At 47.2% G+C, this 64,207-nt stretch overlaps 1 long non-coding RNA gene across 1 annotated transcript; it reads right to left on the bottom strand.

Annotated features, from left to right (window-relative positions):
- Positions 1–3,557: 3,557 nt before the first annotated feature.
- On the bottom strand, positions 3,558–56,392 carry LOC142047681 (uncharacterized). The gene is made up of 3 exons (XR_012656953.1): positions 56,238–56,392; positions 34,116–38,582; positions 3,558–3,672 (listed from the first exon to the last, which is right to left on the bottom strand). It is a non-coding gene; the product is annotated as an uncharacterized LOC142047681 (long non-coding RNA).
- Positions 56,393–64,207: the final 7,815 nt, after the last annotated feature.

The following is a 64,207-nucleotide window of genomic DNA, read 5'->3' as shown; positions in this document are numbered from 1 at the left end:
CAGCCTGCACACACACTCACTCACACACAAACTCCACAATACAATCCACAAACTACAAAAACCTGCTCCTCCAACAGAACTCCCACTGAAACTCCCCTGTTAGCAGTCCTGTTCGCTGGCTCCATTCAGTGTGGTGGTCTGTCTCCCTCTAGAAGTGGCTGGGCCACATATAGTGGTTAATGAGCCTGTTGCAGCCTTGGTTAACAGAGAGGGAGCGTCTCGATCTAGAGGACCTTGGTTCAATCCCTGTTGCCTGTGAGCCCTCCCAGGGTGTTACACCCGTCTAGGCCACTCACTAGGGGTGAAACACTGATAGCTGCCATGGCTACTAATGAATATTAACCATGTTATGTGGCAGCACAAACCAACCTTTACAGCACAGCTTTTCTGGTCTGTATAATGGGCCAAACCAAAACTGTAGAGCCAAACACACTCTGGCTTTGGAGGGCTGCAGAACCAATGCCAAACAATATGCCAAAGGTGCCTCACAAATCTGCAAAATAAAAGTAGCAACTAGAGATTATTTATTCTCTCTCTGTAACCTCCTGGGAAGGCTGGACCTAGGCTGTGACCTCTGTTTACTTCCACACTAGTTTAAATTCATCATCTCCCCTTCTGCCCCTCCCTCACAATCCTTGGCCCCCACTTCCTTTTATGAGGGTTAGTCAATTTGAGAAGATGTTTCCTTAGCTGAGGAGTAGGGGGAAGTTTGTGGTCTATATCAGAGATCAACCCCTTACCCCCAAAGCTAGGAGGAACATCACCATATATTCCCTCCCCATCTCTACTTCTTTTCTCACAGTAGCGTGCTCTGTTTCTCACTCTCTCCTGCTCTCCACCCCCCAAGTTCTCAAACCCAATTGCATCAGAGTTTGAGTGAGCTTCTGAACCTGTGACTCTCAAAAGGGTTGGAAGTAAGGTTAAAAATGAGTTTGCCCACCCCTAGTAATAATAATATTCATCTCATTCCTCATTTCCATGCTTCTCTCACTTTAAAAAAACATTTATTTCCAGCATCACACACACACACACACGGCCTCTCTGGAGTGAGCGCAGCAATCAGGCAAGGAATCAGTACACAAGTTGGAGGGGAGATTTGGCCAGGACACAGACAAACCTTTCATTTTGCATCTGCACAGGACCCTGGATTTTTACATTGCCTCCCAGAGACCTGTACCTCATGCACTGCATGGAACTCCACCCCATCTGCCTTGGAAGGATGAAAGGTTGGATAGACCATTGCTGGGGTTCACAACCCGGGCTTCCTGTGAGGCAACGTATTTCAAACCTGATCCACTGAGCCGGTTTAAAAAAAAAATCTGAAAAACACCAGGGGTCCTCTTGACAACGTCAACAGCAAGTGATGGAAAATGTCATTACTTGGACAGAATAGGAAAATTCCTAGACTCAGCCAGCCAAGGGGAGCTGTGTTATTAAGGGGAAATTGGAAGGCAGGCAAAGTGAAGAAAATACACTTTGCTAATGTAAAAATTATTCTTTATCCTGTATCATAAATATGAACTGGTCCCAAAGCAAACGGAAGCCCATGGAAAAACTTGCATGGAGTTTGGATCTGGCCTTATACAGATTAGTTCCAATACACTGTGCAAAGTTTGTTTTCTATTTAGGGCTATTTAACTTAGCCATCATATCATCATGGATTATGACAGTCATGTCCGCTTTCATGACCAAATGGGGCCGGGCTTAGAGAGGAGACAGCCAAAAAGAAAGTTCAGAAATGTTACTGATTCACAGGGGTGCTCTTGTCTTCAAGTGAGTACAGGCCCAGCCCGGTGCTATAGGGTCTCAACATTTATTTCTGGTTTTCAAATATTCCTTCATCTGGCTTTTCCGCTGAATTACTTCCTAATTGTCCAAATAGCTTGTCCTTAATTTTTTTTCTTAAAGGCGGGGTTTTAAAAATTGAGGTCAATATTTCAGCCAGTTTTCAGTCATCATTAATTTTCTCCTACTTTGCATTTATTTAAGTACTTACTTGATCCCCTAGTTTTTCTTTCTTTCTTTCTTTCTTTCTATCCTGTTCACTGCAGTTTGAGAGGCCCTGGCCCTCAAGAGTATGAAGGCACCTACCGCTCATTGAAATTGGTGGGAGTTAGGTGGCTGAATACTTGAAGATCTGACGCTGAGTGCATACATTTGTGTGTTCATATTGGATAGCCTCCTCTCTTTTCCAGCACAGATTTTATTTTGTTTTGCCCTCAGAGAAATTCAGAAAAACAAAAGTTTTCCCTTGGAGTTGAAGAGAATCAAAGCAAGAGTTGGGCTTGGAACTTCCGCAATGAGATATTCCAACCCCTGGAGAAATCAGTTTAAAATGAGGGGATCCATTTGCCAAAATAAGAGGGGTAGTTGGAAGGCTAAGTAAGTCTAGCTAGCCAGAGCAGGATCAGGTGACCTGCAGCTGCTGCTGCACTCCAGTAGAACAAGATGGAATTAGCATGACCTTCTGGAAATGTGGAGCGATGATATGCAACAAGACTGTTTGGTCTTTATCTGCTTGTTGCTATCAGGATGAGCTCTGGATTTTAGGATGTGATTCAAATAACACGCAAGGGGCTTGAGGACCTAGGCACTGGGGATGGACTTCACAGCCTGTCCCATCCAGTTCAAACCTGGCCCAGGCAGGAAGTGACAGAATTGTAATAATTTGCCTGACTTACCACCTTCCCTCCAAGGATTTCATTACAAACAGTTAACAAAATATTTCTCCATCCTTGGGTCTGCTAACACTGCTACTGCCTACATCTAACTCCCACTGACATCCTACTGAGCCCACTCCGTGATGCAGACTAGTATAATTATTCTCATCTCATCGATAAGGAAACTGAGGAAGGGCGCTCAAATTCCTGAGTCACTGACAGCTCAGGGAAGAGGGTTGAAATCTCCCAACTCCTAGATCTGTGCCTTAGCCATAAATTCATCCTTCCCAGGACAAAATCCTCATTCCTTTCTAGGAGCTGCTTGCAATGGCTGACACGTAATGAAAACTTAGTCCTCCTCAGTCCATTTTTCTGGCAGACAGTTTGTCATAAACAGATAAGAAAAGTTAATAGCACAGAAGTACTTTATGGCTCTTTGACTGTAAAGGGTTAACAAGTTCAGTAAGACTGGCTGTCACCTGACCGGAAGACCAATCAGGAGACAGGATACTTTCAAATCTTGAGGGAGGGAAGTTTCTGTGTGTGCTGTTAGTTTTTGGTGGTCGTTCACTCTGGGGGCTCAGAGGGACCAGACGTGCAACCAGGTTTCTCTCCAACTCCCTGATATCAGGTTTCTATAAGTTCAAAATAGTGAGTACTAGATAGATAAAGCGAGTTAGGCTTCTGTTTGTTTCTTTATTTGCAAATTGAGGCATTTGCTGGAAGGAGTTCAAATTTGTATTTTGCTGAAAGGATTAATTTGTACTGGTATACTTAGGCTGGGAGGGTATTCCAGTGCCTATAGCTAAAAACCCTGTACCTAATCCATTTTAATTTCAAGATAATTTTTACTGTTTTTCTCCTCTTTAATTAAAATTTTTCTTGTTAAGAACCTGATTTTTTTTATTCTGGTGTGAGACCCCAGGAGACGGGGTCTGGATTCACCAGGGATATTGGTGGGGAGAAGGAGGGAAGGGGAGAGAGAGGCTAGTTTCTCGTGCCAGGATTATGTCTCTCAGGGAGAGTCTTGGAGGGGAAAAGAAGGAGGGAGGAAGGTGAATTTTCCTCTCTGTTTGTGGATTCAAGGAGTTTGAATCACAGTGATCTTCCAGGGTAACCCAGGGGAGGAAGCCTGGAGAGGCAAACGGTGGGGAAAAGGGTTTACTTTCCTTGTGTTCAAGATCAGCAGGTCATGGTCTGGGGGTCCCCAGGCAAGGTTTTGGGGGGACCAGAGTGTACCAGGCACTGGAATTCCTGGTTGGTGGCAGCACTACAAGATCTAAGCTGGTAATTAAGCTTAGAGGAATTCATGCTGGTACCCCATCTTTTGGACGCTAAGGTTCAGAGTGGGGAATTGTACCATGACACAGGTGCCCACATCACAAAAGCACAAGTATAACTACACATTAGGAACTTCATTGGGAGGGACAGACCTGCCATAGCAGAGGGGCAGATTGGATGCAATTTAACAGGCTATTTCCAACTCTAATTTCTGTTATTCTCATTGGGCTCCTTGTAGTCAGTCCCAGTGGAGAAGCCAAGGAGCCTGAACTTGTTACATTCATGGCACACATACAGAGAAATTACATAAATAAATACTTTCAATGGAAGGGTGCAAGACTATTCGGTCTTAGAATTCAGAATGCAAACATACAAGAAAACAGAGAGACAAAGCGGGTTGCCCCCTAAGGCAAAATTCACCCCACCTTGCTTTAAGCTGGCTCTGTCCAGGCTGATTCTGATTGCACTCTTTGCTACAGAGCCTCCTAGCAGGACCAAGAACCGCCCCCACTCTTAAAGTGATAACATGTAATCCCAGCACAGTCCTCAATATACCACAGAACTCCCCTCTCACGCCTGGAGCTGGTCTCTTTAGTACATGGCTACAGATATACCTGGATTCGTTAGTTATTTATATGGACCCCATCACCATCGTACCAGGAGCACCTGCCAGTCATTAATGTATTTACCCTCACAACATCCCTGTTGCCGTGCTATTACCGCCACGCTCCAGATGTGGAACCGTGGTACAGAGAAACTGAGACTTCCATTAGAACTTAGGTGCCTAAAGACCTTTTTGGATCTGGGCCCAAAGGACATGGCACAGCATGGAATTAAAGCCAGGCTTCCTATGACCCAGGCTAGTGCCTTAGCCACTGGACCATCCTTCCTCTGTACTTACAGATCTAATCTGTATGGGAGCACCCCATCCTCAGAAGGCTCTCGAATGTATTCCCACAAGGGGTCAGATGTAACACAGAGCAAACCCAAATTGTTGTCCCACTCCTCCCATCAGCAGTGGGATCTGAGCAGAAAACCAGAAGAAACAGGTCCTGGAGAGAACACAGCCCGTTTGAGAATGGACAGCAGATCTAATGGGTCCAAACAATTGGCAGGCGCGCCCTCCCCAATCACATCCTGTGGACCCTCCCACTTTGCATTGCCCATTGGTCCCAAACCACGGTCTTTGCTGCAGTGAGCTGAACAGTTAATCCCTCCGTGCCCACCCCAACTTTCCAGGGGGGGGATGCACCTGGGGGTTGCATTAAGCAGATTAAAAACTCTTCCTTCTAATGTTTTGCGCCCATTTAGCGCTGATGGTTTTTGTGAGAGTGAGGCAATTAGCAGGGGAAAGCAGCCCCTTCCAAAGCACTCAGGAGAAGGGGAGTTTGTTGACACCAAACCTAGGCCTGAGCTATACCTAAAACTTAAGTCGACCTAGCCACGTTGCTCAGGGCTGTGAAACTGAGATTGACCTAACCGCCGCTGTAGATTCAACTTGGTCAATGGAAGAAGGGACCTCAGGGGAAGGTTCATGGGAGCAGGGTGAGGGTGGCAGTCAGGCAACCTTCGGTGGCACGTCTGTGGGAGGCCTGCTGGTCCTGCGGCTTCAGTGGCAATTCGGCAGTGGGTATGACAAATGTGCAGGACCGGCAGATCACCCACAGAACTGCCGCTGAATCCACGGGACCAGCGGACCTCCCACAGAACCGCCACTGAAGGCTGCCTGACTGCCGTGCTTGGGGCGGCAAAAAACGTAGAGCCGCCCCTTGCTTCAGCAATACATGGTGAGCACAAAAGCTCCATGGGAACCATTGAGCCTGGGTAGATCACTGCAGTGGAGCACTGCGAGGTTTATAGGTGGAGCGACTGGATTGCAAGGAGGCCAAATGGCTTGGCTCACATGAGACTCTAATGCAGGGTGTAGCCCCCTAATTAAATCAGAGCCTGTTGTAGTAGGGACCGCAACAAGCATCTTCATTGCGTGCTCTTTGCCCAAGCATGCCGTGAAAGGGGCAAGGGACCAAGAGCTCCCTCTCCTCCTTCAAAGGGGCAAGGGACCAAGAGCCTCCTCTCCTCCTTCAAGCACTCCTGTCCTGTCTCCCCCTTAGCCTCAGGAGCCCAGCATCTCCCCCCTCCGGAGCTGTCATGTTGGGTCTTTGTCTCATTTAGACAGTGGGCACTTTGCGGTGCTCAAGGGAGTATCTCTTTAACTAGTGTAAGCAAAAAGTCCTGGCTCTGAGATCTGCTAACAGTCCTGACCTACAACATGCAGGGTTGTGAGAATGGATACGTAGATGGTAGGGGGAAGCCCAGGGGACTTAACCCCATCAGAACACAGACAATGCACATGAGGCGTTGTGTTTGTGGACATGGTATAAGGGTCTGGCTGTGCTGAACAAGTAGGAACGAATTATAGAGCTGGGCCCAGAAGCAGGAATGGTTGAAGCTCTTTAAAAGTGGAGGGGCCGCCGGCGCCTGAACCAAGGCCCTGCCCCTGAGCCATCACACCCCCGAGGCCCTGTGCTGCCCTCTGAGTCCCCGCCTACATGCTGCCCTGGCTCCTTGAGCCCCCGCCCTCAAACTGCCCCTTCCCCTGAGACTTGCTGCACTGGTGCCTGGAGCCGCCCCGGCTGAATCCTTCTAATACTTCCCAAGTGTCCACAGGCCCCTTGGACACTGGCCAGCCTGCAGAGTTAAAGCAGAGCCCACCTATACAAGCAGCCAGATGAAGAAGGAAACTGACAAAGATCACAGTGGAAAGAGCTTGAGCCAGGACTAGTCGCTTGCCTGAAGGCTTTACCCTGGCTGCAGCACCTTTCATGTGCAAAGTGTTGCCGAGGGCCAAACAGCGTGGATGGCTGGATTAGATCAGAGCTTTACATGAATTCTTTATTTCCACCTGCCAGGCTCACTCACCCCTGGTACTACCTGTGGAAAGAACCACAACGCAGTTTTCCTCTGGGACCCAGGCATGACTAGCTGCAGATCGTGCCCCCTACTCCCTGACAACTTTTAGCTAGCCACTTCCGGCCGCCTCCAGCAGCTGCAGGGTTCCTGCATTTTTCACTTTTGGCTCCTCCCCTATAACTCTTTGGGAAGGTTGGTATCACTTCTGCTATGGCCTCCCACTGGCTTCCGAGCCCTCTGCTGTGACTCACCCCGTGAAACCCTTGAGAGGAGCCATGGGCTTTCTCCTTGCCATAAATGGCCTTGCCCTGCTGCTCCAAATGCCCTGTCATCATCCAGGTCAATAGAGAAGCGACTGATGGGAGGAGGGTTACACAGAGGGGAAGATAGCCGACTGTTCTGTTACTGACTTCCCCGGCTGAGCTCCTGCTGTCTGGTGAAAAGGGTGCATGGCACAGAGTGTTCTTGGCATTTTGCTCCAGTCTGTGGCAGTTCAGCCCTTATCAGATCTCTCCATGGCAAATGATTTTCACAGCGTAAAACATTGCCAAGCTGTACAGAAAAGAATCATAAACTGAACTAATGTTCCCTGCCTGGTACATGGGGTGTGGTTTTGCTTTTTTAACAATTCTCCTGGAACATGTTTGCTGTCCTGTACGTTGACTGATGTGACCTGCTGTGAACTTGATGCTGCACCTCAAGAGGAGTAAACTCAGTCTGTGCACCTCTAACATTTCTCCTCCATGCACTGGAGCTTATTCTAAACCCTGCTCCCATGAACCTTTCTCAAGCCTTCTTGCAACCTGCCCCCATGCTCCACAAAGAACCCCAGTCTGACCCCTTCTCCCTGGGCTCAAGCCTTCGCTCTCCTTGCCCACCTTGTACGTGCTTTAGCCAAGCACAAGTTATTGAGGTCAATACATGGGTAACTGAGTGAAATGTAATGGCCTGTGACATACAGGAGGTCAGACTAGATGAGCTAATGATTCTTTCTGGCCTATAACTATGAATCTATGACTTTGCCACTAGCCTGCCTTTTGGGGAACAGTGACAGTGCAATCAGAGGTGTGACTCACCCCATGGAACGCTTGAGAGCAGCCGTGGGGTTTGTCCTTGCCATAAATGGCCTTGCCCTGCTGCTCCTTAGGGGACGCTATCACCTTAGTGCCAGCAGTGCCATGTGAGCCAAACATGTTCCAGGAGAATTGTTAAAAAAGCAAAACCACACCCCATGTAGCAGGCAGGGAACATTCTGCTTGGCTGCCCATTAGTTCAGTTTATGAGTCTTGCCTGTATGGCTTGGCAACATTCTGCATCGTGAAAATCATTTGCCACGGAGAGATCTGATAAGGGATGAACTGCCACAGACTGGAGCAAAATGCCGAGAACACTCTGTGCCATGTACCCCTTTCACGAGACAGCAGGCGCTCAGCTGGGGAAGTCAGTAACAGAACAATCGGCTGTCATCATCCAGGCTGCACATGGGGGCTCAAGCGATCAGCTGGGCTCTCAGAGAGAAGTCTTTGCCGACACAGGAGGTCAATAGAGAAGCGACTGATGGGAGGAGAGTTAGACAGAGGGGAAGGCAGCCAACTGTTCTGTTACTGACTTCCCCAGCTGAGCGCCTGCTGTCTCGTGAAAGGGGTACATGGCACAGAGTGTTCTCGGCATTTTGCTCCAGTCTGTGGCAGTTCAACCCTTATCAGATCTCTCCGTGGCAAATGATTTTCACGATGCAGAATGTTGCCAAGCCATACAGGCAAGACTCATAAACTGAACTAATGGGCAGCCAAGCAGAATGTTCCCTGCCTGCTACATGGGGTGTGGTTTTGCTTTTTTAACAATTCTCCTGGAACATGTTTGGCTCACATGGCACTGCTGGCACTAAGGTGATAGCGTCCCCTAAGGAGCAGCAGGGCAAGGCCATTTATGGCAAGGACAAACCCCACGGCTGCTCTCAAGCGTTCCATGGGGTGAGTCACACCTCTGATTGCACTGTCACTGTTCCCCAAAAGGCAGGCTAGTGGCAAAGTCATAGATTCATAGTTATAGGCCAGAAAGAATCATTAGCTCATCTAGTCTGACCTCCTGTATGTCACAGGCCATTACATTTCACTCAGTTACCCATGTATTGACCTCAATAACTTGTGCTTGGCTAAAGCACGTACAAGGTGGGCAAGGAGAGCGAAGGCTTGAGCCCAGGGAGAAGGGGTCAGACTGGGGTTCTTTGTGGAGCATGGGGGCAGGTTGCAAGAAGGCTTGAGAAAGGTTCATGGGAGCAGGGTTTAGAATAAGCTCCAGTGCATGGAGGAGAAATGTTAGAGGTGCACAGACTGAGTTTACTCCTCTTGAGGTGCAGCATCAAGTTCACAGCAGGTCACATCAGTCAACGTACAGGACAGCAAACATGTTCCAGGAGAATTGTTAAAAAAGCAAAACCACACCCCATGTACCAGGCAGGGAACATTAGTTCAGTTTATGATTCTTTTCTGTACAGCTTGGCAATGTTTTACGCTGTGAAAATAATACTCCCTTAGCGTGGAGCGCATGTAAGGCACAAGTTCCGCACTCTTCATGATAGGACTCCACTCCTCCTGCGTCATAGACAGTGGACCTCCAATTTTACTAGGCCAACATAATCTGTAAGCCTATAAGGCACTAATAGTTATATGGGGAGAGTCTTACCGAACGAGCGGCAGCTCCAACCATAGACAGATCTGAGAATGAGATTATGAGGCGTCTATGAATCAAACATAGCTGTGCGAGTGTGAGTCGGAACTAGATATGATTCTCAATGCATGTACACTGCTGGACTACCTATGCGACTATACGTAACACAGTTTTACATCTGAAGCCTCTCAAGCTGTCTCTGTCTCTTCCCGTGCAACCATACCTACTCCATTGCGCTGCCAAGCTTATATAGTTATAGACAGCAGCAAAATGGTACCAGAAGAATACCCTCACTAAGCTTTGAGATATGTCTAGCAAGAATGCGATTGAGCATAAAAAACCAAGCAGCGAAGACATGGCAGCACGGTTCTCAGCACAGGCTGGGAAGATGGTACATTAGCCGAGAGCAACTGGGTGGACTTCTACAGCCCAAATCTCTGCAGCTTCATTTTTAGCTACATTTAGCCACGCTTGCTAGATTAAAAGCTAGCACAGGTATGGCTCCCCAGGGTGTCAGATTGACACCATCAGCTCAGGATTAAACAAAGACTGTGAATGGCTTGCCAACTACAAAACCAGTTTCTTCTCCCTTGGTTTTCACACCTCAACTGCTAGAAGAGGGCCTCATTCTTCCTGACTGAACTAACCTCTTTATCTCCAGCCTGCTTCTTGCTTGCATATATATACCTGCCCCTGGAAATTTCCACTACGTGCATCCAACGAAGTGGGTATTCACCCACGAAAGCTCATGCTCCAAAACTTCTGTTACTCTATAAGGTGCCACAGGACTCTTTGCTGCTTTTAAAATAATTGGTGATCTCTTAATTAGAGCCAGCAGGCTACTGCCTGGTCACCCACTGGCAGATACAACAAACATCCTGTTTGAGTTCCCTGGGATCAGTGCTCTCAGCTGGCAGTCATTCTAATTCCACAAAGAAAATCTGATTAAAGCTCCCTGAGCAGCACCAACTACAACCTGCTCCTTTAATCTCAGTGTGGGAGGCAAGGCGGGTAGCCAAGTTTCATGCCACTGCCAAAATGCCCTCTTGGATCAGCGTCCCCAAGATCCAGCATCCCCCACTGCTGCACTGAACATTGGAGATGGAAGGACTGCAAAGTGCAGACAGCAGTCTCTTCCATGATTGCTGACAGCAAGCCAGGATTTAGGGTGACAGCACAGGCTGTGTTAGTCAATCTGGGAACTAAAGAGCTAGAGAGATCCGCAGGGTCTGCCTGTGTCTAGTGGCCCCAGGATATCCTCTGTATTCATCACAACCAAGTTCTGCCTCTTTTATACCCCACAAGATACTACCACACTAAACAACATCAGGGGAAGCTGCTGCTCCCTGAAATTGGGCAGGTCAAGATCTTGAGGAGTCTGGGGAGATGCTCCCTGGGAGCTGGCTAGCAATTTTTGATCCCCCATCCCTTATTTCATAATTGTGTGATTAGTTTTTTATGGAAAGAAACAGTCCGTAAACCAGACAACAAGGACAACATCTCATGGCTTGTGTATATTCTCAAATATCCACCCTCATTGGTAAGACTACTCGTGACAAAAACAATGCCCTTGTTTTTAATAGTGCTCCCCTCTCGCCTGAGCACTTGTGTGTTTTTAGTTCCTCCCCGTGCTTTCCATAGCCTGATCCTCTCAGATTAGGCTTGTGTGAGCCTTTACTCCAAGCTGACCTAGTAGAGAAGGCTTTGCTGCACCCCTGGTGTATGGGGGGGTGCACTGTGCTGTTTCAGGTGGTTCTGCAACCAGCGCATGGTCAGAGGCAAAACAGGACCAGGACCAGGTTGTGAGCTTTCCTCTTGGACACATGAAAAAACCCAGGGCACAGAGAACATAAGAGGTTAGGGGTCTATTACAAGAGTGAGTGACGTTCTGTGGCCTGCTGTGTGCAGGAGGTCAGACTAGATCAGCATTCTCGGCCAATGGGAGCTGCTGGGGGCGGTGCCTGAAGCAACGGCCACATACACCCCTGCGCCCCTCTTTCCTCAGGTTCCCTTCCCGGAGCGGTGCGGGTGCAGGGCAGGCAGGGAGCCTGTCCTGCCCCCAGTGCACGCTGGGCCAGAGCCTGCCCCCTGAGCCCCTCCTGCAGTTGAACCCTCTGCCCTGAGCCCCTTGTTGCACCCTGCACCCCGACTCCCTGCCACACCCCTCCTGCACCCCAACCCACTGCCTTGAGCCCCCTGCTGCAACCCAACCCCTTGCCATAATCTGCACCCTGAGCCCCTGCCCTGAGCCCCCTGCTGCACCTCACACCCCTCCTGCACCCCAGCCCACTGCCCTGAGCTCCCACTGCACCCCTCACCCCGCTACATCCCACATCCCAACCCACTGCCCAGAGCCCCCTGCTGCACCCCTCCTGCACCCTGATCCCCTGCCCTGACCCCTTGCCACACTCCTCACCCCTCCTGCACCCCACACCCCAACTTCCTGCCCTGAGCCCCTGCCACACCCCACACCCCTCCTGCACCCCCTGGAGGCAGAGTTGGGGTGGGGATTCCAGGGAAGGGGGTGGAATGGGGGCAGGGAAGGGGTGGGAAGAGGCGGGCAGGGGGGAGGACTCATGGAAGGAGTGGGTTGGGGGCAGAGCTGAGGGCAGTGAAGGGGGGTATCAGTAATGCAGCCCTCGGGCCAATGTACTAGTCCTCGTGTGGCCCTCGTGATCATTTGAGTTTGAAACCCCTGGACTAGATGATCATGATGGTCCCTTCTGGCCTTAAAGTCTATGAGTCTGAGGGTATGTCTACACTGCACGATTATTTCAAATTAGCTTAAACCGATATTACAAAACAGATCTAATAAAATCGGTTTAGCGCGTCCACAGTGGGATCCCGAAATGATTGCTTTCGTCATGTCAAGCTCCATCGATTTCGGGCAGGTGCACTGTGGGTGTGTTCTCGCTTCTAGTTCCTTCTTGTTGAGCCGTGCTTGATGGGGCGAACTGCCGGGTGCTGGGTACAGCTACCCCTTCCTTTGTGAGCAGCGACACCTTTGGCCTTTTTCGCGAGGTCATTGAGCCCCCATTATCAAGGCAATCTTTTCCTTTTTTTTAGTGGTGGTGGGGGGAATAATTGAGGAAGCTGTTCCTGAACCGCCAGCACTGTGTTTACCTACAGACATTGGGAGCTCAGCCAGAATGGAAATCATTTTCGAGACTGCTGTGGGTGTGGAGGGCTGGGTCCTTCCGTACCCCTCCCTCCCTTCAGATGAAGCGCCTTTGGTCTCTGGTGTCCCGTTACGCTTGTCACACGGTGTGTTCCTGCAGTTTTTTTATTCACGCTTTGGCATTTCGTGTCTGTACGGAGTGCTACAACGATTTTGTTCCCCATACAGCGATCAGACCTGTATCTTCCTCGGTTCTTGATGTGACGCTCTTTTTTCGATTTCAAACTGATTGCCAGCGTGCTGATCAGAGATCACGCTGGGCAAGCAGGGGATGTTATTCAAAGTCGCGGGGCTTTTTCCTGGTTTACTGCGCTGCATCGGTTAGATTGCTGGTCCAGAGCGGTTTTCAGTGCTGACTCTGGGGATGCGCCCGAGGCATAACGTCGATTTGCCGTCCCATGACCTCTCGCGTTTCCTATCGAATTAGCGTACTCTCTGTTTGGGGAGTTCCGATCGGATTTGGGCCGTTTAACTCGATATTAATGACGACGTCGTGTGAACGGATACAGCGTTAAATCGGTATATCGGCCATTAAACCGATTTAAAGTCACAGTGTAGACCTGGCCTGAGAAAGAGAGAGCAGAGCAGTGCTGCTTTAGAAAGCACCCCTTGCAGTTCAGGCACAGAGACTGTAACTCCAGGGAAAGTCACTATGGAGACACCCAGGGATGTCGTCTGCACAGTGGTCTGTTGCTTCTCGGCATCTGTTTCTATGTCTGCAGGTGCCAGCCGGGGAAGTTAAGCTTGGCACAGAGAATTACACAACCCCTATACTGTCTGGATAAAGAGGGGTCTTGGCGCTGGTGTCTCACCTGGAACCAACCTTTTGGGAAATGTTTCTTTCATTCAGTAGGAGGCACAAGCACCCATCCCACCTGTCCATCCAGCTATTGCAAGCTTGCCAGACCTCCTACACCACAGTCATTCTGTCGCCCACCATCTCAGACTAGAAATAGTGTTATGACAGCACCTTCACTAGTCATAGGCGTGGGAACTAGGGCTGTGGGGGTTATGCAGTACCCCCAGGTTTCATGCAGGGCTCCACTCCCAACTGTCAGGGGAGGGGGCCTGGCTGCCAGCCCCGCACCTGGGCTCCACTTCTGGCCCCCCCATATGGGGTCCCAGCTGCTGACCCCATCCCCACCCCCAGCTGTGGCCCCAGCCTCAGCCCCCTTACCCCTATCTGGGTACCCCCCTCCTGGAGACATGCTCCTTTCAGCCACTGTTAACACCTTGCTTAGCCCGATGTCATCTCTGCTCCCTCCCACCCAAGGCTCTGCCATCAAGGATCTGATTTGATTGCTATTCAGTTCCTACAGCCCAGTTCAGCGCTCAGATGGCAATGAGGAAGTCAGTGGAAAATGAATCAGGGACATAATCCTTATCTGCACCCAGAGAGTGCTCTGCTAACTCTATGCAATGCAGCTTCTGCTCATGAATCTGCACAACCAGACCAGATTACAGGTTCATACCTACAGCACCAGCTGCTGGAGTCATGTGATGAGATCAGAATCTCAGGTCTCAGTTAAAAATACAATTATGTTTCTATCCCTGCAAAGAAAGTCTTGAAAATGTGACCCAAGTGCGTATAATTCCTGCCTGACTCTGCCCACAGCCTGAAGTAATGTCTCCAACAGGTGTGAAGTTCCCCATTCATCTTATTCATCAGGAAACCTTCTGCCACCATAAGGCGGGGCAGATAACAGTACAGGGAAGGATCATAAGATGAGGGTACACCATGGCATCACCATCTGGGGTGTGCCTGGTGCCCCACATCATCTTAATTCAGCCCTGGGAACAGCACAGTTTTGGATGGGAATGGAGAACAGGCAGCAGAAATGATCTCATGCTGCTTTGCTGCAGCACACTGTGGGATGCATCTTCTTTCCTGTCCTGTCTTCAGGCCTAATGGGTGGAGAACCTGGAGGTGCACCATGCTGGCCATTCTCCATCAGCTCCTGAATTAAACCTTCTGGAAGGGGCCAGTACAGGAGCTATCTGCCCAAGTCTACAGCTTGACGGCTTGAGGCACTAGTACAGAGAAAGGCATAAGCTCCCCCATTTATCTCAATGGGCATCACCTCCGAAGTTTAACAATGACCACATGAACCATTTAATATCAACATTGCTCCGGGACTGTGGCCGGTTCAGGTTGAATAGAGGCCACTGCTTTTTTCTGCCCCTTTGACCCCTGCAAGTAAGGAGCAGTGGATGAGAAAGAGAGAATGAGGATGAGCCTAAGCGCCAAATGACGGAAGCAGAAGCAAACGAAACAAAACACAGACATCACCCCATTGAAAGGGACCCAAGCGCAGCATCTCAGCTGCCACTTGCTGAGCATATGGTGTCACTGAATTCCGTGCCTGGCGGGAGGAAAGCAGCCCTGTAACTGTGCATTGTGATGGTGAAGGAAGATAGAAGGGCAGCTGATCCTGGTTGGGTCAGTACTACCCAAATGCTCACAGACAGGCTATTGTTCCTGCCGCTGGGACAAAGAGCTCCGTTCTTGCCTTACCGCAGTCAAGTTGTTCATTGACATGCCATCACGCACATTGCCAAAGAATAAATCAATTACAGCTCAGATGACATGGCCTTTCCCCTCCTGCCCCCACCTCATCTCCTTCCCCGTTTGAAGCATGCTTGTACTGTGCTGGAAAGTAATGGAGCCCAGCTCTGACCTCCCTGGAGAGTCTCAGGCTAAGGTGTATCTTGTTATCGCGGAGTAAGGCTGCTCTGTGTTTGGAGTCCATTGTTACTAAAAGGCAGGTTGCAAACCCTGCGCTGACTCTGTGTCCCCTATAGGGGTTTCATGCGCCGAGCTCTGAGCATATCAAATGTTAATCCAGACAAGCTGCAATTTCTTGTTTCTCTGCTTTCTCCTCTATGATCTACATCAGCTCCCTAGACAAGTGGATTTACTTGCCCCTACCAGCAGATGGCTATAAAGAAGGGAGGGGGAATCACAGACTTCTGCTGATGTGACCACTGCTTCTAGGGTGACCAGAAAGCAAGTGTGAAAAATCAGGACCGGGATGGGGGGTAATAGGAGCCTATATGAGAAAAACACCCAAAAATCGGGACTGTCCCTATAAAATAGGGACATCTGGTCACCCTACCTGCTTCCCACATAAGACTTTGCAAAGCTAAAGCATTGCCTCTGCCAGCAAGGGAGCCAGCGTTGCAGCTACTTATTAACTCCACCTTAAAGTGCCCACGTTCCAAGATGGCATCAGAAGAGGCAGTTATGTCCAACCTCAGGGTGATGTGTGTGTAAATGAGCGTAGGGGAGATCCAGGTGGCTGCTCTAGCCCTCTGCTTTCTCTGCCCACAAAATGTCAATTGCCTGGCTGAAATGCACATTCACCACTGCATGGGGGAGCGTGATGACTCATGGCTAAGCTGGCATGTGTAATGTAAATGTCTTCTTCCAGCTAGAGAGAGGCCATGACCTGCCATGGCCCCTGAGTCCATCTTGGAAGTCCCCAAAGATGACAAATAGGTGGCTCAGTCCTTCAGAGCCTCTCAACATCAAGCTGCTTCTCCTCATTCTGGGCATCTGGGACAGACCACAGTGGAGCTTGCTAAGTCAGCCCAGTTAAGGTGGCACAGAGATCCTGACCTGACCTGTGGGGTGAAGGCTCGTTCGAATGGCTAAGCAGCCCTGTAACCCAGCTAAGGGAGCTCCTGAAGGACAATGCCTGAGTTTCCTCCCTACTTCTGGCAGAAGAACAGGCTATTCGGGAGCCAGTATATTCTTGTGGTTAGGGCACATGACTGAAAGTCAGGATTTAAGAGTTCTAGCTTGTTCTTTGGCCTTGGAAAAGTCACCTAATCTCTCATTGCCCCAATTACCTCATCTGTATTAAGGGACACCTATTTCACGGGCAGTCTGTTGAAGCTTATTTCAATAAATGCTTGTAAGAAATGCTTTGAGATCCCCAGAGGAGAGGTGCCGTGCATTGCTGTCATTATTTCAGAGTCTGCCATATCCCCATGGCACAAGATTGGAGCCTGAAGCGAACACTGTCCTGCAGGCTAGTCACCTCCCTGGCACCACCTTCAAATCCCTTTTTGGCACATCTGCCAAAGGAGACTATCATAAAGTGAGAGCGGCTGCCCTGCTTCAAGGACGCCATGGCAACAGAGCCAGAATCCAGGGCCTGGCACGAGAGCTCTTCATTTTCTTGTGGCTCACAGCTGAGGCTTTGCTTCCTGCATTGTGAACCCTGCTGGGACCCACTGTCAACACACAAGTGTGAACCTGGACTTTTGGTCATTTGCCAACAGCTGAGTAGAATGTTTTTCTCAGGAAGGCAATAGCAGAAGAGGGGAGTAAATGTTATTGCTGCACTATGGGGACCTTGCTGGGAGCTGATATTCAGACCAAACCTTGGAAAGGGGAGATTTTGCTGCCTGATTGAGGTTGGCAGCTAATGAACCCATCGCTGCACATACAGTTACATGGAGAACATGGTCAGTGTGTGAAAATTTGACTAATTAAAGGAACATTTACAGACCTATTTTATATTCTCCCAACCATTTTGCGAGTATCATTGCTTTGTGCTTAGGGGAGGAAGGGAAACTGCAGTGCTCTGATTCGTCTGAGGACAGACAGGATTGCTCCAGCCACATTTGTCATGTTCTTTAATTTGGCAGATTGATGGCATGGAATCAAAGAGGAAGGAGGAATAGAAGTATTAAAACTATTTATTACACTTAGCTGTATGATACAGATCCGCAAACACATATGCCCCCAAATGCACACAGGGACCAAAGTATACATGCCCAGAAAGACTGCTCAGAGACTTATATACAGAGGCACACAAAGTTGCATGCTCAGAGATGCATATGCAGCATGTATGTACAGACACATGTGCACACAGGCCTACACATACAAGTACCCACACTGACAGGGGCATACACAAACATACAGACCCACCCATACACAGTGGCACTTGCACCACAACACATACTCATATGCGGCCAGACTGACAGAGGCACACAGGCACACTGGTGCTCACTGGGATCTCAAAGAAATCTTGGGTCTGTCGTTAGTCCAGGGTGGAATGGTATGAGTGCAGACCAGAATGTTAGGCTGCGCATTTAAGGACATTGCCAAGGCTTCCTGGAAAGGGACAGCCCCTTTTAAAATATTTGAGAGCAGCGGAGGGACTGCCATGGTGGAGTGGTCTGAGTGTGCTGTTTGGAGGGTGGCATGTATTTGGATGGGCCTAGAGCAGCCATTGAGCCAAGCCTGCTGTGGCCTTGAGCCCTAACCAGCACTCAGTGCTAACACCACACCCAAGAGATCTTCAATCAAGACAAACCACCACCAATGCATGAGACTGTTTTCCTCTCTGAAATGCACCCAGACCCATCCACCGAACCTGCATCTTTACAGCACCAATGCAAGGAGTCTCCTGTCCCAAATAGAGCAGGAAGCTTAAGGGACTGGGGCAGGACAGGCCACATTCCCTGGTTGCCAGCAGGAAACCGCTGCTGCCAATCTGACCACATCACACAGACCCAGAGCACCGAGCACCTCCTCTCTGTAGAGCTGCCTCAGAACCATCATTTTTCTTGGGCTGTATCTGTGATGCCAGAAGACCCAACCCACTTTAAGTGTTGCAGGCACATGCATGCGCCTAGCATGATGGCTCATTTTCTGCCTTCAAGCCTTTGCAGGAAACCCCAGCACCCATGGCACAATAGCTCCTTCTCTCCTCTTGGCCCGCACTATAACCCTTTGCGGCTTTGATCCCTGTCCTTTGAGTCACCAGTCTGGGGATGGGCAAGGTGTAGATTTACAGAGCATGTTGTCCAAAAAGCAAACCTAGGAGAACATTGAGAGAGAGAGGCAGAAAGGAGGGAGAGAAGGTATTTCGTGAAGCAATAGCTCCTGCTCCGGAAATTACCCAGGCATGTTCATTTCACTCACCTGTTATGCTGGCAGGCTGGGCCAGCCAGCGCCTCATCAGAAGCTGTAATAACATGTCCACTTGCATCCAAGAATGCACAGATGTGCCAGCTGCAACTGGCGGTGCCGAAAGGAGATGTTTCCTGGAGGGATCTGCCATAGCTTGCAGAATTTACTGGTCCAGGAAGAGCAAGAGAAGCCTCCACCTCTTGTTTACAGCTACTCTCCTTCTAGACATAGGTCTGAACCAAGCCAGAACTCCAGAAATAGTCGGACCAGGGTCTATATTCTGCAGCGCTGTCTGCACCAGGCCAAACAAAAGTCAGCAATCTGCCTCTCCCTGCCATATCATGGGGAGTTTGGATCTGGAGCCTGTCTGGAGTGAAGGATCATCTACAGCATGGTTGGGCTAACTTAGCTGTCTGCAAGGACCACTGTAAACCTGGTTGTAATCTCAGTGAGGACAAGGGGTACGGGTATGGGGAAAAGGTATGTTTGGGGGGTGGTTACTGGGAGATGGGCCGGAGATACAAGTGTGACCCAGAGAGGGTATTTATAGCAATGGGGCTGGGGAGAGTTTACACAGATCCAGCTATTCCTCTTACTAGTGGAAAGACGCAGGAAGGAAGAATTTACTTGCTTGGCTTTGTTCTGCCATATTGTCCCCTCTCAGAGGCTGTGACAGTGCAAATCTGAGAAGGATCTTGGGCTGCCGATTGCACAGAGACCAAGAATCTGTGAGATTAACAAGGCTAAAGTTTATGGATCTTGTCCCGTCCACCTGCTAGGAGCCTGACTCCACACATGCACCCTGGCCTGTCAGAAGAGCCTACCGGCTGCAGCACATACAGGCCCACTGAGTGTCCCCAGCTGGGTACTGGTATTTCTAGCCCATGCTGACCTCCATGCCACCCCATTTTCACTGCTATTTTGAGCTGTGCTAGCTGGATTATAGCTAGGGCACGTGTGCCGCCCCAGGCTTCAATCCCATCACCAGCTGCAGTGGAGACATAACCAGAGACAAGGCTGGGAACAGAACCCAGGAGTGTTAGCTCCCAGTCTTCTGGCCTAGCCTATGTGACATGCCCCCCACCCCCTGACCTAGGAATGGAATCCTACCTCCCAGTGCCCTCCTCTAGCCAATACCACAAAATCCATCCAAACAGCCACAACATCTAGCATTAGGTACGACTAAGACAGGCTCCACACCTAAAACTTAGGTTGACCTAGCTGCATAGCTCAGGTTTTCACACCCCTGAGACACATAGTTAAATGGACCTAAGCCCCAGTATAGGCACTGTGAGGTCGCAGAAGAGTTTTTCCATTTGTGACCCTGGCAGATCAGGTGCCAGCTCATGCCAAAGCCACTGGGCCTCTCTGAACACTGACAAATGCACAGCTGGAAACCAGTCTGGCTCACCTGTGCGTTAGTGTTGTTAAAATAGATTTTAGAGTTATAAGACTCTGTTTAGATTTTATGAAATGCTTGTAGGATGCTGCATGCATTGACCTTACTTCTAATACCTGTATCCCATGCTATAAGGTAACATGTAAGGATTTGCTCTGTAACTATTAAAGTGTTTGCTAAAACTCTAAAACCGCCCCCACAAGGAGACAAAGATCACCAAGTGTAAAATACTAGTTTACCACAAGAGGCATCATCTCCTCCCCAACAAAAGGCCAACAGCCACCAGACAAACCTCTGTGGAACATCAGTGGATAAAAGACTTTGTGGATTGGTCCCCACACAACTGTGAAGAAGGGACCTGCACAAGCCCTCATCCCATCACAGCTTGAATGCTGGGGGAAGGGAATAAAAATCCCTGACAAGGGGAAATTGTATCCCACTGCTGCTTGAACTCTGAGGGGTGAAGATTTCTAAGCATAGGCAAGAGGTCCCTAGAGGTTTAGCTTGGATAAGCTCTAAAGGACATATAACACTTGCATATATACCAGCTACTATCATCTTTTGGAACTTAAGACTGTAACTCATGTGTGTGTGTATGTTTACCTGCTTTAACCTTGTAAATAACTCTATTTCTTCTTCCTAGTTAATAAATCTTTAGTTAGTTTATTATAGGATTGTCTTTGGTGAGGGATCTAGGTTGCACTTGACCTGGGGTAAGCGACTGGTCCTTTGGGACTGGGAGTAACCTGAATATTAGTGTGCTTTTTGGTGTCAGGGACTCTCTATCACAAAGGCAGGCTTGTCTGGGTGTCAAGACAGAGTGGATTGTCTCTGACTCCATGTTTATGCTGTTATAGCCCTTGAGGAGTTCACAGATGATACTTGGTTGGTGAAATCTAAATAAAGAACTCACAACCAGCTTGGGGTTCATGTGCTGTTTCTTAACAGTCTGCCTGGAGGTTGGTACTCACGGTCAGGAGCCACTCCAGACAGCGTGATACCATTGACCTAGCTACCACCTCTTGAGTGGGTGGATTTACTACAGTGATGAAAAAAAACACCGCCATCACTATCACAGGTTTCTAGATGACAGCAGCATAGCTGCAGCTGTGATGCTGTAGCGCCAATAGTCTAGACATCGCCTTAGTCCAAGCACAGGTTAACAAGTCACAGTAAAACCCACAGCTAAACTTACACTAGACAGCTTAAGGTGCCAGCGCTACATATGAAAGCCCTGGGGACATGCCATGCTGTAAACCTCAGGGTCCCATTCACCTGCTTTTCTACTCCCTCAGTGTAAACCTGTCAGTTCCTTTTCATGAATGCAAATCACAGTAGAAAGCAACACGCTGCAGACTGACCGTGTTCCAGCTACATCAGGAGAACAAAGCCCATCTAGACGGGTGCCCAGATTGGATTATTACCTAACCCATTTATAAACACTGCGACAAGCCCGCATGCGTGTCTGTCTGTATGTTCTATATCTCTAGCATGGCTGAAAGACATCCTATATTGACAGCCTGGAAGATTAGCAACCTGCCTTTAGCCACAGAAAGGGGACAGAATGGGCAGTAGCAAAGCAATCTTCCCATACACACCACCCCCTCTGGCGAGCCTCCCTGGAGCGGATCCTCTGTTGGGTGAGGGGGAGCTCACTCTCCACAGCCCTTTTCAGTCCTGCTTGGAGACCTGATTCCTGGGGAGCTATTGGTTGTAGGGTGTTTTTGTGATGTGGATCCCTGGACACTGGGTATTGAACTGATTTTATTTCATTCAGTCTAGTGAAACAGGCTATACTCATAGTGCCATTGGCTAATTAGGAATGTGTCAGGGCACTGAGTCAGTCCCTGAGCTCCCCTGCTGACTGGAGTGACAGAAGGTGCGCTTCATCCCCAGAGAGGGCAAAGACCATTGAGCCTGCCCATCTGGAAGCATTTCTTTTTAATCCTCGCTGGTCCAGGGGTGTATCCGTGCCTTATTCACTGCCCAGGAGCCTGCCTGGCCCCTGGTGCTAGTCAGCCTTTTTCATTTGAAGGGAAAAAAAAAAAAAAGATGAAAAAGGCATATTTTAGGGAAATGATTTTTTTTCATAGAAAATCATCATTTTGGCCCACATTTTCCAGGTTTTTGACAAAAAATAAACAAATTTTATCCATTTTTCCAACAACAATCACCCAAAAAATTGCCATGAAAATGTTTGGGGGAATAAAACCTCCACACATTTTTAAAAAATTATTTCTTATAGGTGTTTTTGAGGAAAATAGTTACCATTTTCCAACCATTCTCTGACAGCCCATAACGGTGTAAATTCAATGTCAGTTGATCGACCTCAGTGAATTTACTCCAGAGTTATATGATGGTTATTACAAACAGAATTTGCCCCAAACTGAGGCAGGGACCGAGGGCCCTGCCCTGATGCTGTGTCAACAGGCCTCGGTGCCAGCAGAGAAGCTGTTTACATATGCAGATTCCCACTGGGACTTATTTACAGCGTGCTACCAAGAGCCATCCAACTAGCTCTACAGCTCTGGAGACCATCCATATCCATCTCCCCAGACCGGCAATTAACAGATTATGGAGAGAATAACATAGCGGATAATACTGAGCTTTGAAAACAAGGGCCTCTGATCTTGAGCTGAACAAACAATTCCCCTTGTCTATGTCAGCTCCTCCTCCACTTTGATTTCTACCACAGGAGCCCATGGCTCTAGTAACGACACCCACACTGCTAAATTGTCTTCCCATTTGCCAGCAGCAGCTCCCCAATGCTTGCTGCCCTGCCCTCTCTCAAGTCACAGTGAGAGTGCCTTTGCAGACAGTAAACACAGAAAGACCTCAGAAGTGGGTCTCCTGGCTCCGATCTCATAACCTCACAATTAATCCTTACATACACACAATGATACGTCCCCGTGGTTGGAACGTGTGATCGGAAGGAAGGGCGCTGGCCCTCGAGGCAGCTGACTGGAACTCAGTTGCGTAATGTGACGGCAATGCTTAAAACACCGCAGAAGCCAGAACTGGGTTTTCTTACAATGAGAAAGGGCCTGTGGCTGGAGGCAGGTTAGTTGCATTTATCCATACTTTTTTTCAGGCTGTTTCATGAGTTCACCATGCAACGGCTGCCCATGAAAGCAGCACACAGGGATCTCGTGATATACCAGCTGTAGGGGCATGCTGTATGGAGTGCACTCTAGTGGTAGTTCTAATTACAGTACTTTTTAGTACAGGAAATGCCTACTTCACTATGAACGAGGAGTACTTGTGGCACTTTAGAGATTAACAAATTTATCTGAGCATAAGCTTTCATGGGCTACAGCCCAATTCATCAGATGCATGCAGTGGAAAATACAGTAGGAAGAGATAGATAGATAGATAGATAGATAACATGAAAAAATGGGTGTTGCTATACCAACTCTAATGAGACTAATTGATTAAGGTGGGCTATTATCAGGAGGAGAAAAAAAACTTTTGTAGTAATAATCAGGGTGGCCTATTTCAAACAGTTGACAAGAAGGTAGGGGGGAAATTAACATGGGGAAACAGTTTTTAGTTTGTACACTATGTCACCCAGAATCCTGGGAGTGCACCTGGGCGTGTCCGTAGACCGAATGCGTAAAGCACAGTAGATGGTTAAAACTCTGTGTCTTTCTCTACACCAGGGGTAGGCCACCTTTCAGAAGTGCTGTGCTGAGTCTTCATTTAGTCACTCTAATTTAAGGTTTCGCATGCCGGTAATACATGTTAACGTTTTTAGAAGGTCTCTTTCTATAAGTCTATAATATATAACTAAACTATTGTTGTATGTAAAGTAAATAAGGTTTTTTAAATGTTTATGAAGTTTCATTTAAAATTAAATTAAAATGCAGAGTCCCCCAGACTGGTGGCCAGGACCCAGGCAGTGTGAGTGCCACTGAAAATCAGCTCCCATGCTGCCTTGGGCACATGTGCCATAGGTTGCCTACCCCTGCTCTATACAAACAAAATCGCACCCATAGCCAATATATATCACTCCATGCAGCCCCACCCCACCCCCGTGGTTCTGTTCACAAATGATGAAATCTCGCTGAAAAGCCCTCTCAGCGGGCCCTTAATTTGGGGGCGTTCTTGCGTAGCTGAGTTCACCAGGGCCTGTGTGCCACTCCAGCATCTGCAGCAGCCAGTGTTTCATAAGCTCCCTGACGTTGGGAGGGCAAAGTCCTGTTGAGCAAGGCACTGGCTCTTTCTTCCTTCACCAATAGCAAGAGATCGGCAAGAGCAAAACTTGGCAGCCCTCCAGGAGCCAGCAGGAAGCCGGAACGGCAGGGCTCTGAGCCTGTGAGGCATGGCATTGTTGCGAGTACAGTGCACTGCTCACAATGAGATGAAGACATTCATAATCAGTTCAAACTAATATTTGTTCCTGCCCTTTCTGGCTAGTGAAAGAACCACATTAGAGGGCCACTGGGCCAGATTCATCACTGCAGTGACCCCACAGATGTCATGGGAGTAACACTGTGGCTAACTTTGGCCCATTATGTTTGCAAGCCAGAACAAGCCACTGTTCCCATCGCCCATTCAGGGTATGTCTATACTGTGATAAAACCCATGGCACAGGAGTCTCAGAGCCCAGGCCTCAGCCCAAGCCTGAACATCCACGCTGCAATTTGATAGCCCTGCAGCTCCAGCCCTGCACATGCAAGTCAGCTGACCAGGGTCAGCCGTGGCCCTTTTATTGCAGTGTAGACATTTTCTGTTCACTTGGGAGGAGTCAACAGGGCGCATTCAGTGCCCGAAGCTAAGGAATTCTAGAGACCCTAAATAAAGAGGACGGGGAGCTCAAGTGCACAGTTTTATTCCACTCTGTGCCGTTTGCATACTGAATAGCCTCACTGCATCCCAACGCAATGTCCAGCATTTGCCATAGGAAACCTTATGGGGCGCCTGGATCCCCTCAGTTGGGGCAGAGGGGGATTAGAGGCCAGGTCTGTTAAGCTCTCCTCTCTCTCTCCTGCTCTGGGGATGTCTACACTTGAAGCTGGAGCTACAATTCCCAGCTCGAGGAGACATACCCCAAAAATAGAGCACAGCCATGAGGAGTGAGCGGTGGGAGGGGCTAACCACCCTGACTATCTACCGAGTGTTTTGGAATTTACATCTCCAGCTTGAAATGTAGACATACAGTGGTTAGTGGGCAGAGGTCATCTTACTACTGGCTTGTCTATTCCTCAGTCCCATTCCTGGACTCCACCACGGTGCAGCATTCAGGGAAGGCAGGATCACTCACTCTCCTTTGCTTCTGCCGTTTCCACTCTTTGGTGAGATTCATAGCTCTGTCAAATGCCCCTGATAAAGCTAAGACCCATGCCCTGGCGAGCAGGGAAACAGGACACGTACAGTGCTTTGTGCCCAGGCTCACTCCATCATACTGCTGGGGAAGGAGAAACAAAAGGAGGAACAGATAAACAGAACGGGTGACTCTGCAGAGCCTGGAAAAGCCTGTGTAGTCTGCCATGCTGCAGGCCTTGTTCCATACCTTCCTTCTACACTCCCCTCCACCCAATCCGTGACCCAGCATGTCCTATCCAGTCTTGCAGATGGGCCCCGGATCAGTAACACCATCAGCTAATTTGCTCTGTATGCTCTCCTTTGCTCGTATCATACTGTCTGCTCAACCTTTTTCACTGCTTCTGTGCTGTGGATTGGTAGTTGCAGTGTCCTCACTGTACTAACTCCATAAACCATTGAGGCATACAGCTCGTACCCAAAGCACTACTCAAACTTACCATGTGCTGTATTGTATTCACCACATATCCCCTAGACATTAATCCCTTGCCCACAGGCTACTTACTGACTATTGGTCTAGGCTGAACTGTATTTTTCATATGCTGCTTAATCCTCCAAACAGCCCAAATCCTTTGGAATCCGATTGTACTGTCTGTCCCTCGTTATGTGCTTTGTCACCAGGTTTAGCATTGCCTGCAGGCCTTGTTTTTAATATCTCCCTATACTCCCATTTCCAGCATGAACAATTTGGTTTTCCTCTGCCCTGTGCTCGTAAAACAGTTCTCTCCCCAAACTAAGGTGACCAGACAGTAAACGTGAAAAATCGGGATGGGGGTTGGGGGGTAATAGGATCCTATATAAGAAAAAGACCCAAAAATTGGGACTGACCCTATAAACATCTGGTCACCCTACCCCAAACCAACACCCTCTCCCAGCCAAGGCTCTTCACCTCAGCTGCTGATCTCGCTTGTGGAAATTCTAAGTCTACAAGATTCATCAAATTGAGTTTATAACCTCACAGCAGGTGTATCTTTGAAGCCACTGGAAGGTGTAGTTCCCAGCTTGGGTAGACATATACACGCCAGGCGCTAGCTTGAACACGGCTAAAAAAACCACCATGTGTCAGCAGCAGCATGGGCAGTGGTTTGAACTCATGGCCAGAGGACAATCCTGCTCAGCTTCCTGGCTATGTAATCAGGTGACTAGCCCAGCCCACTGTCGTGCCGGCTTGGCCACACAGCCATTTTTAGGTGTTAGATAGAACAAACGTAAAGCAGGGCATCTACTTGAGATGGGAATGACACTTTCCAGCAGCTGTGTAGACATATCCCTGGAGTCCTGGCCCTCCCATCTCTAACTACCAACCAGCATTCCCTCCTTTTAGACAGCGTGTTAAACGTCCATTAAAAATTAACCGATTTTGTTCTTCTCATTTTGTGGGTGGGTGTTACCAGGATGTGGTGCATTTTCCACTTTCAGTGCAGCGAACCTGTTTAGAACCAGCTCGGGTGTTTGTTCACTGCTTAGCTTGCCAGTTATTGACTTCCCTGAGGAAGCGCTCCTCTGCTGCCTCCTTAAAGACAGGGACAAAGTAACCATTGAACAACTCATCCCCCATTATAAACTCTCTGTACTCATTTTCAAGAGGCCCAGTGGGCTTCCTTTGAACCTTTAGGTGGTGCCTGGCTAGCTGCGCAGTAGGTCAGTACCTGCAAATTAGATCTATCACCAACACCAGCTGTTGAAATACACACTGAACAAAGGCTGGTTCTTCATGGCAGCCGAGCCATCGTGAAGGCGCTGTGGGGCACCAATGAATCAGTAGAGAACACTTTCAATCAAGCTTGCACAGAAAGCCCTCAGAGCCTAACACAGCCCAGACTTAGTGTCCCCAGAGCTCTTCTCCCAGCATTGATAAAACCAGCTTCAAGCGCATGCTGTGTATTGGCTATTTCCATAAAATTCAGAGAAGCAACTGGTCTAGTGGTTAGATCAAGGGACCCGGGAATCAGGACGCCTGGGTTCCATGCTGAGTTCTGCCACTGTGTGACCTTGCCCAAGTAACATCGCCTCTCTTCGTTTCTGTGTCCCTTCTATGGACCAGGCTAGTAGTAATCCCTGCCCAGCTCAGAAGGCACTTGTGAGGTTTGCTACACAGAAGCGCAGTGTCAGTCGGGGTATAAATGAGGTCACCTGCATGACCCTCCCAGCCTCACAACACGGGGTCTCATCAGTTTGGCATCACCCATAGGATATCCCTTTGCTTTGAGAACACCAGCACAGGGCCACTTCAGTTTGGCATTACTCAACACAGTATCCTGGGGCCTGGACATCTCAGTTTTGTGTCACTCATCTACGATTCTTCTGCTCACCTCACATTATAGGCACAGGGCTAGTTAAGCTTGGCAATATCTACCAAAAAACCCCAGGAAGCCCAGCGTAATAATTCTGCAGGTGCATAAAGCTGGTCATCCAAGGATCTCATAACACAAGTCCTAAGGAATTAAATCCTCCCCAGAAAGGGCCACCCTAGGTGGGTATCACCCATCTGTGACCTCTCACCCCTGCCGACACAGAGAAAAGAAAAAGTGCAAGACCTTAAACTAGACTGAAAGCTGCTGGCCCCTGTGCAGCTTCTCCCTTTCTCCGCCCTGCAGCCTGTCTTCTCATTCTCCCTGCAAGATTGCTGCTTTACAGCCTGCTGGGGCCTTTGCACCCAATACAGAAGTTAATATTTCATCTTGAGACTAGGGGAAATTGAGTTAGCCTTGAAATGCCAAAGGTAGGTTTAAAATATTCCCTGGTTGGCTCATAAAGGCTTCTATTAGGAATGTACTTTCTGATAAGGAAATGGCTCTGTACCCAGAATAACAGCTTGGGAGGCTAACTGTGAAAATCAATGTCATTTGCATATCTGTATCATTTTAATCTGGCTGCTCCAGTCTCTGCTTTTAGGGAGACTAATCTGGTTACTCAATCAGCTGCAGGGAGCGGCAAAGTACAAACTGTCCCAGCTCAAGGCAGCTTCCCAGCAGGAGGAAATCAGGTCACGGTAAATGGACTTACTTGTTCCTATTGCGCAGGGATCTCATCTCTGCCCCCCAGCAGATTTATATGGAGATCAAATTATAAGGATGGGATGAATAATTAAATCTCCCTGTAAATAATTGAGTACAACCTGTTCATTTACCTAGCAGCATTTGTTCGGGCGAACCCCGAAGGACTCTACTGAGTATTAGGCAGTGGAAGTTGGAGAGGTAAGCACAGAACAGGGAGTCACGAAGTCCCAGTTTCTAATCCTGGCTCTTCTGTTGACTTGCTGTATGCCCTTTGCCAAGTCACTTTGCCCCTGCCTCAGTTTCTCCATCAGTAACATTGGATTGATAGTAACACCTGCCTGCCTCGTGAAGAAGTATTGTACAGCACTTTGAACGTGTAAAGCACTACATATGTTCAGAGTATTATCTTACAGAACCACTCAGCATCCAAATGTAGCCACCTTTGGGCTGCGTCTGTATCCAATGGACTCCACAGGAGGAGTTTTAGAGAAGAAGAATTCAATCAGCCAAATAGGAATCTTACAAGAAAACCAGGACTAAATACTCCTACTCGTGCCCAAAACTCCATAGCACTTTTAATGACCCTTGTGACCATTGTCTTAATATCTTTCCTTTTCTGAACGAATGTGCTTCCAGAGGCACCAGCACCCATGGAGGCCACCAGTTTTCTACTGAATTAGAGTGACCACCATGGGGTCTTCCAGCAAAGTACTAACCAGGCCCAGGCCTGTTTAGCTTACAAAATCAGAGATGATTACACATGAAGAGGAACAACTTAGCAGCAAGGCTCTGTGCTACAAGTACTGCAGGCAATTCCTCCAGCTGTGGTGATGCTCTCCGGTTAAGGAGAGTGGATGTGTTTGACCTCTGTCAACTGCACGTCTCCCCATCACCACCCTCACCAAAAATACAGTCTGACAGCCCATCCTGCCAGTAATGTAATTCCACATGGAAATTGTCCACTCAGTCCAACAGATTTGCTACTGAGTTACTGCCACTGGGAAACAAAGAAACAACCTAAGCAGATATCATCTGGCACCTCTGTCAGTACTGCTCTCTCACCACAAGCAGGGTATGCTACAGGGGCATCATTAATCATGCCGATTCTAAACCCACCCCAAACATGGGTGCATTTCTAGTTCTGTGGCAACCTCAAAACTCAGCCCAGATCAATGACTGTGGAATGAACTTGGGCTGATGCTGCTCACACAACCCAGCACCTGCTGCCATTCTCCAAGCACCGGTTCCCCCAGCCAACCCCTGCCACTTACATTTTTTTTCTCTTTCGTGGGGCCTATTAGCTAGATCCCTCATCCCTGCTAATTTTCTGGCCCTTGGGTCCCCCTCACTGTTTGTCAGGGGTGCTGGTCCCTATATCTTGAGGCTTCTGGGGTGCTGCCAGATAAACATCACTGCCCTACCAAACAAGCTGAATAGACTGAAACAGGTTATTCTGTGTCTATGTTTTGGGGCCTGATGGATGCATGGTAAAAAGTGACAGTGAAATTGGGACTGGTTGGGGTTCATTCTGCAAAATCTCATCAGCTGGGGTTTCGTTTCACCCCAAAACAGGAATGATGTAAAGCCAGGAGCCAAAATTCCAGTGTTTTTTGGGGAGGTCAGAGAAATGATTCCAGTTCAGGCTCAGATAAGGAGGGAAAGAACTAAAGATTGGTTTGATTCTGTAACTGAAAAATGTCTTTGGTTGGGGGCTTAGTTTTGGGCCAGATCAGGATCCTATTTTCACTAAACCACAGGGGGAGAGGTGGCAGCCAAAATAAGAAGAGAACTGCAGGAAGTGGCCTAGAAAAGAAGGACCCCCCTAAGCCTCACCCCCAACCCACTGTCCTGCTTTTGAAAGGCCTGCTGCAGGTTTTATTCTCCATGTGACTGCTGTATATTACCAAAGAGCTGCCTCTATTTATCAACCATGTAAACTTCCAAGGCCAATCCATAAAGCTGACACCACAGGCCCACGCACTACTGGCAGGGCATTAAGGTTTTATAGCTAAACCTTTCCTGGTTAAGTCCTAGAACAAGCAAAGGTTTCGGGACTTTCTCCCAGGCCCGTCAAATTCAGTGATGCGCGTCTAACCTCTTCATTGAACGAAGGCTGCCCACATTCCTGCCTCCCTCATGGGACCCTTACATAACTGCCATCTCTTTAGTTAATGAGCGGCGCTTGAGAAATTTCCACTGCCCAGGGCCCTGGGAAGCTCACTTGAGCGCAGCCTCCACCTCTCGTGTGCTGGTGTGGGATTGGCCTGAGGATTAATGCAGCACAATGGAATATATTTTTGCTGCTCAAGAAGTTAATAAATGAAATTCTATTCTGGCAGCGCAAGGAATAAAAGAGAGCCGGAGGACACAGGAAAATCACCTGGCTGACTATTAGCAATGAGGAGCGAGCAGACTGGTTTGATCAGGCTGGGCTCTCATCAGCACCTACGAGTGGAGCAGGCTCAGGCCCACTCAGCCCTTGGATGTGAGGCTGCTCTGAGAAGCCCAGGGTGTTACAAAAATTGACGCTGGTTACTCAGTAAGTTCATAGAATGATGATTCTATGATAAACACCTGTACCATGTCTACCTTAGGCGTTCAGTAGCTGTGCTGGGGCTAGTGCAACAGTCAGAGATGTCCTACATAAAGTGCTTTTTGCAAGCACTGGGTTTGTGGAACCTAGAAATGCCAGATTATTAGGAATGCAGCACTTGCTGGTCCTTGAAAATATATGTTGGAACCAAGGTGTCTGCATGGAGTGCCAAGGGGAGCATCTGAAAGGAGGAACCAGAAAGCTTATAAATTTGGGGCCAAATCCTCATCTGGTGTGAATTGGTACAGCTCCAGTGAAGTAACAGCACTGTGCTGATTTACACTAGCTGACGATCTGGCCCTTGGGCTGTCATGGCAGACAGAATTTGGAGGTTAATATTTGCTGGGCACCCTGCAGTACCTGGCTGCAGCTGATTTGTGGTGCCATTTTTACTTGTGTTTGATGTGAGAGAAAATCCGCTTTACATGCACCGGTAGCCTGGCTGGCTGTCATTTCTATTCTGTATGTAATGGTGAGTGAATATTTAACAGCTGGAGGAACATTTCCTTCCAGGGATGGAAGCTGCTAGGTTAATCAGTTTCCAGAATACAGTAAAGACGCAGATTACAGGAGGACAAAAGTTCAAAACCTTGAGGATGTTCAAAGTCTTCCACCAGCACGTCTGAAGCAGTGATGGGTGACAGTTGAGCGCTAAAAGAAGGCACAAACCACTGGTATAGAAATTATGATGACTGACTCTCTCAACGGTACATGTCAGAGAATGGAGGGGCAGGAAGAGGACTCACCTGATGACCAGTTCAAAAGTCCTCTCTACCACCCTCACTGGTCACTCACCACATCCCACTGGATCCCTATGACAACCAGTGAGGTTCTTCTGACCCCATGTCATATACACTGAGGGCTATTAGCCACTGGACAGTTTGCCAAGGGTCGGGGTGGATTCTCCATCACTGATGTGCACTAGTGCAAAAGGAATTATTTGGGGGAAGTTCTATGGCCTGTGTTCTACAGGAGGTCAGACTAAATGCTTAGAATGGTCCCTTCTGGCCTTGGAATCTGAATCCTGGAAGATTCAGTCTTTGGTTCCTCACCAGGACTTTGGACAATCTAAAGCAGAGAGAGATGCTGAAGAAGCAACAAGCTGGAACAGGCCACTTTGACAACACTTCGCCAGCTCTGTGTAGGCATCCAGCCAGGCAGTTCTTTACCTTAATATATATTCAAGATCCCCTATAGTCATTGAGATCCTTGAGCAGAAGGTATGATTGGCTGCAGGTCTCTTTGAACATTCCTGCACATGCAATTTCTTTTGTTATACAATCATGTATTTATTATTTAGATCCAATATTATTAAATTGCCCATGTCTTTCTTTAGCTCAGAGAGCTAATCTAATTCCCATAAAACACCACGAAACAGATGGGAGCAGGGTTATATGTGTCAGATGTTTACATTGAATCAGACTCCTCCAGGGGGACCTCCTGGACCCACAGGAAGGCCTATGGCACAGAAGTCTGCTTTAGATGGTGTACTTAGTGTATAGCATTTATATAAATCAGTGTTGGGGTCTGCTCCCTAGCAGCTCCAGTTTGGAGAAGTGTTGTACCACTGAGTATGAGATGCCCTGCTCCAACTTGAGGAAGGGATTGACTTAGGGCACCACTTAAGTGATATTTGGATAGAAGAAATTACATGATTTAGGAATTCTGCTGCCTATGGCCCTTCTGTCAAACCACACTCCATTCCCTAATGCACTTGTCCTTTGGAGCAGCACCAACTGAAGTATGGGAGAAACGTGCAGCTGCACTTAAGCATATTTGGATTGCGATTCGTCAGTAAAAAGCGTCACTCAAATGTTTCAGCTGAGAACACTGCATTTACTGAGAGTCATTTTTACAGGTAGAAAGGTAAAGATTTTGCTACCCCCTAGCGTATTGGCCGAGGCTAAACCCCTCATCCAACAAGGACAGATTGGAAACCATGGCATGGATACCATGGCATGGATACCATAGACAGAAATCACTGTTTTTACTATTTCTCTTTAGATTTAGGTACATTAGATACCATGGACAGAACAGTCCTAGGCAAGGTCAGAGCAATATGCTCAGGTGCTGTGTAAAGTTGTTCCTGAAGTAAGAGGAGTGAGGTCAAAGGCCCAAGATAATCTGACTGATATGGAGTTACTGTTTTACACTGCTACAATGGGAATGTATGGTTGATCAGTGAGGCTTCCTGCAGGGGAATAAGGATGGAGGAATGACCGGAGAAGCCAGACAAAGTACGTTAGCATGGATGCAACAAAAGGAAGAATTTTAATGCCTAGAGCTGCACTGTATGCTTCTAGTGGAGATACAAGATCAAATACGATTTTAAATCAGTATTTCTCCTTGAACACCATTTTCAGTCGGCTCCACCTATAAATACATTCTGGGCCATTGATCCAGCTGGTTCACCACTTTGGAGGGGATCCGGCCACCTTCAGAGCTCAGAGCATTTCCTTAACGAGGTGCTAATGGGCAATCTTATCTTCACTGAGCCTGTTATCTTTCTGAAACTGAGGGCAGGTCTACTGTACAATCTTAAGTCAAGGTACATGTCATAAACAGATAGTAGGAGTTAATAGAACAGAAGTACTTTATATCTCTTTTGACTGTAAAGGGTTAACAAGTTCAGTAAGCCTGGCTGTCACCTGACCAGAGGACCAATGAGGGGACAGGATACTTTTAATCTTGAGGGAGGGAAGTTTGTGTGTGTGCTGTTAGAATTTGGTTGTTCTCTCTGGGTGCTGAGAGGGACACAGATGTGCAACCAGGTTTCTCTCCAATCTCTCTGAATACAGGCTCTATAAGTTCAGAACAGTGAGTACTAGGTAAATAAGGCGAGTTAGGCTTATGTTTGTTTCTTTATTTGCAAATGTGTATTTGGCTGGGGAGAGTTCAGATTTGTATTTGCTGAAAGATTTAATTTGTACTTGTATACTTAGGCTGGGAGGTATTCCCAGTGTCATAAGCTGAAAGACCCTGTACCTATCCATCTTAAATTTACAAAATAATTTTACTGTTTTCTCTCTTTAATTAAAAGTTTCTTGTTTAAGAACCTGATTTTTTTTTTTATTCTGGGTGAGACCCTAGGAGAACGGGTCCTGGATTCACCAGGGAATTGGGGGAGAAAGGAGGGAAGGGGAGAGAGAGGCTAATTTCTCTCTCTGTTAGGATTACTGTCTCTCTCAGGGAGAGTCTGGAGGGGAAAGAGAAGGAGGGGAAAGGTGCATTTTCCTCTCAGTTAAAGATTTCAGGAGTTTGAAATCAAAAGTGTCTTCCAGGGTAACCCAGGGAGGGGAAGCCTGGGAGAGGCAACGGTGGGGGAAAGGGTTTACTTTCCTTGTGGCAAGATCCAGAGGGTCTGAGTCTTGGGGTTTGCCGGGCAAGTTTTGGGGGGACCAGAGTGTACCAGGCACTGGAATTCCTGGTTAGTAGCAGCACTACAGGTTCTAAGCTGGTAATCAAGCTTAGAGGAATTCATGCTGGTACCCCATCTTTTGGACGCTAAGGTTCAGAGTGGGGAATTATACCATGACAGTACATTATTACATTTGATAATTACTGCAGTGGCAGATGTCCACTCTACTCTCCTTCTGTCCTTACTAAGAGTTCAGAGAGATAGTTGTGTTAGACTATATCAGCAAAAACAATGAGGAGTCCTTGTGGCATCTTAGAGACTAACAAATCTATTTGGACATAAGCTTTCATGGACTAAAACCCTTCATAAGAGTGCTTCCACAGACTGAAGAGGGGCAGTGTGGGGTGCTGAGAGTCAGGGCTTTCAGTTCTGTGCATCTCCCTACCAGGAGCCCAGCTTCCTCCAGGGCTTCTGACCTTCTCCCCTCCCAGCCAGGAGCTGGGGGAAGCCACCCCGGGCTTCTCACCTCTGGTGGGAGATCTGCACCTGGAGTCCTGTTGGCTGCCATGTTCCTGGAGAGGAGTGGGGAGCCAAGAGCCTGGGGTGCAGTTGGGCTCCCAGCCAGGAGTCCAGAGCCTTGGTGCAGCAGGACTCCCAGCATAGAGCCAGGACTCTAGGAGGCAGCAGGATTCTCTGTGGAGAATCATTACCGGTACAAAGCACCTTGATACCTGTATAAGTGAACCCATATTAAGGCTTTTACTGGTATAATTGTATGAGTAAAGACCACCCTTTCAGGGGACACAGATAGACTGGTGTAACTTAAGTGCAGACCAGACCGCAGAAATTCCGTCCAGCCTGCCTTAGATCACCAAACCCTGTATTCTGGTAACTCATCCAGAGGATTTATCTGGCATCTGGCTGCTCAATTCACTCAATCAGCTTCTGTGATTTTCAGCTCCACCTGATTATTCAGCGGACAGCAATGGCTTCAGTTCAAATAGCAATCCTGCCCTTGTCTTAATCCATCTTAGAGCCTTAGAGCCCTGCCTCAAGCCTCACGGCTGTGACACTCAGCATGATAAGAGTGCAGAGCCACGGGCTGAAGTACATTCCCCTGCCCGTGCAGCGCGAGTGAGGAAGGATGTTAACAATACTACACAAGCAAACATGCCTCATGCACACAGGAAGCACAACTCATTCTACATAGTCATGTGTCTGCACTGGACTTTCTCAGGAAACCTGCTGGGGATGCAGCTGGACCAGTGGTAGCTGTGGTGGAGGAACTAATCGGACACAGACATTTTGTGCCATCATGTCACCAGAGCAGGGTTAGGCACTGGTGATGCTGGTAAAAACATCAATGGCTGCAAATGTCCGGTCTACACTGACCCTCTACCACTGGGGCTACATCAGAGAGGCCCTGAAAAATCCTAGTGCAGACAAGGCCTCTGAGACCCCCAGCTACTGACTGGGGCAGGAAAGCAGGGGTGGCAGACCCGAGTGACTGGCCCAGCTGATGGACATGTTTCTAAAAGAAGCCATCACCTCATCGGTGGACAAGGCTCACGGTTACACAGCTCGTGTGTATAGTTAGCTGGTGAATAGAGACAAGGCCGGCTTTGTTCATGTTTCCTCACTCTGGTGCCAGAACAACGGGAAAGCCACAATGTCAGCAGGTCCCACAGGCGTAAACTGCACGGGGCTGCTCAGTGGCTAGTCTCCCTTCCAGTGCACTTCACATTACTAAGGCCTTTGCCCAGCTAAAGTCCTTCCCCGCTGACAGTCTGGCTGCAGGACAGACTTTAATTAAACTTCACAACCTCCTGTAGAGGGAGGTCGTTATTGTATCCTGTTAGCAGCTGGGAAACCAAAGCAGAGAGAAAAGAGATGTGATTTGCTCTAGGTCACACAGCAAGACAGCTAAGGATAGAACCGAGAAGCCCGTGATCCCACGCTCTTTGCTCTAACTACTAGACCGCACTCCTTCCCAGAGCCAGAAAACAAGCTCTGGATTCCTAGTCCTAATCCCTTAGATATTCTGCATGCACCCACCACCAGGGTGTCTAGTCTCCTTCTCTAACCACTATACTATGTTTCCTTGTGCCAAGAGAAGGGAAAGCGAAAAGCTCTGCTGAAAACTAACCAAGATTCCAGCAGGACCCTCTGTCTGGGCCTGGCATTTAAGACCCTCAGCTCCCAGTTACAAGGTTAAACCATAAAGGGACCACCAGCACAGAGGTGGGAGGGATGGCAGCAGCTCCAACCTACTTTAATCTCACAGCCTCATTTTTCACACACACACACACACACACACACACACACACACACACACACACTTCACTGATCACCTCATTGGGGCGGAGAGCATGTGACAGGGACTGGGCTCTGACTCAGCCGGTAATCTAGGAGGACAGAGATGGCATTGTTCACACAAAGATTCAGGCAGCCAAGCATCCGTGATGAGGTATGTCGCTGGCTGATGGCCCTCTCTAGCAAACTAACTAACGGGATCACTTGATAATCACAAAGGACTGGTCGAGAACCCAGAGAATCAGCTAAGACCTGGGAGGCAGAACTGGTTTCTATTCCTAGCTCTGTCACTGACTCGCAGTGAGCCTGATGGAGTCATTGTAACCTGTCTGTGCCTCAGTTTCCCCATCTGTGAGTGCTAGCAGTCTGTGCTTTACCTACCCAAGGGGCTGTAGAAACAATGTAAATCAGTGTCAGCTCAGCCACTGTAATGAGACTGATAGGCCCTCTTCATCCACTGGAAATTGGCTCTGGGCTTGTCTTCACAGCAACTGTTAGCTTGAGTTAATTACATTTGAATTATTGCACTTGAACTAGGCTAGCTCAAGTGGGAGTGAAAACACTGCAGAGCAACACTTCAGCTTCACAGGCTGACTAGCTTAGAAGTTGACCAGTTGTAATTTGAGCTGCAGCATCTCCACTGCATCACTAACTCCTGCTCCAGGATCAACAGCAGCTGAGGTCCAACCCAGCCCTCTCCTGACAGGCCAGCTAGCTGGCGTTTAAAGCAGCACTTAACTCGAGGTAGAAATTTGGGCAAGTACATTTACACTGCAGCTGGGAATGTGCTTCCCTGCTCAGGCAGACAGACAGGCACTAGAGTGCTAAAACTAGCAGCGCAACCAGAGCTGTGGCTCTGGCTAATAGCCTGAGTATTTACCCAGGGGCTCTGGGTATTTGTCCTGAGCTGCCACCTGGGCTGCCCCAGCCTACACTGCTCTGTTTGATGCACTCACTCGAGCAGAGCTAACCAGTCTATCTCCCAGCTGCAGAAGTGCAGACACAAGCTGAGAGCAAATGGGAGTCAAATTAAGGGCACTGTTTAAGTTCTAGCTCAAACACACACTGCAATGAAGATTTGAATTGACTGTTGCAGTACTTAATTCACTGATGCTTAGTATAAAAATGCTTTGAGATCTTGGTACCGCCATGACCATCAATGTTCTGGAAGGGATATTAAGCCTCATGCTTTGGAGTTTAAGCTGTTCCACCTTGGATGAAAGCTTGGGCCACTGAGCTTGCATAGCTCTATGGACTGGTGGTTAGGGAACCCAGGTGGCAGACCTCTTTTCAAATCCTCACTCCACTGTAGGCAGAGGAGCAAACTGAACCTGGGTCTCCCCCATCCCAAGCAAGAGCACTAATCACTGGGTTAACAGACATAAGGTGGGTACTGCCCCCACCCCCTGTCAGATTTTGGATGGGCCCAAGCCAATAGGCAGCCTCAACACACCTACTGGATTAGGCCCCTGCAAATAAGATAGTTCCCTGGGGCTTCCAAAGGGCAGGGTAACCATCAAGTGATTCATCTCCTGTCATCCAGTTCCCCCATCCATCAAGTGATCCATTCCCTGCCATCTAGTTTAATATCAAAGAACAGAGATTCAAGAGATAGTGAGTAAGAATATTGGAAACAAATGCTTATAGAATATTAGGGTTGGAAGGGACCTCAGGAGGTCATCTAGTCCAACCCCCTGCTCAAAGCTGGGCCATATATACAAATCATCACACACTTTCTAGAGACTAAACTAACAGGTTAACCTCCTGTCTAAAGAAGCTTATCTGAGCCAAAGTGCTCTGCAGCATTTTCAACCAACCTCAGCTGAGGAGCCCTTTTTCAAAAAGCAAACTGGCTGTCCATTTACTTCCACAGTGAAGAATGAGGGGGTGTCTTCTTTGTCTCCCAAATAGATGACAGTCAGCCTTTGAAGTGCACCTCAAGCTCTCCCCTGCTGTTTGCCTCTGCCTGTTAACTTCAAGGAGGAAAAAAAAGTATCACAATCTTTCACTAGAATTCAGTTCAGACTGGTGAGCTAGACAATACTTAATTGATATGTCAACACCCAGCCAGATAAACATTGCTAGTCTGACAGGAAACCTGCTTTTCACCTTTGCCCATGATCAGTCACTAGAAACAGACTTTAAGAACATAGTTTCAGTGTAGACACACAACTCCTTACACAAGGTATGTAACGTGTGTTTTGTGAGGATATCAGTGACCAGTGTGACACCAGCTTTTATTAGAGACCTCACACAACGCTTTAGTGAGCTCAAAAGTACATAGGAGACCCCTGTAAGTGCTCTGCACCTCCATGAGGTTGGCACTATGAGGTTCTTGGGTCACAAGAGGCATAGGTGCTGTCAGGACTGATTCCCTACTCTAGCACTTTGAGTGCAGAGGTGGGGGCCTGCAAGGGTTCTAAAAAATAATACTGGCCATTCCAGGCTTGTATTAAACTCCCAGTGTTACAGCTGCTCTCTGACCTCGGAAGGGTAGATGTTGCCATCACCCAGATGCAAAACCCCTTTGAGATCCCAGGAAGGCACACGGGACTTCCTTCATGTGGGGTACCCTCATGCCCTTTCTCTCTCTCACACACACACACACACACACACACACACACACAAAGAGCTAAGCAGGGGAAAAAAGGGAAATCAGCAGTTGCCACCAGCTAATTAAACATGTGCACAAACTTCTTAAAACAGAAAAATCCAATTCTGTTCTTAAAAAAGGTAAATTTTATTAATAAAAAAAAGAACAATGCAGCTGAAAACTCAGGCTATTGCTAGATTTTAAAAGAGCAACTACAAGGATTAAGCACCAAGAATAGCTTTCTTGAGGCCCAGCTTCAAGGTTCCAAGCAAAAAAAAAAAGGACCTGAGGTTAACACAGGGGAATCCACAAGCTATAATGAAATAAAAGGGATGAACTTAATTGCATCTTCCTAGAGATTTCTTCATCTACTTACATATCTGGGGTTTTAAATGAGTAGTTTCTAGGTATCATACTGATGATTTTTTTTCATACCTGGCCCAAGTTTCTTACAGCTCTGCTCTGTCCACCTCTCCTGAGGAGAGTAACAACAGACCAACAAAAGGGGAGTCTTGTTTCAATTTTAAACAGCTCTAGCCTTCCCATTGGCTCTTTTGGCCAGATGCCCAATCACTTCCTTTTCCCTATGCATAGCAGTGAGATTTTTTAACTCTTTACAGGTGGAGCAATTAGAGAACAGCTACTAAGAGGGATTTTATAGCTACTGGCTGGCTGGGTGTCCATAAAAGGGAGCGACCTCCCCCACTCCCCTTTCCATTTATCACAGGCACCTAGGGAACTTTTACCCTGAAAACTGAGTTTAAGTACCTACAGGGTTCAGCAGGAGTTTTTAACTGGGATTTAGGCACCTAAATCCCTGATTTAGGTGCCTCGGTATCTTTGTGGATCTGGCCAAAGTTCACACAGTTTGTGGCAGAGTTGGGACTAGAATCCAGGAATCCTGACTCCCTGCTTTAATGAGCTATGCTTCCTCATGGGTTAATCCACTCATGTTTGTAAAACACTGTAAGGCCCATGGATGAAAAATACTCTGGCAGTGTAATAGTATCCAGTGTTTCTCGAAGCATCAGTGGCTCTTCAGTGCCTTTCATGGCTGCACGAAGGCAGTTTCAAATTGCAGCTCACAGCCATCCTCATAATGCAGAGATGCGAGCTGCTGAGATGGAAGACACAGCATGCAATGCTCCATCTTCATAGGAGTGCTGCTTATCACTTCATTTCGTGAAAGAAAAGAAACTCCCAGGCTCCTGGCAAGTGGCCAATGCACCCCTCAATTGAGCAAAGTTTGTGCATCGTCCCAGAGCTAAAAGGAGGGGGTGATCTGAAGAGGGGATATGGGAAAAGACTAAAGTGCTGTAGTTTGGGATCTGGGAAGATGAGATCGGAGGCCAGTGTTCAGGGCTGGATTAAGTCTCATGAGGGCCTGGGGCTGTCATAGTATTGGGGACCCCTTTTTGCACATCCCCTTTGCTGTTTTACCATCGCCCACGCCCAACGCTAAACCCACTATTGTTGAATTATTGTTTATTTCAATTCTGGTTTTTAAATGTGATGTGCCAGTTGTAAAGCTGGATGCAAGTTAAAAGCAAGAACAGCATCTTAATTTGGGCTCATAACTCGTGGCAATACACCTAGTGATGGCATGGCTTTAATCACCTAATTACTTATAGCAGTGGTATTCAATTACATTTGCTGGCAGGCTGGATAAGGCAATGCCCAATGCTTAGCTCTTGCTAGGGCCAAAGGAGTGTTTGCTCTCTCGTGAGCCTGCCACTGGTCAGAGGTCATAACCTTTCAAGCTGGATTCTATTTATTAATCTAAAATAAGAAGTTGAGCATGCCAGCAGACAATGTTCCAGCAAATCTTCCAAACCAGTAATTATACAAATACACAGCACTGCTATTAAAACAGTATGCCATTACTATTAATCTAATAAAACCACAACATTAATGTCAGAAGTTAAACTCCCAGGAAATGAACAGACATCTCATTTCCCTTTCTAATTGTCTGAAATTTTGACTCTTGCTCACACTGCCTTCCCCCCACCCCCACCTAAAAGTATTGCGCAGAACACAGTCAAGTTAACTAATGAAATCACTTCGATTGCTCATCGCTTTATGTTGTGTAAGCGTGTGACTAAGTACCTGATTCAAAGGGTACCACTGGGGTGACCAGACAGCAAATGTGAAAAATTGGTATGGGGGTGAGGGGTAATAGAAGCCTATATAAGAAAAAGACTCAAAAATTGGGACTGTCCCTATAAATTCAGGACATCTGGTCACCCTAGGTACCACTGTCAGTTGAAATGTGCCCGCAAAGTCTAGTGCAGGGGTTCTCACAACAACGTGTTTGGTGGTCTCAGAGTGTGGCCATCAACTCTTGCTGGTGGCCACACTCACAATCTTTCCTAAAATACTTAATGAACTTTAGGAAAAACAAACACATGTGCACATCTACATGTCTAAATCATTGTAATGTATTTATGTAGGGTTGGGTTTTTTTGCAGACTCAATATTAAAAATAATGTTCAGTTGTCTTTATTCTTTACTGGACCTAAACAGCACAGAAACACAAATAAGGTCCTTTGCATGTTCTTAGAACATAGAATATCAGTGTTGGAAGGGACCTCAGGAGGTCATCTAGTCCAACCCCCTGCTCAAAGCAGGACCAGTCCCCAAAGTTTTTACCCCAGTTCCCTAAATGGCCCCCTCAAGGATTGAGCTCACAACCCTGAGTTTAGCAGACCAAGGCTTAAACTACTGAGCTATCCCTCCCTTTTTTCTTGTTTCTTTTTTGGTTGCTTTTTTAAAGACTTGCTAGAGTGTAAGTCTCTTGTGAAAAGTGCTATTAACAAACACACAAATAACACTTTTCACAGTAGACTTACTCAGTCCCAGCAAGCCTGGGGACAAATTAAGCCCTGGATGGGGAGGTGGTTACGGTGGCAGGAGACTCCAGTGATGATGGGGCACTAAGGGAGCAGCAGAGGACAGGGTGATGGGGGGGAAATGAGCTCAGGGCCAGAGCCTGCCACCACATGGCCAGGGAATGGAGCCTGAAGCCCCGTGGCTAGAGCCTGCTACCCACCACCCAAGGGCTGAAGCCCAACACCATTGCCCTGGGGAAGGTGAAGAACTCACTGGCAGCCTGCTCCTCCAGCTTTTGTCTCCAGAGGGGGGCAGGACCCAATCACTACTGACTGCTCGTGTGTCCCCCTCCCCCATCACTGTCCAGAAGGCTGTGGCTGCAAGAAAAACCCCTAGTGGCCACGCGCGGCCATAGTGGCTGCATTTTGAGAAACACTTTTTCAATGTAATTGAAGAGTTCCCAACTCAAACACACAGCATGATGGTAAACAGAGGGGAAATAAATGCATATCTTCTGCCCAGCCCCCATCAATACAGCCCCGCATCTGCCCAGCCCCCCATCATCTGTGCCCTGCCCAGCCTCATCTCTGCTCCTACAAGGGTTCTTCACCCCCCTGTCAGACTAGGGGGGTAGGTCCCCTATCCCCCTTCCAGACAGGAGGGGGGTACCTCCAGGGGTTCTTCATTCCTCCCTGCAGCCAGGTGTTACAGGGAGGGGCGGAGGGGGGAGGCACCATCTCTGCTCACAGGAGCGGGGTGGGGAAGGGGGAATGAAGCCACTCTGAGCTCTTGGGCTCTTTCTGCTCCCTCCTCCCCTCTTGTGAGCAGGGACAGCTCCTCTGCTCCTCCCTCCCGCTGAGAACAGGCTGGGATCCCAAGGGGAGGGGAGAAAGCGCTGCTGCTTCCTGGGCAGCTCTGATTGGCTGCTGCTTCCCAGGAGTCAAGAAGGAACAGCTGATGCCTAGCAGTGGGTCAAGGCCTTTGCATGGGATCTGGCCCATGGGCGCCAGTTGAAGAACATTGCAGTCATTTATATATGTATATATATTATATAAAAAGCTGACTGCATTATATAGATATGCTGTCAAGCTATTAAAAATTAATCAGTTAATCGCACAATTTAAAAATTAATTGCACTATTAAACAATAGAATACCATTTATTTAAATAGTTTTTGTATGTTTTTACATTTTCAAATATATTGATTTCAATTACAACACAGAGTACAAAGTGTACAGTGCTCACTTTATATTTATTTTTGATTACAGGTATTTCCACTGTAAAAAAAAACAAAAGAAATAGTATTTTTCAATTCACCAAATGCAACTACTGTAGTGGAATCTCTTTATCATGAAAGTTGAAATTACAAATGTAGAATTATGTACAAAACCCCTCTGCATTCAAAAATAAAACAAATGTAAAATTTTAGAGCCTGCAAGTCCACTCAGCCCTACTTCTTGTTCAGCCAATCAAGTTTGTTTACATTTGCAAGAGATAATGCTGCCTGCTTCTTGTTTACAGTGTCACCTGAAAGTGAAAACAGGTGTTCTCATGGCACTGCTGTAGCCGGCATCGCAAGATATTTACGCGCCAGATGCGCTAAAGATTCATATGTCCCTTTATGCTTCAACCACCATTCCAGAACATGTGTGTCCATGCTGATAACAGGTTCTGCTCGATAACAGTCCAAAGCAGTATGGACCAATGCATGTTCATTTTGATCATCTGAGTCAGATGTCATCCGCAGAAGGTTGATTTTCTTTTTTGGTGGTTTGGATTCTGTAGTTTCTGCATCTGAGTGTTGCTCTTTTAAGACTACTGAAATCTTGCTCCACACCTCATCCCCCTCAGATTTTGGAAGGCACTTCAGATTCTGAAATCTTGGGCCGAGTGCTGTAGCTATCTTTAGAAATATCACATTGGTACCTTCTTTACATTTTGTCATATCTACAGAGAAAGTGTTCTTAAAATGAACAATGTGCTTGGTCATCATCCGAAACTACTATAACATGAAATATATGGCAGAATGCGGGTAAAACAGAGCAGGGGACACACAATTCTCCCCCAAGTTCAGTCACAAATTTAATTAAAGCAATATTCTTTTAATGAATGTCAGCAGCATGGAAGCATGTCCTCTGGAATCATGGCCAAAGCATGAAGGGGCATATGAATGTTTAGCATATCTGGCATGTAAATACCTTGCAATGTTGGCTACCAAAGTGCCATGCAAACACCTATTCTCACTTTCAGGTGACATTGTAAATAAGAAGCAGGCAGCATTATCTCCTGTAAATATAAACAAACTTGTTTGTCTTAGCAATTGGCTGAACAAGAAGTAGGACTGAGTGGACTTGTAGGCTCTAAAGTTTTACATGGTTTTGTTTTTGAATGTAGTTATATAACAAAAACAAATCTACATTTGTAAGTTGCACTTTCACAACAAAGAGATTGCACTACAGTACTTGTATGAGGTGAATTGAGAAATACTATTTCTTTTGTTTATCATTTTTACAGTGCAAATATCTGTAATAAAAATAATATACACTTTGTATTCTGTGTTGTAATTGACATCAATATATGAAAATGTAGAAAAACATCCAAAACATTTAATAAATTTCAATTGTTATTCTATTGTTTAACAGTGCGATCAAAGCTGCGATTAATAGTGATTAATTTTTTTAACCACGATTAATTTTTTTGAGTTAATTGCTTGAGTTAACTGTGATTAATCAACATATCGATATATATTGGGGGGGCATCAAAACCCAAGACCTGGGCTGCAGCCCCTAAAGCCAGGGTCGGCTCCAGGGTTTTTGCTGCCCCAAGCGGTGGCAGGGGGGAGAAGAAAAAAAGCCGCAATAGCGATCGGCAGCAGCTCCACGTGCCACGCTGCACCGCTTTCTTCTTCAGCAGCAATCTGGCATCAGGTCCTTCCCTCCGAGAGGGACCGAGGGACCCGCCGCTGAATTGCCGCCGAAGAGCCTGACGTGCCGCCCCTTCCCCTTGTCCTCCCCAAGCACCTGCTTCCTCAGCTGGTGCCTGGAGCTGCCCTGCCTAAAGCACCTGCATTAATCTGGCTCTGAGTGGGGTGAGTTATAGTCTGCAGTTTTAGAGGCAGGCTGTGCACTTGTGTTGAGTATGGAGATGCAGCCCTCAGCAACTACAGGTGCGAGATGCAATACTCTAGGCTGCATTGCATGCTGGAATCTGGAATCTTCCATAGCAAAACCTCTCTGTTAAAGCTGAAGGGCTGCCACACTGTTGGGCAGTGTGCTGCCTGTTGGCCAGTGTTTCTCAAACTGGGGCCGCCGCGTTTGTAGGAAAAGCCCCTGGCGGGCCAGGCTGGTTTGTTTACCTGCCCCATCTGCAGGTCTGGCTGATCGCGGCTCCCACTGGCCACGGTTCACCGCTGCAGGCCAATGGAAGCTGCTGGAAGCAGCGCGGGCCGAGGGATTTACTGGCCACCGCTTCCAGCAGCTCCCTGGGGCTTTCCCTGCCAGGGGCTTTCCCTACACAAGCAGTGGCCCCAGTTTGAGAAACACTGCTGTTGGTCATGCTCTGGGCACCTTTGCTTTAGCACTGTCAGGGTGTAAATCCCAGGTGATGCTCTGCTCTCAGTGCAACCCCACTGCACTCGGGAGAAATTGCACAAGCACAGCCCAGGGAAGATGGTGGCCCCGCATCTGTTGCTTGGCTGCACTGTTTTTCCATTGTGAGCACAGCGCCAATCTGCCATTACCTGTTGCTCCAGGGCTGCCAGATCCACCCAAGACAATGCTTTTCCTGTATTGTGAAACACTCTAACGATGTTCCCTAGAAACAATGCCGATTTTGTTCAGCAGCGAGAACCTGGGGCCAATTAACTCTGCTATCAACAGCAGGTGTCTCAGATGGCAACAAAAAACCAGCATCAATAATGGATAGGATGGGGAATGAGATGCAATGAAGTGGGGAGAGGAAAGCCAATCAACGTAATGAAATTAGTATCATGGGTAGCGAAGGGCTATTTATAGATGGCCACTTGTTCAGCCTTGTGCATTTAGATTCTAGCTCAAACTGGCTCCTTAACAGCACTAATAATCATTAAAGAAAAGAAAGGGGGGAGTGGGGCGGTGAAAGCTTGGAAAAATTCTCTGCCGGAGGTAAATCTTTAGAACCAGGGCTGGCTGGGGTCAGCAGTAACTGCATTACAGAAAGATTGAAAGGTTAATAGGAAACCAGCTGACACTGAAAGAGAACAATTAGAGAGGTTAAGGAGCTTAATATTAGATTAATGGCTGCCTGGAGGAGAAAAATCAGAGATTCCAAGAAAATGGAGCTTGTGCAGAGAAAGCTTCTCATAGACAACCCTGTGTCTGCTGCTGCCACCACTCTGCAGGGCTGAGGTGGTTCTCCTCCTCTTATTCAGTCTCCCCAGTCCTCTTTCTCTCCTTTTCCTTCTGTCTCCCTCTGGGTTTCTTCCTCTCTCCTGCACACTCTCCATCTTACTTTGCTTTCCTTTCTCTATCTTTCCCCATCTCTCAGTTTCTCACTCTTTCTTAGATAGGAACAAATAACAAAGTAACACTTAGCCCTGCTTTAGCTCTTTCCATCCAGAGATCAGCTTGCCACTCTTCCAGGTGAGTCAGTATCACTCATCTCATATTACAGATGGAGAAAACTGAAGCACAGAGAGCAGGCGTGACCAGCCCAAGGTCAATCAGTGGCAGGGCCAGGTCTCATCTCCCAGTTCTGTGTCCTAGCCTCTGCCTCCCTCTGTCTGGCTGTGCAGTACTGACATCATGCATCTCCAGAAGCCCTGAGTATCGGGCTACCTGTAGTTGTTTCCAAAGGACCCTTAGCAGGAATGTGTTTGCCTATGGCCTGGGGCCTGTCTTGTGAGAGGAGAAAGAGAGAAGAAACCAGACAGCATATCCACACCAGGAAGGGGATGTTGGGATACTAAGGGGGGAAACTCAGTGCAGGGGGCCACCACAGAGAAGAGCGAGACCATGGGGCAGCCAGGGAAGCGACCACCAGGACAGGATTCAGATGAGGTCTGCTCACATAAAAGGACAGAGTCTTGCCAGAGATGGGCCTGTCTACATGCTGTCACTTGGCCCTAGCAGAGACACAAAGGAGACAAGGTGTTTAAATGGGCCTCATGGAGGCAGACAGCAATCTGAGGAGAGATTTTCATAAGGCTTCAAGATTTGCTTTGGTAGCTTCTCTGAGACCCCCTCGTATCCCTTTGCTGTAGGAACCCTGGCTGAGAACCTCAGGGTAGATTTTGGTGTCTCTAGCACAGCCAGTCTCGCAGACAGCCTCTCCCCTAGTTTTGCATTACTGGTGCCATTGGTATTGTTAGCACCCATGTGACTGGTGCTTTTCTTGAAGCAGGTTAACTTGGGCTTTTTCTAACATTAAAAATGGTTCAGATTCAGTTAAGTTCCCAGTGGCAGGTAAGGCTCAGTCAACTCTTGCTAAACCCACTGTTCCTTTCTATATCAAACTTCAGACAGCTCAGGGCCTCTGCTCAGCTATCACTGCCTAGGGTGACCAGACAGCAAATGTGAAAAATCGGGACAGGGGTGGGCGGTAATAGGAGCCTATATAAGAAAAAGACCCAAATATCAGGACTGTCCCTATAAAATCGGGACATCTGGTCACCCTATCTCTGCCTGAAAACGCTGGTCCTCTCTCTTACCCAGGACTCTGGCTGGATTTCACTCTCAGGGTCAAACTCTCAGGAATGGAGCAAAGCCAAGAGAAAGGACTTTGCTGTATGGGTGGATGTTCTGGAGCCAGGCTGTGGGCGCAGCTATTGCAGTTTTGCTCCCAGGAATCACCCAAGAGATGGTGAGCGGCTGTAATGGCTCGGGTAGCAGATGAACCTTGCTGCTGCCCCCGCCCTACGCAGGGGTATGACGTGGCGGATCCGTACTGTTCAGAGACCCACTGGCCAGGCTCCTAGCTTGCCCATGTTCTCTCCCTCAACAAGAAGCAATGGAGCATTTCTGTGGCAATCTCCCCTCAGCTGCTTTGCCCTGCCCCCTCTGCCCATCCTGACACAGCTTTTAAGATGTTACTGGGTCTTAACTGCACACAGAGGGCATCCCAGGATTTGGTTCAAGCTTTGAGCACATCAAAGGGAGAGTAACGTCCTAGGGAAGCACCTCCAGATCCACAGCATTCATCCCATCCGAGGGTTGGATTTTACACTGAGCTCAGTCTATGCTGGGCAGGGCTTTGGGAGCTCAGCCAGGTGCTGCAGGGATGCCCCTGCAATGTAGATAAGACCAATAATGCTGATAGCTCTGTATTTCACTAGTGACTCTCAGCCTTGGTTCAAGGAGGTCCCAGTCACTTGGCACAAACCACTCGCTTCTGCTCTGTATTTTCAGAACGATGTTCAAAGCCCCACAGAGAGTCGCCCCCCTCCCTCGTGTTTCAACTCCCAGGAATTCTTGAAGGACAATGTGAAATTCTTTCCCACTCTGCCAGCCCCAACCATTGTGTTTAAGAATCTCTTGGCTTGCTTCTGCTCCTCCCACACAGCAGAAACCTTGCCCAAGTGCCTAGTACTTGCCTGCTACTAGCAGATTCAAACAAGTGCAAGCTGGCTGAATCTAACTAATTCTTAAGCAGATTCCTGAAGTACAGCCTCACCTGCAGAAAATCCTCCATGCAGATTAGAGAGCAGTGCCATGCAATCAGCAGGTTCTTCCTTGACTGCTGAGTCCAGGCCAGGATTTACGCATTGTAACTACACAACATTTTTCCCCCTTAAAATTTCCCCCTCAGGTGAGGAAATCAAGGTTCTGAGACATACCAGAGCTTTAGCGTAAACAGGTTGCAGGTTATTGTTGGCATGTCAGTCACCATGTCATCTAGGCTTCCTGGGTGCAGGCTTAAATGACATGGTGCTTCAAATGCTGCTGGCTGGTCAACATGGCTGCTACCCACTGTTGCCACTAGTGCTGGAGCTGTACAAGTGGAGGAATATTTTAAGAAGAAAAGGCTAGAAACAGCCAAGGAGATCCTATGTGGGACACTGCTGGGCAGCACAGGCTGTGTTAGTCTGGGAGCTCAGCTAGAGAGCCAGAGAGAACCAGAGGGTCTGTCTGTGTCCAGTGCCCCACCAAAGAATCTCCTTTATATTTGTTGTCTATACTCTACCACATGTGACAGGACAAGAAAAAATATTGTTGCTCTTCTCTCTCCAACATCTTTCAGGGATTCCTGTTTAGCCTCCACATCTTCATAGGGACAGAAGAAGGCATCTGAAAGGATATAATTCCTTCCATTTGTTATTTTCTATTTTGCATAAAATCATTTTCCAATTGCAAGACCTGATACCAAACAAAAGGTTGTTTTCATTTACATTGTTACATAATTGGCACTGCGCCTGCGTTAGACATTTCAGATCCAGAGATGATCTTCCCCAAAGCTGGGGCGGGTTGGGGGGGGCAGAGGGGTCAGGAAGGCAGTTGGATGGCGGGTGCTGACTCATCCCCATCCCGATTAATTAATAATGCTCTTGCTCTGGAGACCACCTTTCACTCGAGGATTTGAGAGCCTTGCAAACATCCAGAAGACTTCAGTCTATCTAGCCTAGAAAACTCCTGAAATTGTATCAAAATGAGAGACAAGGGTGAAAGCCAAGCAACAGCGAGGAGAGGGAATTGTTGTACTCTGCCAAACTCTTATTTTTGTTTTGTTTTGTAAATGGCACTTTAACCCCAATACCGAAGCAGCACCAGTGAGAAAGGATGTCTTCATTAAAAGACTCGACACTACCTTCCTTTCAGACAGGGTATGAGGGCTCCCAATATTTAAGTCCTCCTGAGAATGTCAACAGATCTCCCAGCAAAACATGGGAATGTCAGATATCTCTGATATTTCTAAGATAAAAATAGAGGGGACAGTTTTCAAGGTCCATTACTTTGCTTATCATCACTCTGGCAATTGGGGCTCTGGCAGCGCATTCGGTTTGCTCCATTGGCCAAAGCAATGCATTAGTTGCCTTTTGTGATCCAGACAGTCAGTAATAATTCATCTGAACTATAAAGCCTGAAGCAGGTCTTTTCTTCGTGTAATGGGGGATTTGGCAGAGGACATCTCCATTGTGTGCAATTAGTTTCTTTTGCACATGGCTGTTTCCCAGCCTGGCTCTGTGTGCAGTTATCTTACTGAAAGCAGAGCCTACAATGAAAGAGGTGGCAATGGCAAACAGTGAGTGGTTAGCAGTTAGAACAGGAGAGTAGGACTTGTGGGTGCTATCTCTGGCTGTACCTCAGATTCAGTATGGGGTGCTGGAAACATCATGCACCCTTGATGGGCCTCAGTTTTCCCACCTGTAAAATGGGGATGATACTGACTAAAACAACCAAACAGTAGACAGTCATTATTATTATTTACTTTATTATGGCAGTGCCTAGAGGCTAGCTGAGAATGAGACCCTATTTAGTGAGGCACGGCCGGCAGATATAGCGAGAACCCGTCCCTGCCCTGAAGAGCTACAATATATATAAGACAGACAAAGGCAGGGTGAAAGAAAGGGGTAGAACCTACAAGCCGAGTGAGCAGAGGGATGATTTGCAAAGGGCATGGTAGGGCCACAGCTTTATTTGTGTTGGTTATTGCAAGGCTTTGGGTGGGGGCTAGCGGGAAGGAGATTAGCTAAACAAAAAGACGAAGCATGTGTCTACACGGAAGCTGGAGGTGCGATTTCCAGATCCCCACACTAACTCTAATCAAGCTCACAAAGGTGCTAAAAGCAGTGTGTTGCCATGGCAGCAAGAGTGGCTAACTGCCCTGAGTAGGTGCTAAGGCCTGTGGATGGGACTGTACTCGGGGTGGCTAGCCTGTGCCGCCATCCATGCTGCTGCCGCTACTTCTATTTTTAGCACTCCAGCTTGATCAGCCTAGAGCAAGTTTGTTTCCTGGAGCTGGAAATGACATCCTAAGCTCAAGTGTAGACACAGCCAAAGGAAGGGAGAGGGGACGTCGAAGGGAGGGAGGAAACGAGGGCCAGGGAGGAGGGTATGAGAGGCAGGTATGGACTGGAGTGAAGAGACTGTGAGGGGGTAGGTGCAAACAGCCAATCAGCACAGGGCAGCAAATGTCTATTGAAAACTTTAGACTGTGTCCCACAGTCCCTCCCGAAACTGCTACAGTTCTGCCCATGTCAGTCTCTGGCTGGCTCCTGCCTGCAGTTCCTTTCCTCAAAGCTATGTGGTGGGGGTGGGGAGGATGCCACTTGGGCCCTGTTGCTCTCAGGGGAGGTTTCCCCTGCACAGTGCTGGGACCAGGAACAACGGAGGGGGAGGAATAACTCTGACTGGGTTTTCGACAAGGCAGCAGTGCCTCCTTTAACTGCTTCTGCAGGTGGGAGGTTTAATTCAGGCCGGTCTACTCACAGTTTTTGTGCCCCTTTTAGTAGACGGGTTGTGAAGCTGATATAGTTAAAGTGGTACAACCCCCTAGCGTGGATGCTGTTACACTGGTATAAAGGTGCTTACACCGATGTTGCTTAGCCCTGTAAATATACAATATGAAGTGGAACACCACCTGTGTGAAGACATATAAAGCACGGTCGGATCTTAGGATTGAAGGCGCTATAGAAGAACAAACATTATTCTTTACATGAAAGGGCCTTCTCCAGCAAATGTACTGCCACAGTTCTCTGACCGATCCAGTATCGGGGCCTTTTAGCAGGAAACCTTTAAAAACTGGTCTGTAAAATTAAATCCATCCCCACCCCACCTCTCCTAAAATCCCAGGTGTTATTTTTATCTCTTGAAACACAAAAGTGCAGGAATCTTCAATGACATTTGTATTTAATCCCCGCACAAACGCCTGCCTTCAGAGCAGCACCCGATAGACACATATCCCAGAGCTGCCCAGGTATGCTCTCATTGTGACCTAAGAAGGAGCTTAGCACAAGAGAATATTACAGTTTGCATGGCCAAGTAATTATATGAAAAACAGCACCACTCCCTGTCGTGAGAAACTACAGCAGGCAGCCTCTCATATTAGAGAGATGTCTTTTGCCAGCTACGATATGGCTGTAAAATAATCACTGATACCAGTGAGACCCCTCGTGGCCAGTTGTATTATAGGCATCACACAACATAGTCACACAGAAGTGCACAAACTCATGGTTGAATTTATGAACAAATTCCATTTAATTTGGCAAAAAATTTGCAAGAGCTGCAAAGGCCGGTTTCTAGCTGACACCAGTTCAGTCCTTGCCAGAGATCAGCTCATTATAGCTCCTACCTGCTCAAAGAGAGGAGGACCTGGGCTCAGAACAACTCAGCATGGTTTCTATTTACTCAACCAGGGGGGTGCTCTCAGCTCAAATCTCTGCTGTGGTAACTTACTGGTGACCTTTGTTCTAGGGGTCTGGCTAGCAGCCGCTGCGTTGCCCAACCAGATGCTGTACTTAAGTATTATTCCTATTTTAGAGATGGGAAAAGTGAGTAACAGAAGTTAAGCCCCTCACCCAATGCTACAGAGGGCTAGATTCAGAACTGGATAGTCCTGTAATTAAGACACTGAGTTGGACTCAGAAGATCTGGATTCGATTCCCAACTAACACAAATGCCCTGTGTAACCTTGGGGGCAACTCAGTTAAACTCTCTGGGGCTGATTTACACATCTATAAAATGGGGTTGATAATACTGCCTTTGTCCATTTATACTATGAACTCTTAAAGGCAGGGACAGTCTCTTACTATGTGGACATACCCCTCTAATTCCCCCCCACATGTGCAGAATCAATTTTGCTATGTGCACCAATATGGAGGTGAGGTGTGACACATCACCTTCGTACTGGTGCACATAACAAAATTCATGGGGTGGGGGTGGAGCCGAGGTAGGGTGACCAGACAGCAAATGTGAAAAATTGGGATAGGGGGGAGGGGGGTAATAGGAGCCTATATAAGCAAAAGACCCTAAAATCAGGACATCTGGTCACCCTAGGCCGAAGGGTTCGGAGTGTGGGGTGGCTCAGGCCTGGGGCAGAGGGTTGGAGTGCAAGGAGAGAGGACTCTCCCCAGCTCTCTCTTCTCACAGCAGCACCTGGGCTTGGGGGGAGGGGCACCTCTCCCCACCACGGCAGCTCCGGGGTTGGGGTTGCGGAATAGGCACCCCTCCCAGGGCAGGTTCGCCAGTCCCGCGCGTTGGTGTACACACCACCGAAATCACGGGAGTAGAGGACCTCCCACAGGCATGCCGCCAAAAGCCGCCTGACTGTTCCCATCATGGCAACTGGCTTGCCGCCCCAGGCACATGCTTGCTGCGCTGGTGCCTGAAGCCACCCTTGACAGCACTAAATAGTCTGCTGCGTGACTGCGTGGCCACACAGTTTACAGGAAAGTTAGCATACAATGCCTTGTGATAGGGCCCTGATCTCATCTAGGACCTCTGGGTGCTACCATGAAACAAAGAAGAACTAACATCTGGGAGTTCCTAGCATCCGACTCTGTGCTCAGAGCCTGAGGTCAGGTCTACACTGCGACTTTAAATCGGTTTAATGGCCGATATACCGATTTAACGCTGTATCCGTTCACACGTCGTCATTAATATCGAGTTAACCGCCTCCTTAAATCGATTTCGGAACTCCTCCCAAACGAGAGGAGTAGCGCTAAATTCGATAGTGATAACTCGGATTAGGGTTCGTGTGGACGGAAATCGAGGAAAGCATGCCACAAAGTTCTAAGAAAGTGCTCTTACGCATGCGAAAGTTCGCAGCCACTGCGAATCGTCCCACACCGTCAAAACAATGCGGTCCCACCAGTCTGTGCTTGTTTCCCGTGCCCAAATTCGGCGTTCAATGGTAGTAGATGCCCCGTAAATAGCAGTAGCTCCAAAACGCTGGGCCAGCGGTTATGGAGAATTCTGCCTCCATCTCGTCATCGTGTCCCGCCGCTCAGCAATAGCTGCCTCCTCCTCTCCTCTGCCTTTGCATTTCATTGTTCAGTATAGTCAGCACGAGAGTACGCGAGGTGTTGACAACGGTCAGAATACCGTTTGTGATCTCAGGGTCCATGATTGCTGTGCTATGGCGTTTGCTCAATGCACTCCGCGAAAAGGCGCCAAAGGGTTGTCTGCTGCCTTCACAAAGGGAGGGGTGAGGCTGTACCCAGCACCACCCGGGGCAATGTTTTATGTTGCCCCATCAGGCACTGTGCTCTCAACACGGAAGTGGGAACTATGGGATAGCTGAGGAACAGCTACCCACAGTGCACCGCTCCTGAAATCGATGGTAGCCTTGGACCATGGACATAAGCAATCGATTTTGTGATCGCACTGCGGATGCGCAAAACCGATTTTATAACATCGGTTTTGTAATATCGGTTTAAACTACTTCGAAATAATCGTGCAGTGTAGACGTACCCTGAGATCTCACTTCCCTCTGGTTGAGAAGCTGAGATACTTACACTAATAGTGTTAAAAGTTATAGTCTGCATGACTGGTTTATGCACAGGTCAGTTAGAGTAAAGAAATTATGGTACCTACTTACAACAGTCTGTGCCTGCAATGAGGATCTTTAAGCATTAGTGTATATGTGGGATTTTATTTTTGTATAAGAACCCCGCAGAGTTTAAGATTTGCTACTAACGATCTACCCGTCTTTATACTTTCAAACTCCTGGCACACACACATATGGTGCAAGCAGCTCTCACAATTTTAGTGCCAGGGTCATGGTGTTTTTCTTAAAGCCCCAGCTCCTGGAGTCCTCCACAAAGATCTCAGCCTTCCTCTAAAAAGAACAAACATGTTTCTAGCTCCAGTACTTGCAGAGAAAAAGTTGGAAACAAACCCTAAAGGCTCAAATACCAGAACGTAAATAAGCCCCATCCCCAACATTTAAAAGAAAATCTAGTGATTTTTAAGCCAGTCGCATGATTTTTGAAGGCGTTGGTAACACAACTTCCTGTACAAGATTCTAGCTAGTGTAGTCCAACAGGCATTCAGTCTGAGTGCTGTAATTGCACCTGTCACCAGGGGGCACTAGATACATTATATATGCATATTACCACAGCACGCACACTGCCACCCAATAGGCTATGAAAGCGACATCACCAACTAGCCAGCCCTGCAGCTGGCGTCAATTGGGGTAATTCCGCTGATTGTGCTGAAACACTGATGATTTACAGCAGCGGAGGAGCAGGCCCGGCGCTTCGATACTCGTCTGAGTTCTTTTTTAATATTTAAAAAACCCAAACGCAACTGCAGCTGCTATTGTAGCGCAGGAGTTATGAAAATCAGAAAGTGAAACTGAGCCATTGCACTGTCCAATCCAAACAGAGTAAGAACACATCCTAAAAAACAGCACAAGTGGTGAAACGTAGACTGCATTTTACAATGCTTTAAATTGTAATTATTTTGGACGTCACTAACAACAAAGACAGGAAGACTTTTGTGTTCAAGTCATGTTGGTTCTCTGTGCCTCTGTTTCCCCATTTGTAAAGTGGAAATAATAATATTTAATTGGATTAACCAGTGAATGTTTTTAAAGTGTGTTGATGATAGAAGGCACTATATAAAATGTGAAATAATCAATAATACATTCCTATTTTGTGTTGTTATTTTTGCAATGTCCCTTTACTAGCCATTTATAAAACCTCTTTGATCATTTTGTTTTGCTTTGGACCCCTCCCTGCAAGGGAAGCAGCATAGGGCAGTCAGTCCAGTGAAGACAGGAAGTCATGATGAGAGACAAATTCTGTTCTTGGCTCGCTCATTGCACGACCTTGGGCAAGTCACATCACCTCTGTGCATTGGTTTCCCCATTTCCATTAATGCACGTCATGTGGTTCTATGCTATAACACAACAAGTGTACATGACACTAAGGAAATGGGCAAAAATCAATGGAGGAAACTGTAAATACTGTCCCCTATGCAATATACAGGTAGACATCTTTCCACTGATATGCAATGCAAACATAATCACAAATATGATGAAGAATTTCAAAAATGACTAGTGATTTTGGGCACTCTGTTTGAAACACCTTAAAGAGACTTGATTTTCAGAGGGTTGGTGCTCAGCAGTTCCTGGAACTCCAGCCCTTTTAAAGGGTCTCAAGCTGAGCACCCAAATCTCAAGGCACCCAGAATCACTAGTCACTTTTGAAAATCTTGCCCAAGATTTTTGCCACAATAACAAAAAATGACAGGTATTGACATACCAGCCACACCAGAGCTACGTATACTGACCATGATGGCTGGGAACGTTTGGATCCTGGAGCCTTTGAATCTCTTCCTCTGTTAACAACCAAATGAGGAGTTGTTATGCACCTGATGAGAAAAAATGGAACAGGTGACATACAAGAAAAGAACGAGTATGGGAAGATACCCTCAAATATGGCCCAAGTTCATAAACTATCTTATGAGAGAGAACAAAAAAAATCATTATTATGACTCTGATATGGAGAACAACAATGGAGCCTGGCTCGGGATTAAAAACTGCACTTTGATCTAAACCTGAGAACACCGGGATAATTTAAATATGGACAACTGGAGAAACACAATGTGTGGTCTACTTCATGACATTATAAAAGTAGAGGACAAAAACAGCTGAACATCAGTGCATAGTACCGTAGTACTGAGAGGTCCCAACATGCTGGGTGATGTACAGACACAGAAAGAGACGGTCACTGTCCCTGTGACATTATTGATATAAACTGGGACCATATAGAACATCGTTTGCAACCAAGGTTCTGTGGTGGCACCAAATCCTATGTAAAGGGGGTCATATAAGGTGTCTAAGACCAGGTTATGGGTTACTGGTTATTGGATTTATGCTGTCTGTATGTCTGTATCATTTTGTAGTTGAAGTTATGAATATTGGCTGTATGCTGCTATATTTCAAACTTGTGCTGTGTTACTGGGAAAGATCCAGACAAGTTGGTGTTAGCTCTGCTTAGCCTGCTTGATGGCCCATTAAGGACCATCAGCTACACAATTGACCCATTGAGAGGAGGCAGACACGCCTTGAGACTCAGCAGGGTGTGCAGAAACTGCCCATGTGACTGCAGACTCCATTTGCTGTAACTTTCCACAGTAAGAACAAAGAAGTGTCCTTACACCTGGAAAAGCCTATATAAAGCAGACGCCTCAATCTCCATCTTGTCTTCAATCCTGCTTCTTACTCCTCGGGGACTTTGCTACAACTGAAGCTCTGCACAAAGGACTGATGATCCATCCCAGAAGGGATGTATTCCAGAGACTTGATTTGAACCTGCAGTTTACTCCACTTCTACAAGCCTGAACTAAGAACTTTGCCATCACTGTATCAATTGATTCCATTTAACCAATCCTAGCTCTCATCTCTATCTTTTTCTTTTATGAATAAACCTTTAGATTTTAGATTCTAAAGGATTGGCAACAGCGTGATTTGTGGTAAGATCTGATGTGTATATTGACCTGGGTCTGGGGCTTGTCCTTTGGATCGAGAGAACCTTTTTCTTTTACTGGGGTGTGGTTTTCATAACCATTCATCCCCAGGACGTGTGGAACTGGGTGGTGATACTGGGAGACTGGAGTGTCTAAGGAAATTGCTTGTGTGACTTGTGGTTAGCCAGTGTGTGGCTGTGACTGCCCTGTTTGAGCAATTGGTCCTGATTTGGCACTCTCAGTTGGGTCCGCCAGAACTGCATCATCACAGTGGCGTAGTCGTGCTAGGATCCACAGAACTTAGTCAATTAAGCTTCGGGTCAGAACCCACGCTATCCAAATTTGAAATTTGGATTGAGAGTTTGTTGGTTAAAGATCAGTGATCATGAGACAAAAGCATCAGCAAAAGCAATGAAACTGCAAGCCCCTGATGGACAGCCTGCAGTTTGAACATGAGCAAAAAACTGGCAGAAATTCGAATGAAAGAGAAGCAAGCTTGCCCAGCTGGAGGAAGAGGCTGCTGAGAGAGAGAAAGAAGCTGCTGAGAGAAAGAGCTCTTAAGGGGCATCTGGAGCTTCTGGCTGCTGAGGAAAAAGCTCGACAGAGGCAACAGAGCTGGAACAAGAGACTCACAAGATGCAACAAGAAACTGCCAGACTCAGCTCCAAGTCAAAAAGCAAGGGAAGAAAAGCAGAAACTGTATCCTCTTGAAAGTTCAGTTTATAACAATGTTGGTATGTTGTATAACTCTGAGCAGTTGTCTGGGTGTAACCAAATGTACCCCAACACTGCCACCTTTTATGTCAATGCTGTTACTGTGTGTTCAGTAGAGGTGCTCCATAAGTGTGCCAGTGATGTATGGGAGTGGTAATGGAAAATTCGTAGAGAGTGTAAAAGTCAATGGTAAAAGCTGTTTAGGGCAATTATGGCATCTAACATCACTCTTGTTAAAGCAGATCTGGTCAATGAGGAGATTATTTATCAATCAGAGTTGAATGTTGTAATCCTCTATGAGTTACTGTTGTGTGCCTTTAGCCAGAATCCACCTTGAATGAATGCGGCTAAGCTTGAAGTTATAGCTGGGGGTAAGAAAGTTATTGCCTAAAGATCTTTTAATTGGGGAAAATGTTAAAGCTTTGTTCAGTTCAGGTAGCCAATCACAGGACAGGAATGATCATTACACCTGTGTCTATTGTGGGGCAATGTTTGCCTGAGGAGGGTTGCTCCAAAGGTTTGTCTGTGCAAGAAGCACTGTGTCTGTGAATGGAGTTTCTGAATGTCTGCTGATGTCTCAAAAGTGAATCTGGAGTTAGATCAAAAGCAAAAGATCTCATTGGGAGAAAAATGTTTTCTCAGGAGCAGATTCAGGTAAATGGTTGGGTGGAAGCCCTAACTGAGGAAGGAGAGGGTAGATTTGTGATGGGTGATAGCTTGGTGGCTAGTACAGCTTTTAAAAGTGAACCTGAAATGGGTAAGTGTGAGCTGAAAGTAGCTCAGTGTAGTGAAAAAAGCAGCACCTTATCTGTTGGGAGTGGGAACGTGCCTGGTAGGGAAAGTCTAAATGAGCCTAGGCAGCCTGTGAGCCGATGGCTTTGTCTAGTCAGCAGTTTGGGAAGCAAGGATAGTGGAAGATGGTGTCCCTATCTCTTACCTGTTTCCTGTGTGGAGAAAATGTGAAAGGAAGGGAATGTGCCTGTGTCTGTCAGGGGTATTGACTTGCCTATGGAGGAAGCTACCTCGGCCTCCAAGCAGTTGTCTGTGAACAGCCCTGTGTGCTGGGACAAGGGAAATGAAATCCCAAGCTGTGTGTCTGGTGAAGGAGAATGTGTCTCCAGTTTTTCTGTGTCTGTAAAGCAGACAGAAGGTGTCTTTCAGCCTGTGATGGTTGAGGGTGATTCAGTTGTCTCGGAATTGGTTGTAAATACAGCTAAAGCCCAGGAAGCGAATGGTCCTAAGTTTGTGTCTGCTGGGAAGAATGGCACTGTAACTGGGTTGCATCCAGTTAGTGTCTTAGCAAAGTCCCAGAGACCAGACAATTCTGATGCTTGTAATTTGCCAGTTGCTAATGTGTGGCTGGAAAAGGGTGCCGCAGCTCTGTCTGAGCAGGGTGATACCCTGCCAGGGCACAAGGAGAGCAGAAAGGTAATTTGATTATGTTACCCACTGACAGTTTAACAACTTGTAACAAGGAGGAAATGATTCCTAAACTTGTGTGTGTTGAGCCTGACAACTTGCAGGTTGCCAGTGACTATGAGGAAAGTTGCCAAGGGAAGGAGAGTACGTCTAACCTTTTATCTAGGGAATCTATGAGTTTGCCTGAAAAGAAATTGTGTAGGAATCTGCCTAATGGGCCAGAGGTGATTCTGAATGTAAATAAGACCCAGAAAGAGTCTGTGGTTGCTCAGGAAAGTGTTCCTTTAGAGCAAGCCCTAGCTGAAGAGGATAAGGGCAGAATTTCTGAGAGGAGTGAATTGCTGCTTAGAAAAGCTCCTGGAGAAAGAAATCCCCGTGGTAACCTGTGCAAGCAGTTTCCTGCAACCGAAGGGTGTGAAAGTAATTTAATCAAGAAAGTTTTAGTTCCTAACAGCCAAAAGTTTTCTGTTGTGAATGGATCCTCTGACTTTCCTTTTGAGAGATCCAATGTGGGTAACTTTAAGAAGGTCTCGAATAAAGTAGAAGCTGTTAAGAAAGTTGAGCAGCCCTATAACCCCGTGGCTGTGTGGCCAGCTTGTTGGAAAAACAATGGTGTTGGGACAGGAATGTCTCCATGCTAGTTCTGTGAGTAAGCAGTCTGTGCTTCAGGATCTAAGGACAGATTTGGTTGTGGGTGTTTGAGAGCTAAATGGTTTTATGGCTGAATGCTTGAGGATGCAGGGAAGAGCAAGCAGACTCTCACCCTCCAACTATTTAAATTTGTGTGGTGTCTCTGTAAAACAGAGTCCAGTCTTGGAATGAGTAGCAGCTGAAAATCTAAAAGCTAGTGTCTGTGTTGATGCAAATTACCTGACTGGCAGGGAGAAGAAAGACTTGCTAATAGCTGTTAGCAAAGAGAGCCCACCCCATCAGCCAGTTAATTTGGTTAAGCAAGAGGAATCAGGGTTTAATCCTGCAGGACAAGGAGAAAAGAGAAAACTAAATTTTGCAAAGGAAAGCCAAATGTTAACCCTAAAATTCCCAAAATACAATGGTATTAATCTAAAGGTGTGGCATAACAAACATGATTGTAGATGGACACTTGCAATGAGTTTGTTGTTATTGGTAATGGGGATTTTTGTAACTAATGTGTTGCTATTACCAAGAATTGTAAGAACCTACAATGTGCCCAGTCCTATGGAAAGTCCCTTGAACGTGTTGAAAGCAGTACATGAGAACACACTTTATGTTAAAAGGCCTTGCTATACTAATGTTTCACAGGTAATGCCTGTAAACAGTATTGAAACTTTTCACAGGGGAAAAGACATTCCAGACCTGATGTGCACTAGGAAAGGGGAAACTGAGGCACACTACCATATTGATTGCATGGCTAAATGCCAGAGATTCCTACACTGAAACAACATTAATATCTATGTGATTTTGAAGGTTAATTGGGTATCAAACATTTTGCAGAGCTTGCTATAGATAAATAGCTAGTTTTCTTTAACTCATATTGAGCAGAGATCACATGAGAATACAGGAATCATGCTGCAAGAGCAGATTCAATCCACCTATTTCGTTCTAACTAACGTTACCTTAAGTTGTAAAGAGATTCACATCATGTTTACGTGACATGAGTTTGGTAAAGCATGCTGTTTACATAATATGGCTTCTACCCAGTACAACGTGTAATCAGACAGACACAGGATGGAGCTTGTTGGATGCGTCAGTGACGTCTGCTCACTCCCCTCCTGCATCATTTTGAGTTGGGGTCTGATGTTATTGCATTATAAACTGGGCCATATAGAAACATCGTTTTTGCACCAAGTCTCTGTGGTGGCACCCAAATCCTATGTACAAGGGGTTCATTACAGGTGCTAAGCCAGGTTATGGGTACTATTATGCTGTCTGTATTTGTATCATTTTGTAGTGGAATTATGACTATTGGCTGTATGCTGTCTATATTTCACCTTGTCTGTAGTTTACTGCGGAAAGATCCCAACAAGTTGGTGTTAGCTCTGCTTAGCTGCTTGATGGTGCCATGTAAGGACCATCAAGACCTACACAACGACCATTTGAAGTGAGGCAGATACGCTTGAGACTCAGCAGGTGTGCAGAAACTAGGCCATGTGAACTGCAGACTCCATTTTGCTGTAAATTTCCACAGTAAGACAAAGACTGTTCTACCATGAAGCCTATATAAAGCAGAAGCCTCATCTTCATCTTGTTCTTCAATCCTGTTTTAACCTCTGGAGGGACTTTGCTACAAATGAGAGCTTTGCACAAGGACTGAGATGATCACATCCAAGAAGGGATGTTATTCCAGAGACTTTTGTATTTTGAAGCTGCTAGTTTACTCCAATCACTGTTACAAGCTTACACTAAGAACTTTGCCATCAGCTGTATCTATTTTGGTTCCTTTAACCATTCTAACTCTCATCACTATTCTTTTGTCTTTTATGAATAAACTTTAGATTTAGATTCTAAAGGATCGGCAACAGCGTGATTTGTGAGTAAGATCTGATGTGTATATTGACCTGGGTCTGGCTGGTTCCTTTGGATCGAGAGATACTTTTTTCTTTTACTGGGAGTGTTGGTTTTCAAACCATTCATCTCCCAGAGTGTTTGAACTGGGGGTGATACTTGGGACTGAGCTGTTCTAAGCGAAATTGATGTATGATTGGGTTTCAGCCAGAGGGGTGACACCAAAGTCATTTTTGTCTGGCTGGTTTGGTTTGCCTTAGAGGTGGAAAAACCCCAGCCTCGGGCTGTGACTGCCCTGTTTGAGCAATTGGTCCTGATTTGGCACTCTCAGTTGGGTCCCACCAGAACTGCATCGTCACAGTCCCCAAAGAGTTTACAGTCTAAACAGACAAGACAGACACAGGGAGGAAGGAAATAGAAGCCTGTCAGGGACAGAACCAGGAACAATTAATCTCTCCTGATTCCCACTTCAGTGCCCTGTCATTGGACTATGCTGCCTCATTTTACGTTATAGGCAGTGGGGGTAGTGATGCCTGTAGTAAAAGGGCTCTGACACTTTTCATTATAAGTAAGGCTACGATTCTGTCACAAAGTCCATGACTTTCTGGGACCTCTGTGACTTCTTCTGGGGCAGGGCTGGAGCAGTTGTCAGCCCCAGGAACAGCTGACTGGCGGCCAGCCAGGGTGCCACAGGTCTGCTGTTTCTGTGATCCAGGGGCTGGCTTCTGGTCTGCTGTTCTGTGCCCTGGGCTGACTGCCAGCCAGTTGTTCCCACGGGCAGCCAGAACAGCTGACTGGCGGCCAGCCCCAGGGCTGCCAGAACAGCAGTCTCTGCCCTGCCAGAGAAGCCACTGGGGTTGGGTCAGCCCCCCTGGGGCTGCAGCAGCAGTCATCAGCCCCTGCCACCGAAGCAGCGGTGGGGCTGGAGCATCTGCAAGCCCCAGCAGTGTTTACCCCCTCTCCCAGGTATTGTAGTAAAAGTCAGGGAGAGGTCTCAGGCTTCAGTGAATTTTTGTTTATTGATTTTTATAAAAAACACCAGTGACAGAATCATAGTCTTAATTAAAAGACCCCGTTTTCAGTTGCTTATAATTTTAACCACCTTTAACATCAAGCTGAAATTTTCCATGCTGCGTGTCTGCCTCTGGCTGGTTAGGGGCAGGAGCCAGACAGTGGGAAGGATAAGGGAATAGAGATAGACTTGAGGGGCTTAACGGGGACAGGGACAGAAGGGTCTACAACAAGGGTGGGCAATCTATGGCACGGGTGCCAAAGGCGGCACGCAAGCTGATTTTCAGTAGCACTCTCACTGCCCAGGTGCTGGCCACCAGTCCGGGGGGCTCTGCATTTTAGTTTAATTTTAAATGAAGTTTCTTAAATACTTTTAAAACTTTCTTTACTTTATATACAACAACAGTTTAGTTATATATTATAGACTGAGAAAGAGACCTTCTAAAAACGTTAATATGTATTACTGGCACATGAAACCTTAATTTAGCGTGATTAACTGAAGACTCCGCACAGCACTTCTGAAAGGTTGCCGACCCCTGGTCTATAACCTCTTGAACACACTGCCCTACAGAACCTGGAACAGAACCCAGTAGTCCTGAGTCTCTGCAACCCTCTGCTGTCAGCAAATAGTTGTGAAACTCACTGGCAATGTGTGTAGCTCATCCTCTAGTGACTGATCTGCACACTCAGCCTACTGCTGCTACCAGATACGCTGACAGCTCAAGTGGGCAAGGTCTATGTTGTGGCTCTAAAGGTCTCAACCCCCTCAATAACCCAAACTGGGGGTCAATATGTTTCCATATGATGGAATTTCTGTTTTGAAAAACTTGACATTACCACCTGAAGACACCTACATTACAAGAGCACTAAGGTTGCACTGTCAAAGAATCCAAAGTTAGGAAATGCCAACACTGAGATTGCCTGTGAAACTTTAATTCAGCCTCCTTGTTAGCATTAACTGCATGGCCACAAGCTATTTTTCCACAGGAAACCCTGGCTCATTCAGTGCATGGGATGGACAGCGATAAGGGTTGGGTGGTGGCTGTTGTCTGCAGAACTTGCTGTATTAATTGAGATGGAATATAGGGCTCAAAGATGTTAAAATAACCCAGTCACTGTTCAACATTAAGCCATGTTAAACTAGGTTTGGGATTTTATAAACA

This window comes from Chelonoidis abingdonii, chromosome 1 (genome assembly GCF_003597395.2).
Source record: "Chelonoidis abingdonii isolate Lonesome George chromosome 1, CheloAbing_2.0, whole genome shotgun sequence".
Lineage (NCBI taxonomy): Eukaryota > Metazoa > Chordata > Testudines > Testudinidae > Chelonoidis > Chelonoidis abingdonii.
Note: the sequence above shows the minus strand (reverse complement) of the source record. Positions and strands in the feature narration are given on the sequence as shown.